Source organism: Phalacrocorax aristotelis, chromosome 2 (assembly GCF_949628215.1).
Source record: "Phalacrocorax aristotelis chromosome 2, bGulAri2.1, whole genome shotgun sequence".
In the NCBI taxonomy this organism is placed as follows: Eukaryota; Metazoa; Chordata; class Aves; order Suliformes; family Phalacrocoracidae; genus Phalacrocorax; species Phalacrocorax aristotelis.
Genome location: NC_134277.1, coordinates 78,479,732 through 78,551,820, shown reverse-complemented (window position 1 = coordinate 78,551,820; position 72,089 = coordinate 78,479,732). Strand labels below are relative to the sequence as shown.

Here is a 72,089-nt window from a genome sequence, read left to right as displayed (position 1 = left end):
TGGAGGCAGTTACAAGGACAAGTTTTGCAACCAAATGTGAGATGCAGAATGCTCTGATACTGACGAAGTTGCGCATCTCTAAGGCTTCTGAACTTTCGCTGTTCAGAAAACTAAGGGTCCCTCTGTAGTCAACAGAGACAGTAACTGCAGTGGGGAATTCTTCCTATCTGCTTTGGACATCAACACTTGTCTAATGGGCTGTCTGACACACTCCACTGACTTGCAGAGCATGACTAAACAGGATGCTTAGATTAGGCATCTAATTTTTAGACAACTGAAGTTAGCAAACCTAACTCCGTGCTGCAGGCTGTCTGCACTGCAGTTAAAGTCGACTGCTTTAAAAAAAAAAGTTATTTTTTTATGAAAGCCTGGGCTGGGAATGGACCTGAGCTGGGGTACCATGGGAGTTCGAACCACTGCAGCAGAGGTTGCACTGTGAGTTGCTTGCCTGGGCACCTTCCCAGGGGTGCCTGGCCAGCCTGCTCGGGGACTGCAGCCACAGACCCTGTGCTGATCTAACAGCTCGGGAGATTCAGGCTCCCTCCTCATGCCCTGCTCCCAGCTGATTCAGCACGATCCTTTCCACCGCTCCCTGTGCTGAGACAGCATGCTATACTAACCCAGGGGAGGGGGGAAAAAAAGTATGGGGGAGGAAGAGGAAGAGGGAGGAATAGGGAACAGAGGCAGGAGAAGACCCAGCACAGGGATAGCATGGGGTCCTGTGGGCAGTAGTGCAGGAGAAAAAAACAGGAAGGGGTGAAGAAGGAGCTCCTTGGCAGTGCAGAGCCGTTAGCTGGTTTGGATGCATGGTCGGAACAAACCTGAGGTCTCTGCTACCCTGCAAGCCCCACTACTGGTATCAAGACAAGCTGCTTCAAAAGTGAACTCAAGTAAGTCTAAACATAACACAGTTAGTCACATGCAGTATAGAGAGGTACCAAGAAGAGAGGTTGGATCTAGAGTGTACTGCTGTGACCCCACCTTTTCTCTCGGCAGTGCTACTAAGTAGGTATTTCACAGTTCTGCCTTAGGAATGGGCTGGGGAAGGTAGGTCAAGCAAGATAAAGCTGTATTGAGCCCCATATATTGTAATGCACACAGTATAGTCTGAGGATGGAAATCAGGATGTTCCATCTCAATGATGGGAAGGAAAATATATGGGCATTGCAGTGTCGAGTCAGCTAATTATCAAATCCCAGTTTATTCAGCCTCCTTGGTCTACCAGTAGCTAGGGACTATGGAAAAGAATGCCCTTCAAGAACTGTGTATACAAGAAAGCATTGTGACAGATAGATAAATCCAGATACTTGAGCAAAGTATGTTTGCTGCCTGCAGGGCACAGTGACAAGGAGAAAATTATAGTCTGTATTGTGTTTTGCTGGAACATAAAATGCACAGATTTTATGCCCTCATGCTCCAGATTGCTCTGCTTGACTGACAAGGTGCACAGATGCATTGGTACCAATTTACACATCTTTTTGCACAGAGGGATCCAATACTGCATGGCACGTGTTTCCTACCGAGGCACTTCCCAACCACACCTGCAGTGCTGTAGCCCAGCTAGCAGTCACTGACTGACTGAGCTAAAAGGCTGGTCTGTGATCATTCCTTCCCCTTCATTGACACACTGACATTTGCAGCAGTAACCATTACCTAGCATTGTACAAAACCACAGTGCAAAAGGTTAGGTATGCTGCACTGTCGCTACAATTTACATCCAGCCTTTGAAACCTCCCTTCCTTCCTCTGGTTTGAGGTAGAAAACAGGGCATTACAGTGCTGGACGAACAAAAGCTGAGAGTCTGTTTATGAGCCTCAGGAAAGTCAGGGCATCAAACTTACCACCTTGGCAAAGTGGTAGTTAGTCAAAATACTGATGATGATTATAATAATACTAAAGAGCAGAAGAACAACTGCTAAGCAATCTCCCTTTCATAATCCTGATCCTGGGAGCTTGCACTTCTCCCAGTACAAGCCAGCTGGGTGACTGGGGAGGCATGGCCCCACTGGAGGCTGTATCGCATGACCTCCCTCAGCATTACTGCTCTGGACCCACTACCTCCTGCCCCACCACCAGAAACCTGAGGGGACAGCATGGGGCCACAGCTCAAAAACAGCCCCTGAAAGCCCCTACCACAGAACCAGTCAGAGGCCATGGTGGAAGAACCTCTCCAAGACTTGGACAGCCTGAGGCAGAGAACATTGTGCCCCATTAGAAGTACTTGGCCCACCTTCCTGCTGTGTGACATGTTTGGCAATACTGTCTAGGGCAATCCATGTGGGAATCAGCATGTGGGTTATTCTCTGGCACTGTTGCCAAGTTCTGTGTAGCTCAAATGACATTTTTCAAGGATGCTAGAGAGTGAGCAGAACAAGCACTTTTTTTGGTTTGACCTGTCTCCTTGTCTAGTAATAATATATTAGTGATTATACACGACACTTACATAACATCCTCCATCTGAACTGCTTCACTACCTTGCAGGGAAAAAAAGAAACAGCCTCTGTCCCTGCATTATTAAGGCAGAAAGTAAGACAATGTAAGGAAAGATGTGCTGACTGTGGTGACAGAGCATAGCTGGTGAGTACTCCAGGCAACAGGACCTTAATTCTGAGCCTTAATTCCTCGCTTCTCCCATCCCACCTTGCATTTGTGATCTTCCTTGCAATCACGTTTTCCCCACCACATCTCTTCTTTTGTTTTCCGTGTAAAATTTTCCCACTTTTACGTTTGTTACTAGTTGTTATTAATTCCTCTAATGTTTTCTTCCTCAACTACACAGTGGTCCACTAGCATCTTCTGGAAAGTATTGCTTTCAGCAGTCCTGTTTCTCTGACTGAGTAAATGCATCAACCCTCCATTACATTTTCTCCAAAGGGTTGGGTCACTCTTTTGCTGATGTTCAAGAGAGAGAAACAAATAACTGACAATGCACAAGGCAGCAGGGGCTGGATGTCTCTTCCCACCTGGCAGGACTTTCCTCACTTCGAGCTGCTCTCAAAAGCACAAGCAGAACAAATGAGTATGGGGAGTAGCAAAAGAAGAGGACAATTAGGAGTCATTGGCAGTGCCCAAAACTCTCTCACTTACACAAAAGATAGACCTACCAGGGAAATCTTGCAGTCCCGCATCTGAGGAATACTTCTGTTTGGTAGAACAAGAGCATGACAGAAGGATCAAGGCACAAGTTCACAGGGTAGCCAAGAAAGCTCTAGTTTTCCCAGTAATACGGGTCAGCAAGGGACACGTTCCCACAGCATATTACCCACTGAAGTCCAACTGTACAAAGTTCCTTCCAAGACTGTAGTCCGCGAGCCGAAGCATAAGAACATCTTAGTACAGGTCCCACTAGAAAGATAGTCCAAACATGCATTTACTTGGATGCCTGAAGTCTGAATATTACTGTAGGCAACCGGATAATAATTGTGCTTATTATCACACATGGTGAAAGTTCTCAGAATTTCAGCCTTCATTTTCTTAGACTGAGAAAAATAAGAAACAGGTCATATGCTCTGCAGGTCTTAGAGTACATACAGATTAAGATGTTAAAAACTTCCATAAATTGAAATCACCTGCTTTTCTTTGTATAATTTCAGACAGAAAAATACAAGGGAGAAATTTAATTGTTTGAACCAAGAACGATACCCAATTTTGCAAAGAATCCTTTAAGTACAGCTTCAGGTGTAGTTTGAATATAGATAAAACTGTGGTTTGGAAAATCAGTCCAGAAAACACTTTCTCAGGCCTTTTCCTCCTCTCAGCATAGTCCATACAATGAGATTTCTGCTTGTCAAAGAGGCATGGTAGAGTTCAATTTCTCTTGCACTCACAGCATCTCGGCCAGTGTGTTCAGCTAACTTGTTATTTGGCTTTTATTCACAGAGGACAGCATCTGTTATTTAATCTCCAGAGTAGAAGGAACCATTTACACAGATCTGAGATCACTTTGTGACAGGTGCCAAAGAGTCATTTCCAGAGCCTTGTGAGCTGACCATATGCTACATCTTTCCCAGCTGGAATAAAGGCATTCATCCACCATATAGTTCATCAGCCGTATAGGAAAAATAGATATATGTGTGATAAAATGACACTATATATGTGTCTGTACATTTGTGTCTCAAACAAACTATGCAAATAATTGCAGGCAATATAATTACTATATAAAAACTATAGTTCAGGGTTTAACTACACTCCACAAACATGTAAAGATCATGTTGAATTTGTAGTTTTGCAGTGCAATACATCAAATAAAAAAGGCATACCCCAATACCTCTTCTTTGCCATAGTCTGTGTTCACTGTGTTACAACATATACAAGCCTGAAACAATATTTATAAAAAAGTTTCTACCAAGATGTGATTAAAAGATGGGAGGACAATGGGAATAATTCACTGAATATTCAGTGGAAATAATCAATAGTAAAACCTGTAAGTTGTTCAATAATCAAAGTGCTTTTTCAGTCTGATGTTAACCAAGTTCATCTCCCACAACTGAAATACCAGAAGGAGAAGAACAGGAGTCTGGATGCTAAAGTTTTACTTGTGGGAAGTGATGAGTAGAACCATAGAAAAAACAATCAGAAGATTTTCCTCATCATGAGTTTTGCCAAAGAATTCTGAACCGAGGTACAGAAATTGTACACAGGCCTCAATTTTTCCTAAGTAGTAGGTCATCCTGGGATGTGATCTCAGCCATCCATATTCCTTAATAGAGGGCAAAAAAGATGTATCTGAATGTTGCCCTCCTGGTCATCAAAATCCCTCAGAAGTATAAGGAGTGATATCTGGGCATCTAGTTCTAGCACCTTTTCAGAGGCACTGTTTGGGATAGGAAACTTTTCTACATTTTTTGGAAGATCTGGAGAGAGAAGGCAGAGAATACAAAGGATTCAGGGATCTTCAGAGCAAGAAAGAAAAATCTTGCCTTTCATGATTGATGCTACACAAATATTCTTTCATACACTTGTAACCTCTAGCTCTAATTGCAAAGACTGACGTAAACTGGAAGAATCCTTTGAACCATGGGTGGTCAGTGATCACGGGAGGGAGAAGATAAGGAGTGGTTCAGGTTCTACAAGCAAATCTGTAGGAGTTTATCCAGAGTCATTCCCTGCAAAAAGGCTTTTCGGGATCTGGACTGTGTAACCAGCATAAGCCTAGCACTGACAGGTTCAGCCATCATTAATTTCTACCCATTTGGGAATGGGTGATTATTTGACAGTAAGATGTGATCTGAGAGGTGCTATTATAATGTGGAGAGAGCTGCTATTCTTGTACTGCAGCAGAGAGCTAATACAATGGCAGAGCAGTGTGACTGTGGTGAAATTCACGGGGGAACAGACTTCTTCCCAGGGCTCAAATTATCAGCACATTTTCATTGCTGCCTCCAGAAAGAGACATGTAATGCTGTCAGACGCTGTTGAGTTGGGAGTTTTTAAAAAGCAATGGAAGTGTATGCATTAAAGAAACCAATATTTACACAAGGACAATCCTCTCATTAAATATAAATGCTGGAATGCTGCTGGTTACAGTCCTTATTTTGAGATCTTACATGAGGGCAGTAAACTGAAGAGGATGCAATGCTCCCTACCCGCTCACCATTTTGATTATCATATATGAATTTTAAAGAGGATGGGTAAAATCCAATCAAAGCTGCATTTATAGATGCTTGTACGTTATATTGCTGTCCTTGGTACACTTATCCTTAGTCCGAGCAAAATAACTCCAGTTCAGGGTGCAGTTCCTGAAAAGGAATGTGACTTTAATGAAATAAAAGGCTCATCATGCCAAGCCCAGGTTGAGTATAACACCCTATCCTGTTGCCATTACAGACAGAGACAGAAATATATCAAAGTCGCCTAGACACTTAAAAGAGAATGGGAAATAAAAGGGACGTGTCCAAGCAGTGCTGGTGGCAGGTGTCGGAAAGTGAACATCATCAGGATCAAACAGGAGAGCTTTCCTCTGTTGCTTCTTGAAAGGAAATAAAAAACCCAAGACCCATAGATTTTTATTAAATACAAAGGAAAATTAGATTAAGGTAACACTAAAGGAAGAGCCTGAGGGTCCTACAGCATGGGCTTGCAGAGCTTGGCTTACTTGCCTCCCAGGACACAGTACAAAGAGTATATGGATCAAGTCTTTTCCAGCATTTCCCTATGGACTGCCTGAAAGAGCTTCTGGGTGGGCTGGGAGATATGTCAAAGCAGTTCAAGGTGCATGAGGTACCTTTTATTCCCCCCACCTTGGTACAACCCTTTTGTGATGCCCCACTGAAGAAGAGCAGATATATATACCAAGGAGGTTAAGAATTTGCATCAGATGGGCCAGATTTGACTCTAAGAAAGCTATTCTGCTATGGTGTTGAGTAGGTCATTCTAGTCCCTGCTCTGGAGGGAACTGATTTAGCTCCCGTAGTTAATGAACTAAACTAGGGCTCAGGAGAACTGAGTTCATTTCTCAGCTCTGCCACGTGTCCCATCTGACTTTAGCTGAATCACATAGGGCACATGTACATCACATGGTAATGGGCTAGTACTGCTCACAGCAGAAACCATTGGTGTGCATACACCACTGAGCCCAGGACCAGAAGTGATACACACACATAGCACTAGGTAAAACTACCCTCTTGGTCTAGAGCCAGCTTGGAAATCCCTGCATTGTGCTCCACTGATCCATAGAGATATGTCTGCACTTCTCTAACAGGTGATCAAGCAGGTACCATTTATTATACTCATTAATATTTCCTAGTTGCATATCCTCCTATGAGCCCCTCTTTTCAGCTGCTTCCTAACTTCACCCGATTTAACTTGTTTGGCAGAAAATTTTCTTGCCCATTATCTGTGCAGTTATTTATAGCTTTTCCTGGAAAATTTCAGCCAATGCTTTTCAGTCATTTCCAAGAAAAAGGCTAATGAGAAAATACATTATCGTCTTCATGACAATCCTTTCTTTGGAATGCTCTCCTGCAATTGAGCATTAGGCAAAGACCAGAAATTTGTCTGAGCAGAGAAAGGAATGAATCAGGGTTGTGCCTTTTGCCCTATCTGAAAATTAGTCCAAATGTAGCAAGTTAAAAGCCTCTGAATAATTGCTGTTTGTGCATATCTACAATAGGCAGCTTTGATTTTAGCAGCTGAATTCCCCAAAGAACCTTCACAGGATACGCTGGCGAGTTTCACAGCTCCTGTGCTTGAGGAAGCGGTGCCTGAACTACTGAGCAGAGAACAAGGGATCACGCTCAAGCCAGGGGCTGTAGGTATAGAGAGAAGCCAAGCAGAGGAGTCAAGAGACCCGCATGGATGAGCAAAGAGCTTCTAGAAAAACTCGAATAGAAGAAGGTTTACAGTATGTGGAAAAAGGGACTGGCCACTCAGGAGGAATACAGGAACATTGTCAGGGTATGCAGAGATACAACAAGGAAGGCCAAGGCCCACTTGGTACTAAATCTGGCAAGGGATGTCAAGGATAACAGGAAGGGCTTCTTCAAATACATCAGTAGTAAAAGAAAGACTGGGGACACTGTGGGCCCACTGCTGAATGAGGTGGGTGCCCTGGTGACACAGGATGCAGAGAAGGCAGAGTTACTGAATACCTTCTTTTCTTCAGTCTTTACTGCTAAGGCTGCCCCTCAGGCATCCCAGCCCCCAGAGGTGAGAGAGAAAATATGGAGAAAGGAAGACTTCCCTTTGGTTGAGGAGGATTGGGTCAGAGATCATTTAGGTAAACTGGATCCTTACAAATTCATGGTCCCCAATGGGATGCACCCACAAGTGCTGAGAAAGCTGGCAGATGCTGTTGCTAAGCCACTCTCCATCATCTTTGAAAGGTCGTGGAGGACAGGAGAGGAGCCCCAGGATGTAGCCAATATCACTCCAGTCTTCAAAAAGGGCAAGAAGGGAAACTATAGGCCGGTCAGCCTCACTCCATCCCCAGAAAGGTGATGGAGCAGTTCATCCTGGAGGTCATCTCCAGGCATACAGAAGACAAGAAGGTTATCAGAAGTAGTCAGCATGGATTCACCAAGGGAAGATCATGCTTAACCAACCTGATAGCCTTCTATGACGGTGAGACTGGCTGGGTCGACAAAGGGAGAGCAGTGGATGTCATTTACCTTGACTTCAGTAAGGCGTTCAACACTATCTCCCATAACATACTCAAAGGTAAGCTGAGGAAGTGTGGGTTAGATGAGAGGTCAGTGAGGTGGATAGAGAACTAGCTGAATGGCAAAGCTCAGAGGGTCAATGGCACAGAGCCTGATCGGACGCCTATAACTGGCGATGTTCCCCAGGGGTCTGTGTTGGGTCCAGTCCTGTTCAACATAACCATCAATGACTGGGATGAAGGAACAGAGTGTAACCTCAGCAAGTTTGCTGATGATACAAAACTGGGAGGAGTTGCTGATACCCCAGAAGGCTGTGCTGACATCCAGCGAGACCTGGACAGGCTGGAGAGCTGAGCTGAGGGGAACCTAATGAGGTTCAACAAAAGCAAGTGGAAGGTCCTGCACCTGGGGAGGAACAACCCCATGCACCCATGCTGGGGATTGACCTGCTGGAAAGCAGCTCTGCTGAGAAGGACCTGGGAGTGCTGGTGGACAGCAGGCTGACCAGGAGCCAGCACTGTGCCCTTGTGGCCAAGGCAGCCAATGGTATCCTGGGCTGCATTAAAAGGAGTGTGGCAGGCAGGTCGAGGGAGGTTATCCTCCCCCTCTACTCTGCCCTAGTGAGGCCACATCTAGAGCAGTGCATCCAGTTCTGGGCTTCCCAGTTCAAGAAAGACAGGGAACTACTGGAGAGAGTCCAGTGGAGAGCTAAGATGATGATCAGGGAACAGAAGCCTCTGTGTTATAAGGAAAGGCTGAGAGACTTGGGTTTGTTTAGCCTGGAGAAGAGAAGACTGAGGGGGGATCTTATCAATGCTTATAAATATATAAAGGGTGGGTGTCAAGAGGATGGGACCAGACTCTTTTCAGTGGTGCCCAATGACAGGACAAGGGGCAATGGGCACAAGTTGGAACACAGGAAGTTCCACCTGAATAGGAGGGGAAAACATCTTTCCTGTGAGGGTGACAGAGCAGTGGAACAGGCTGCCCAGAGAGATTGTGGAGTCTCCTCCCTGGAAATACTCAAAATCTGCCTGGACACGTTCCTGTGCCCCCTGCTCTAGGTGTACCTGCTCAAGCAGGGGGGTCGGACAATAAGATTTCCAGAAGTCCCTTCCAACCCCTACTGTTCTGTGATTCTGTGTTTCTATATGGTTTTCCCCTGCAATGACTGCTTTGATTCAGACATGAGTACTAAAACCACACAGGATTGTCTTTCCCTTGTTGATGGTCCTTCCGCTGGTATCCACGCAGCATGGAAGATACAGTTGTCCCATCTGAAGATGGGCAGAAGGGAGAGAAAGGAGGCAAATCTGACACAGAGTTGATGTGGGATGCAAGGGGATATAGAAGTGAAAGAAGGTACTAGGAAGCGGTTAAATAGGAGCACAACTTTATGGTGAGTGGTGCAAAGGGCACCTAAACTTATATGTTACCATGTTCATTTTATAAACATGGAACTAATGCAGATGTTTACCCCACATATAAAAGGTTTAAATTCTGGCATCTTCTAATGTCTGAGTATTATTCTTCATGGGTTTAACAAAAAAATATTTAGTATCATTTTGTGTATGCATCCTCCCAAGTTTAGCTAAACAAAAATAAGTAAATAAATAACCCAGAACTAACTAAACAAATAAATAAAAAGAAAACACAACACACAGAGACACGGATTTCATTATTTAGCATCTTCCTAAAACACATGCAGGTCATCAGCAGAGTTCAAAGCTTTACTGCCAACACACAGATTTTGCCACTGAGCTAATGGAGCGGCTGTTTGTATTAATAGATTTCTGCCCTCGGCACAGACAGATGCTGAAGTGGGATGGAACACCCCGTTCTGGCAGATGGTTCCAGAGCAGAGCAGTGACTTTCAGGGATCCTGAGCTCAAGATATCTCCTCTGATCTGTTCGTAAGCTATCCAGCTCAGCAAGGGAGTGTGTCACTGCAGCTCAGACACATCTACTACTACTCATAAGCTTGATTTCTTTTCTCATTAAGCCAATCAACAGAAGCCTGATCTTGACTCTTCCTTGCCCTTGGCTCCTCAGCAAGTGAAGTGCTCAACAGGGTTCTCACTCCCTTCTCAGCCTTCTTGCCCACCAACTCCTCATCTCACTGGATGTGCGCAGACCCAGTGCCTTGTTGCTCTTCCTGTGCTGTACCCAGTCTCCTCATTCCCAGCCTATCCCTGGTCTCTGCCACCCAGTGCCATATGTGCTCTCCACGAGGCCTCTCACCTCCATCCTCCTTTCCTTGGTCTTGTCACTCACCTGTTTCCTTCATTCTTTCAGTTAGCTCTGTCCTCCCTTCTGCCTCACCTTCTCTCAGCTCCACTAGATCTGTGTCCTACTCTCCCAATATATGCAGCTTCACCTTCCTTCCCTATGTACAGGCCTTCTTTGCCACCCCTAGCACCAGTCCCAGCTTTCCAGCCCCAGCCCAAACTCACTTTTGCTTCTTGCTCCCCACCCCCAGTACCAGCTCTCAGACTAGTTTACACGAACGATGGTTTTCATGGCTTCATAACAAGGCCAGATATCAACGTTATGCAAAAAGATGGTAGACATCATGCCTGACACAAAGGCTATATCCCCAGTGAATTTCAAAGCTTGAATTCTTTGAGCCTTCTAAAAACACTTTAGCGTGGTCTAAACAAAATCTTTCTAGCAAGCTCCTGTCTCCAAACCAGATGAGCCACCGCAATGCCACAAAAATTTGGCCTCTTGCTAAAAGACAATAAACAAATCATTGCAATGCTCAGTGACTGCTCCTAAATGACAAATTGGGAAAGGGTTGGTCAACCCTAAAATTGAGTAATGCCATCAAACATGCATATGCTAAAAGCTGCTGCAGATAGAGTGGCAGAGTGCAAGATAAACTACACTGAAGTCAATATGAAAAACAAGCAACTAGCATTTGAAATTAAATGCACTTTGAATATAGGTCAAGGAGCATAGACCACATCAAAGTGGTCTGAAGTTCACCTGTGCCTCTGTGCTTTGTCATTCCTACTGACCAGCTTGAAGTCCAGGCATTTATTTACAGCTAATCCATTCAGTGAACTGCAATAGTTATTTAGTTGATGTGATTCATGCAATTCATGTAATTTAGTTGACCAGACATCATTTAGCACCAGCCTAAAACTGCAAATAGCTGTATACTATTAAAAAAAAAACAACAACAACAAAAAAAACCACCCAACAACTTCCAGTCAAGGGCTAGGTATAAAAAAGTAGCTGAAAAATAATAATCTTGCAATAAATTTTTCTTTAACAGAACAAAAAGAGTCACTAAATATGCAATTTGTTTCAAATTAGTCACTCAGATCCATTATTAATTGCACTGACTTTGGCTACTTAATGTTTTGGTTGCTTTTGATATTGTTTATTTTATGATGTTTTAATTATTGTTGTTTATTTATTATGGTAATTGCATTTTAATTGTCTTTGGAGCAGTACCCTGACTGTCTTGGCAGAGAGGCACTAAATAAATAAAGTCATTATTATTATAAACATAACCAATGTTAATAGTTTTTCACTGTGTACTGTTAGCAGTGCGGAACGAAAAAAGTATATACTTATATAGTCTGTAACAGAAAAACAGTAATCAGAACCCCAAGGTTATATATCCAACTCTGCCACTGATTATATCTGTGACTTTGAAAAGTCACTTAGCCTCCCTCTTATCTCCATTTATTCATCTGTGAAAGGATTATCATAACACTGTCCAATCTCCCAGGATTAGTAGGAGAATTAGCTAATGTCTGTAAAGCATTTAGATCTCCTCAAATGAAAAGAAAAAAAAAAGCTTTAATCTTTAGATTATTAATGATAAAACAGAAAAACTGGTATAATCTACTAAGCCAGAAAGACTTATTCTAGTATTAATATTTTTATCTCTAATTGGTGAATTTATATTGTCCAGATACTTAGATAATGAATCCTTCATAGATTCATAAATAGCTACTACTAATAAAAGCAAAAATACATTCCAGGAAAAAAAAATGCCTTCCAAAGTTTCCAGTCTGAAAAAAATGGGGGTAGCAGTGTTTTCACATACATAAATTGTTCCATCGACCCCACTCCTACATCTGAATCCTCTTATTTAAAAAAGAAAAAAAAGAAAAAACCCCACTTTTTTCTTAGGCTGCCCAAAGACAAAAGTTGTTTGTGTGGATTCACAGCAGAAGAATGCAAAAAGGGTGGGGGGTGGGGGAAATGTTGCACACTACAATTCAGATAAGAGACCTAAGTTTTAAAACCAAAGCCACTTTGGAAGTTACAGGAAAAGAAAACCTTGAAACTGACACGTTGGGCAGGAGAGGGACATTTACAGTTGTTACTGAAATTTTTATAAGTTTAAAATATTCTGATTTCATTTAAACAAAATAATATTGTTCTAGGCTGTGATTCATTATGCTAGACTTTGACCTAATCAACAGGCTTTGGGTTTTTCTCAAGCATCTTTTTAGAAACTCCTAAAATTTAGTGAAAGGAGAAGAAAAAAGCACAACTTTACACTACAGTATCCTACCCGCTTGCTGGGAATCTTATTGCGGCTTTTATTAATAAAAGCCCACTAGTTGTCTCTGGTCTGAGGTACTCAGTCTACTATTCTTTCTCTATATTCCCATCCAACTTCTTACATGCTTTTTTACTGTTCTAATTAACAGCCAGCTCAGCTAAAATACAGGAAAATCCCAAACAAAATGAATTCACCTTTGCTATGAAAATGCTCCCTTGCCCTCACTGGGATTCATTTTTCTTGTCATCATAGAGGGCTACACCCAAAGCTGTGATGCGCTCAGAATTTTGTTCAGAAAACGCTGACTTGTCGTTCGCAGCTGTGTGGTTTCAGTTATCCCCCCCTTGATCTTTGCCTTGCAATGCTTCACTCGCACACATCAATACTGATGCCTGTTGACAGTCAAATTGCTGTTCATACTCCTATTAATTAAAAATTTATACAGCTGATAATTTGTTAACACTAAGAATATTGCAGCTATTATTAATGACATTTGGCTTCCCATCCTTTTCTCCCCTCAGTGCCATTTGCAATGTTACTAATAAATTTAACAGGACATCATCAAGAGACTTCACCAAATGAAATTCTGTTTTTAAGTAGACTGTCTTTCTTGTGGAAAAGATTACCCAAAAAGTGTAAACAAGAAATTAATGCTTTATACATATATCATCTCCAATGCAAACATTTAATGTTATTTATGTTTCATGTTGGGACACCTGTGTTTGGTAGATATCACCATCACAACTGATTTTGTATTGCAAGCTTAGACACTTGAGATCATGAAAAAATTTTTAGAGAGGACTCGGAATACCTCAGGTGAGCCATCTAAGGCTTATACGCTAGACGTGCCGAGCCCTGGGTATCAGTCATGGTCAATAAAAACTGCAGTAGCTAAGCACCTCTGAAAGTCAGACCCCAGATTATTTGAGCCAGGCATCCAAAAACCCAGGGACCCAAAATCAATGGTGGTTTTCAGCAACTTGCCTGAGGTAATGGAGCAAAACCTTGGCAGAGCTAGGAGTATATCCCAGTCTCCTGCTGCTCAAATTGCTGCTGTGTCTACTGTGACATCTTCTCTCCTGACAAGAGCCATGCTTAATGTGTCATACTTCTCCCACAAATCCAGTGTCAGAGCACTCTGCACACACAGGCAAAGGAATATCACCTCGACTGATCCCTGCGCTTGACTCCTATTAACTTCAACAGCCTAAGTCTGTTGGTATTCAGGGCCAGCCAAAAGAATGTGCCACGTGATGCTGCGCAGGGTCCCATGCTCACCGTGGTTTCTATCAGTCAGCATCCTTTCCAGACAGCATCTGTGGCCCTCTGGCTCACTTCTCATGGAAAGATGAATAGAAAAGCTCAGTTCTCCAAGACCCTACGTTTGCAGCATCCACATCAGTTGCCTTGACACTCCTGGCACACTTATTTTCCAGTCACTAGTCAGTCTGTAACCAGTGTTTTGATATCTAGGAGCTGCTGAAACTTCACACTCTCCAAAAATGGGCGTCCCCATCATCTAATCATCCCCCTCACCAAGACCCTCCTTCCATCTCGCTGGCTTACCAAAGTCTTCCCAGGCCTCTTCTCAGTCCACAGACACCCAAATTGCTTTTTGCTGTGTAAGCTGGAGTATAAATTTGCAGTACGTGACTCTCCCTTCTCCACATTCTTAAACCTATGATTAATGCATTGTGTCTTATACCTTCTCTTCTTTCATACAAGGATGAAATACTTCAGATTACTTTACAATTACCATGGGGTAAGAGTATGCATGCAAAAATGTTACCATGGAGCTGCTGAAACACTGCGAATTCACAGCTTCATTTCCTCTGTAGAAACTTATTTGGGTGTCCATACCCACAGCTTATTTGCAAGAGTTCTCAGAGAGACCTGAGGTTGGCACCAAGAGAATCAAACTTCCCTGCTTATTATGGTGAATGGGAGTTGCATATGTTGGAGTCCCTGGGCCTCTTCTTTTCTCTGAATAGCTCCCATTAACATTTATGGGGGGTATGCATATTGAGGGAAGGAAAAGAATAGGCCCCCACTGAGAAGAGAGCAGACTCCAGCAATTCTATTATCACATTGTGTGCTTTAGTCTTCACTAATCTCAGCAAAGTATCCTCATGCAAGAGTCCTGAAGTGGTTTTTTTCCCTTTTTATCTCCATGGAAATTGTATTTTTTTGAATAAGAAAGGTGACAAATAGTTAGTTTATGCCTCAGTAGTTTCACAGGGCCAAATTATCTCATTTAAATATCTATTCAGCCCTCAAAACAAATATAGAAGTTGAGACACTGCAGATACATTCTTTGCTGGAGTAAGTAGAAAATTTTCCTTTGTTCACACTACTTCAGGGTCTGCTTATTCCCTCACCTATACCTATGTTCTCTTGTAAGCATTTTTACCTGTCAAATGAAGGTCTCTCCCTTTGTCATAGGGCCAACAGGCTTTCACAACATGAGCAGTTTCCCAAAACCTCTGCAGCCCTACCAACAGCACAGCTTCACCACAGGGAGGATAAGCATAGACTAGGCATTGACAGGATTTTCACTCTTGCTTGCTCTGAGCAAGATTAAAATGCCAGCACCTAGTCCCCGTTAGCCCCTCTGACTGTTGTTATCACCAAGAGAGGTGAATCAGTGCTGTGCAAATGCTGGGAAATCTAAAGAAAAATGTTAGTGCCAGCAGAAGCACAGAGGCTTAACTGAAGTGCTGATAGAGAATACTTTGGACAGCAAGAACTGATAGTTGTGCTACAGAGAGAAAAAGCCTTCAGAGCTTGCCTTTTATTCTTCAGAAGCACGCATGAAAATTTTCATTTAGCTAAGACTTAAATTAAAGTTTTGATTTTTAAAAGTTTTATGGTTCTTTCTAGTCTGCAAGTAAGTAACACTGGTGTGACTACATCAATATCAAATGTAAAAGCTAACAGTTTCTTCTCTCTACTTCACACTCACAATGATGAAAAAAAGCCTGCAGATTTTTCGTCTCCTTTAATTCAGAACTCCCATGTTCCTTTCATATAATACCAACTATCAAATGGAAGAACATTTAGTGTCTCCTCAGATTTAGCTGACATTTGAATTCTTACAAACTTGGGAAATGTGTAAATGTGGAAGATTACTGTTTGCTAGAAATTAGTCAGCTTCCTAAGAAGTTATACCAGAAGGGCTCAGCACCACAAAGCAAGTAGTGATTGCCATAGGACAAAAGACAAGCCTGGACTTTGGACACTATTCTTACATATCCTTCACCCAAAATAAGAAACTGAAAATAAGGTCCAGGAGCATACCAAAAGCAACAGAGGTGCAACCTGGCAGGACAATATCAGCTTCTCATTTGTCCGGCCCCTTGAAACAAGCCTTCAGGAGAAGGTGCAAGAGACTGGTCCCTCCCAAAGAACAGCCCTGTGGAGCTCATCTTGAGCAATGAATTACAACCCAAACACACACAGTTTGGTTAGGTGGCTTATTTAATTAGAGGACACCCAAGCACACAGAAGTGTTTGTGATGATGCAGATGTTACAAGACATTTTGGATGAAGTTAACTACACTTGTGCTATTGGGTCATTAAATCTTATTCATTCTTCAGAGATCCTTTCTGCCTACCAGTCACTGCTACAGAAATGAAAATTAAAAGCTCTATGGCCCAGCACTACCCTGCTCAGCAGAACAGTTGATGATGCCTAAAGCTATGACTGAGCTGAGTAAGTATTGGAAGAAACATTTGGTACATAGTCTCCTCATTAGCAATATTTAGTCTCCTGACAGAGCTGAGTGATAAATATTTTTCATGTTTTAGATTGTTAACTTTATCACAAACTGCAGAACTTCAGTGGTATAGGTGAAAACCCATCACTGCTAGTTCCCTTGTGTGTTGTCCCGTCTAGAGGAGGAAAAGCCCAAATGGTGCTTAGTATCCAGTTAACAGGGACACTGTAACCAGTTAAGAACATAAATATCTTGGTGAAACAACTTGCTCTGATAAACAATGATTTTGTGTTACCATAAATGTTCTCCATTGTCCTTGGTGCTTTGCTTGTTTCTCTTTTTATGAGTGCTGTCAATGACTGCTGTAGTCTTGCAAAACAAACAGATGCCCACACCAAGTGACACTGCCATTCTTTGAAGTGTCTCATTTCCCTTCAAGATATGGACTTTTCTTCTGACATACCACAATTCTGATAACCATTTTTCTTTATGAAGTTCCCACAAGCATTGCAGATTACAGCATCTTCCAGTTTCTGGATTATGCACCTTAGCATGCAGAGCAGAGCAAAACCAGCAGATCAGTGTAACTGAGAAAACATTCAGGACTATTGTTTTCAGCAACCAAGACCTTAACCAGGAAGTGGCAAATAGAAGTTGCCTGTAGAAGGAACTGTAATTAGACCCAAAACAGACTGGTAATACTGACAGTGACAGATGTCCTTGAGATGGATAGGTGATCGATAGACAGATAGTCTAGTTCTTTTGTTTTTAAATCATTATTGATAGTACATCTTAAAATAATCCATCATTCTGTAAATCTTCAGCTGTTTTAGAACAAAAACATTCTGGAAGTTTAATTTTTTTTTTAAACTAACACATACACTAAACAGCAACTGAAAGGCAGGAAAAGTCAAGTTCAGAACAAACTACTTGTACTCAAACATTTGTAATTAAGCATGATAACCAATTACAGAAATACCTGGAATACTCATAATTCACTCTCTCACATCAGAGGTTTCCTAATCAATTTGAAATAACTAGACACTGCTAAAGAAAATAAGCAAGATCACAGCATTTGCTAATGAGTCTCCAAAATGGATTTCACTGCATGAAAATGTTCATTGTCAGGAGAAAGCCTGTGTTCCCAGAATCTTTAGGGTCATTTCCATTTGCATTTGATTGGAGAAAAGTCCTCTTTGTTCTTTTCCTCCTTCTCACATCCTCTACAACTCTTTGCTTTTTTTCCCCCTCTCTCCCTTCAGTGAGTTGGTGTTATTGTATCAATGTGGTACACCAACTGCTAAAAATATATCAAAATAAGAACCTTTGTGCTGAAGCAGCTAGAGTCCATTTCAATTATTACTTAATTTCTCTATGTTACACTGATTTCTTTGAATATAAAGTTGGAAATATATGACTACTGGAAAATTATATGGCAGAAGATGCAGCGGCAGAACTCTGAGGCACGCACCAGGGTAGTGTATTATGCCATGAATAATACCACTTAAACATTTGTAAAACATAAAGCTTTTCTGAGCTCTTCTCCTTCCCCTGGGACTCAAATTCCTGCTAAACAAGCTGTTCAAAGCTCACCACTCTGATAAAAACCTATCCCAACAAAATCATTGACAGTGACTTTTTTTTTCATTATTATTATTATTATTATTATTAAATCACCATTTCAGGTTGCCAGTTGCTTGCTCTTCCTGCACCAAAAAAATCAAGTATCCATTTGACCTACTTGTCCCTAACCCAGCAATGTTCAGAGCAAGATGAGATCCGATGATAATGAACTTATCTTGAAAATGGAATTGCAAACTATGTCCCAGACCCTGCAATCAATTATTCATGTGAGTAACTTTGAACTCAGCAGGAGTACCCACAGGCATAAACTTTCTTACAGGGAGAACAGTTGGCAGGATCAAGACCCACCTCGGGAGAAAGACACACAACACAACATATGAACCCTCTGTGACTCTTTTTATTTTATTATTTTTTCCCCTTTTTGTCCTTGTTATTGTTCAATTTCATTTGCTAGCGCATATCCCACTTCCAGCTGGGAGTAGAAGTGAAGATGCCAAAATATGAAGACAAAAGCTGCTGTTATGCTCAGCTGGAAGAGAAAGTACTAGAAATCTCAAAAATAATTTCAAAAAAAGGCCAAAAAAACCCCAACAAACCAAAAATACAAACAAACAAACTAAAAACACAGGGATTTTCAGACCAACTTTATACTACCCAAGGGCACCATGATAGTTCAATGAAACTTTGTAAAACTCATAATGGAAAGCAGAAGAAGAAAGGTAAGTTACTGATGCACTGAAATTGTCCTGTCTAACTTCCCTTAGCCTAATGTATATAATCTTTATTCTTCAACAAGATGTTAACAGTCCCTACCCAGACAATGATGCAGAGCCCTCTACATGCAGAAAGCCCCAGGTCCACATGCCATGTAGCCCTCAGGCTTACCACAAGAAGAGAAAAGACTTCCTTCATGATTCTCCTCCCAAAGAAAAGGGGCTCAAACACACCTGGGCAGAGCAGATGTCACCCCTAGAAAACCCCACTGCTTTAAAAGAAACGCTACCTTGTCTTGGAGCTCAGATAACTTACAGAGTGGATGAGATGACTGGCTGTTGATAAGACAAAGCTTAAATGCATAAGAGCCATCTTTCTACACCTGCATCTCTTATTCCAAAACACACAAACTTGGACTTCAAAAATAAGTTATTGAGTCAGAGGAATTAATGTCTGACTTTCAGGTTAAAGCTGATAAGACAGAAGCAAAGCAGGGGAAAATTCCAAAGAAATGAGGACCTTGTAGGACAAGGTTATAAAACAAATAAGGAAAAGATAACATTAGTATTGTTGGTGTTCCTGAAGACTAGAAAGGGGAAGACATCTCAAGCTTGAAGCCCTTGAAGTAGACCTTGAGATTAATGGCACTGTGGGGGAAGCAGGAAGAGCACCTGTGAGCTTCTGCAAGGTGATTGACCTAGGATAACTATTACTAACATACTTAAATGTACAACTGTACAAGAATTCTCAGGAGAACTGGAACATGTGGCAAGCTACAAAGGGAAGACATATTCCTGTACAGAATTGTTCCAAGAGTGTTGAAAAGAATACACATGCTATTCATGGCACTGGCTGCAGCAAAATACAAACCACAAAATGCCTCATGAAATGTCTAGCTACTCTGTGCAAGACGCTTGATAGGCATTAACAGTTTCCAGGATCCAACTCTGACAAAAGCCTCTGTTAAATTAATTCAGTTCTTCCTGCTATTGTTGGGTAAACAAGCAGAAGAATCCCAACTGAGATTAAGGTATAGGATATCACTATTTTGCATGGCATGAGACTACAGGCAGAATACTGTCCTGTTCAGATGTCCACACTGCAGGGGGCGATGATAATAAATTGACAAAGGTTATGAGAAGAGCTGCTTGGATGATTAAATGCACTGAAACACATGCCCTATAGTGACATTTCTTAGCCCAGTGACAAGGAGATGACTTGGTATGATTTGATCAAAGGCAAGGCAGCACAACCTGAGGACTCTTTATAAATGTCTCTTCATTATCTCAACTTAGCAAATAAAAGCATAAGAAAAACCAAAGTCTGAAAGTCAGAACTAGACAAAAGTCAAGCCAGCCATAAGGCAGACATTTTTAACAGTGAGGATAATTATCCACCGGAGTGTCAGAAGTATTACGGGGTAGAATCTCAATCACTGGAAATGTTTCAGTAAGGATGGGAAGTCTTCAGGTGGGTTTTCTTTTTGTTAGGTTTCTTTTTTTTTTTGGCAAGCTCAGGTGATAATTAAGTCAATTAGGAAAGTCCTATGGCCTGCGTGATTAATGAGGTCAGAAGAAATGGCTCACAAATGTGTTTCTTCTGGCTGTGCATTTTGCATCCTGAATGCATGAAAAAATCTCTTCCTGCAAAACTCCATAGTGTATAGCTGAATGCCATCCATAATCTTGGGTTTGTCTTACTTTCATCCATTGTTTTCCTTTAATCTGTTGAACATGTCCCTAAAGAATGCCAGTGGTTAGTCTTTATATGGTGTTTACTGAAACAACCCCACCATCTCGTAATCCTTGTCAGAACTGTACAAAATATGAAGGAGACCAGTCCTTCCCACCAGCCTATAGAAGCTTTGCATAGAAAAGTACTCATAAATGCACATTAATCTCATTTTAGTTCTTATGCTGTGTTGAAGTAAAAAGAAACACTCTGAATCACTCTGTGTCTTTGGAGATAGAGCACCAACAGGTGTCTTTGGGATCAGAAACTGTAGCTCGGTCAGGGAGAATTTAACAACTCAGATATTTATTGGACTACATGAGCCAAATAAAGCCATAGTCAGCCGTGGCAAGCAACCAGGTAGACACAAGGACACTTACACATTCTACTATTAGGAAGAAAACCTTTTTTCTTTGGGGGCTTCTTTAAGCCTCTGAGAAAAGATTATCTTCTAACATATCACTAGCTAGCTGAAATTGCAAGTGATGCAGCAATGAAGATAATTCCAAGATCAGACTGCAAGAACAGCAATTTGAACATCTCTTATTTGGGAGGTGAGTTTCCCAAGCAGGCAGAGAAGCTAAGCTCCTTCTTATGGTCATGGCCTTTGTGACTTTCAGCATTGATGAATGGGAGACTATTGGACTAAATAGCATTACATCCCTGACAACTGCAGTATTCTAAGGTATGGCAAATTATTATATGACAGAATTGTAGCATAATCTCCAGTAACAGAAAAAATCTTCAAAAAGGCTAATAAAAAGTTGGCATCTGGACTTGAAACATTTAAATTTGTGCCAAGATCATGCCAAAACACTACAAACTAAAAATCCCGAAACAAATGATGTAATAGCTCAGAAAAGATGGTAGAAAATGAATAGACTATGTTTTATTTTGCCTTAACTAAAAATTATAGGCAGCATAGAGAAACAGATAGATTAACTCATAGTGCATAGACTGAAAATGAAAGCCTAAGGTCAGCTTTGGTTAATTCCTTCATAGTTTTTCATATAAAAAAGCCTGGAAAGAACACCTGGGAACTTGACTGCATTTCACAGAAATAGACCTAACTGTGAGAAAAATGTTAAGTCCCAAAGCAGCAATGGATTTCCAGTTGTGTTTTATTTAAACTGTAACTAAACAACCCACAGGCTCTCCAATAAGCTTAATGAGGCCAAAAGAGCAGTATCTCACCTCTGACCGAGCAAGAGGTAACAATATCTGTTACCCAGGCTAAGGAAAAGATCCTGCTGACTCTGCATGTTAGAAGCCCATTTCATTGATAAATTATGACATGATCATTCTTGCCAGAGCCTTAGTCGTTAGTTGGAAGAAGTTATTACTCAAATTATTCACGTAAATCAGGTCAGATTCATTACATGTCAGCTTTGGACAGACCACCCCAGGCCATTCATTGATAGAAGTACAATTTCACCACACTCACAAGAGCCTTTGGGAGCCTTTTTGCTAGATTCTTTCCTTAGATTTGGCTGGGATGTTCCCATCATTTCTTAATAGTGTACAGTTTGGTGGCCACTGTTGATTAGAGTGGATTAAGCTGCTTTACACCCACTCTTCCTGCCTGCATCCTTACTTGCCTTGTTATGAAGGCAGGGCTGCTTCATCCCCACTGTTGCTGAGTCAGCACTGGTACCACTAAAAGGGGCTGCTGTTGGGCTTGGAGAGTGCAACGTAGAGTTAAAGCTAACCACACAAAATTACAGGAGCAACAGACTACTTATTTGGATCCAGCATAGACTCAATTCTTGAGCTCACAAAGCTCTGTGTCAAACTCTTGAACAGTTTGGTTTTTTTCCTGGATAATGCATTAAAAAGAACAAGCCTTTGGTCGGATTTCCAATAGATATTCTGACTGCCAGGTGAATTTATATATCTAGGAATTACAGTTTCTGGAAATTTAAAACAACTGCCTTGGTTATCAAACCAATCACAGATAAATGAGCTCTATCTCCATAAAATTTCATAAAATCCTACTTCAGTGAAACTGTTGACCAGACAGATCACATGTTCCAGCAACTCCATTACTATGCTCCACAAACCAAGGCAGCCTTTTCTATTGCAGTATGGTATTGTTTTCAAATCTGTTTTCCAATGTGATTTTGGTGTTTCTGTGGATATTCATCTCTCTAAGACCTTGTCCTCAGCATGACTTCTGAACTCATTGGCCAAATTTAGACAAGCTTGACAAAAGGACGGAGGCTGGAAAAGTCTTAAATTCCTGTGAGCTTGATGAAAAGAGATGACAGGGTAAGGAGAAAGCATCACTGAAAGGCTGTGACCTAACAACAAGATACTGTTCTCCAACCTCAAATCACTCACTCCTAGGAAAGAAGGCTTGCTGCCAATGCTCATGGACCACCTTCCTTCCAGAGCAGTTAAGAATACCAGATCGGAGGTAGCATTATGCCCCTGTAACTAGTTCAAAACATAGTCTTCTGAACTACTCTTAAAAAAAAATCCTAGAAGGTGTTTATTAAGCTTTGAGATTTTGTAGATACCAAACATTATGGCTAGTGTTGGGCCCCAACACTGCTCACTGTATAACAAGGTCTTGGTCCATTGAAGTCCCTCCCCTTGGCATTAGGGGAGCTTCAGACATGGTTTGACATTGCAACTTCAGACATGGCGTCAGCACAGTATGGAGATACCTAATCTAGCTTCCACCCACCTAGTATGAATACCAGACGTAATAAACTTGACACAATAACATGGAGGTCAGTGTAGGTTATTCATCCACACTGAATTTACTCCCAACCAAACTAGTCCTTTCATTATAATGTATCAGATGTAGTCAATGTAACAGTACTAGTGGACTAGAAGTCCTGAATAAAGTCTGAATATAAATCCACATACTTTCATCCTCCTTATCTGTCATCCTTTATCTCTAATTCCAGTCCTTCCTGAAGAGCTTGGTGATACTGAGTTGCACAATTGCAGCACACATACCTCCACATGGGCCAGCCTACATATGATGAGCTAGAAAACCACAACCGGATAGACTTCAGCAAAGTATGCATCCCACCTGCTCCAGGTTCTGGATACTCACTTCAGCTCAGGTGGCAGCACCTTATATTAAACATACCTGCAAACACTTAAAATCTGCACACTTGTGGCAGCATTGCAGAAACACCAGTGGTGCCTTCTAACCACCAGTGGCACTTCCAGATTACCCACTGAATCCTCCCACCTCCACCACCAGTGCCTTTTCCCTCTCCCTTTCAACTGCTTGTTGTTTCTGCATTTGAAACCACTGGGAGCAGTGAGAATCCAAATGCTGTATAAACACTTTTCACCTTTTCTCATTTCTGATGCGTAATATTTTGGTACCCAGAATTTGCAAAAAGTCTTGAACACATAATTCACACAGAAGGGAAATTGCTTCCTGGCTGAAAGACCAGCAGTTTCTGAATCACTACAGACTGACAGATGTGTACAGAAGTAACACAGTCTGCACAGAAAAATTTATCTGGAAGCAGCTGTTCTCATTATAGGGGTGTTCACAAACTTGTCTCACACCTATGCAATTTCCTTCAAATTTCTCCTTTTCTCCTGTTTTTATCCATGCTACTGTAGTTTATGGAAAAGTTTTTTTTAAATACCTGCAGTGTGAAAAAAGAGGAGGTAACCCATATCAGCAAGAGGATTGAGGGTGCTCTACCTACACCTTTAACTTGAGGTAAACACCCCCCAAAATAAAAACTCCTGATTTTGATTGGAGTATAAACTAAGACAACTTTCTAAAATGCAGGAAATACTTTCTAGAATACAGGAAACCTGGTATAAAGAACTTGTCAAGTGCAGTTACCAAAAGAATTGGCAAGGCAGAAGAGAAGTAAAAGATTACTATAGTCAAATGTCCATTCCACTGACTATGTCCTGAAAGAGAGCACCATGACTCCAGGCTTGCTTTCAGTCCACCCATTCAGAGATGCAGAAAATGCTGTACCATGTCCTGTGGTCCCCAGGAAAAGTCTTTTTCTTTCAGCCACCTCTGAGGCCTGACACTGTATTTGCTCCTGTTCCTCTTCAGGAATGTCCCAGTTCCGTGTACCTGTCCCATCCTCCAGAGTCTCCTCTGCCTGAATAGCCTCAGTTGCTCACAGGAAAGAAGCAATCTCCTGCTCCCCACACCAAGGGTTTCCCCTGGCCCTTAAGTCTTTTCTTACAGGACCATGACCTAACATAAAGCGAATGCTCCACATCCCAGCTTTTGTAGTCCAGAAACTGATCCTATGGGGCAAAAAGGATCTAAGGCACAGTTGCAGTGACTCTGCTGGGAAGAGGAATGAAAAATATTATAAATGCTGGTGGATTATTTTCATACTCTTTTTGTTCCATCATCCCTACCCATATGTGGCTGTCAGCTAATACTCTCGTTGGGGGCAACGGCCAACTAACACACACATGCCAAAATTCATATGTAGTTCAGTGGCAGAAGCATTGCACACCTTTAGTGACCTTGATACTGCTCCCACTTTGGAACAGAACATGAACTTTTTGTGATGAAGCTACACTGAACTAAGAAAATTCATAATACCTGTAAAGTACTCAGATATTATGATGATATTACACATGCAAATAATTAAAAAGATAGATTAATTATCTTTTTCACAATTCAGATCCCTGTTTAGTTCACAGTTCCTTTTACTTCAGTTGATAACTTTCAAGCCATCTCACTTCTAGAATTCTCCTATCCTTAAACTTTCCACTTACATTTATGGTTGGAAATGATAGAGCTGTATAGAAAAAAGAAGATTGTGTTGCAGCTCACTCTATAGTGTAATCCAACTGGCAGCCTTCAGCCTAATTCCTCAGAAAGCCTGGGACAGGGAAACAGGAGGAGCATTTCTCTATTTCCCATTAATAGGCGACAGCAGAAAGATAATGGCAACGGCTGGAGTACTTTGCATTGCACTCTTTGGGTAGATGCCACTCCTGCCACAGAAGCATTGCTAGTTCATATTTCTACTGTGGAGCAACCCTCCCTGCAGCACCATGGGTGGGAAAGGGACCTGAGTAACCTTGTCTCCACTCCATTGCCTTGCAGGAGTATGTGGAACTGCATCTTCTCGACAATAAGGTTTGCTGTTTTAATGTGCAGCTTCACCCTTTGTTCATAAACCTTGATTACTAGTAAGGGCCTGAACTGAAACTAGCAATGGCCCATGGAGCTGGAAAAGTCTTGACATTCATTAAAACTTTACTGCAGAATTGAAATGCCCTTGATTTTCATGCAGTGGCAGGGCAGAAGTGAAGACACAGAGTTGTCCTGGCAAATGACAGACCTTAGGTCAGGGATTTCAGAAGCAATGTTTTGGAAGGGGCGTAACTACAGATTGTTCATGTCAGATGAAAAAAAGCAAAGCAAAACAGTACACAGGTAGTCTCCCATGAGCATGTTATGGGGCTGGAGTCCTGATCTGCAAAAATGGGATTAGTGATAACCGATGCAAGCGAGAGTCTTTCAAACTGCAATAAAAATTTTAAATAAAGGAAGCATGGTGACTATATTTACAAACAAAGCCTGGGTTTGGATTGGGTTTTTTTGAGATTTGAGGGTATCTATACAATATCAGTAGGAATTAATGGATACAAAGCAGTGAGATAGATTTGCTCCTCATGAGTGAGTCTGTCCAGAGAAAACACGTATTTCTAAAAACAGATTGTGGTAAGGTAATATGGAAAGACAGAAAGAAAAAGGTTTTGCCCTCCACTACAAAGTACTCATGACAATTTTCTTTTCTGTGATTCGAGTGCCTTGCAGCCCAAGAACACCTTCTAGCTGGCCACCACGATACATCATGGGCATGAATGGCTAGCAATGCATCTACCACCTACATACAGAGTGACAGGGGACAAAGCATTGAGGAGGAAAATAAAAAGATGTTTGCCTACTTCTCAAACTTTCTAGTCATCCAAACGTCTCATTAGGAAACATCACATTTGTGTTTTTCAGCTTGTGCCTGCTCCACACCATGTGTTTGATCCAACATCCTGGATAACTCGTTTGAAGGTGAAGTCTAGAATGTCAATGAGCTTTTCCTGATTAAAAGGCAATGAGGATCTGACTTCAAAGTTCCATACAAACAAAATAAATGGACCACTGTGCCACCATGCTGGACTTATGATTCTGGCAGCTACTTTCAATGTTAAGCAGGAGGAAACAGTATGACACAGGCGTTTCTGTACATACCAGACAGACACTTCAAGCCTCTTGTTAACATTCAGCAGAGTTTCTCTATGGTCTCAGAGGACAGAACAAACAAGAATATTATAATTTCTGTTGCAATGGCAGTGACAGAGGAAAAGAAGAGTGACTTTACCTCTTCTGCCTTCTTCTCATCAGCAGTATAAAGGCCTAGAAAGACAGGAAAATTAACATGAGAAATTACATGACTATTGTTAGATAAAAAAAAAAAAAAGTATCATTTTAGCATATATCCCATTAGGCAAACTTTTATTAAATACTATTCATATATGTTATATCTGAATTGTAGCATGCTAAAATATATTGGCAAATACGAGTACATTTATTATTCCAATTAGTTTCTGCGCCTCCCCTGGAAGATACTAATTTGAGATCTAGTAACAAAAATGGGATAAACAATTCTTTTCTTGAAAGGATGATGAACCAAACGGGTGCAAAGTTGATTAAAATAAGCCGCAATCACTGCTTTCTAGTCTGGCATTTTGGCTAATTCTGTGGGACACTGAACACCCAGCTTACAATCCTTTTAGCCCCAAGCAGGACACATGAGAGGGAAAATCCCTAGCAGGAGGTAATGTAACGTGACCTCACTGGGGCTTTCCTACAGAGATAAAAACACAAATTTTTGATCATGACATGGCACCCTGCAAATACACTAGTTAGCTAGGATCTGCTAAAAATTTTATACGTATGAATGCGGCTTTTTTTTGTTACAGAAGTGCCAATATTATATGGAGTTGTTATTGCAACACTAGTGGGAGAATATTATAATATTTACTTGATCCCTATAATATAAAAACTTAAAAAAATATATTTTAAAAACTCACCTTGAAACCTGGGGTTGCTTTTAAAGGAAGAAATAACAGTTTAACACCCAAATGCAACTGAAAAGTAAGAGAAGTTTGGCACCGAAGTCTGACTAGGCTAGATGTTTTTGTGCAGTTACATTCTTTTTTAATTGCAGAGAACAGGAAGTCATAGATGAGCCTGAATCACAAATTACATACCAGAAAACTAATATGTCCCATCTAGAGCTTTTATTTTATTATTGTAAACTAATGTCTTTTAGCTTGCCTTGTCTATTTTCAGATGAAGTGTGTACAGTGAGAAGTGCCAATTTAATAGTACACTGTTCCTAAGATACTCATACCTCTGGGAGCAATGCTGCAAAATATACACCATATTCTTCAACTCTGACATGGAGAGTTTGCCAGAAAGCTCAAAACAGAGTAGTTGGGTCAGCATAGTTACCTGCTCTGCCTCTCACCTCACACTGTAGTCTTACCCTCCCTGGTGTGCCAGGACAACTGTTTATCTGACTGCTCTGTAAACCAGATCACTCAAATGCTTGGGGTTAAAAGTAACTCTGAAAAGTAACAGCAAAATAACTTCAGTGACCTAGCTCACTGGTTCAGCTCTCGTTGAGCTGTGTCAGCACAGCTAGGGGAGTTGGGACAGTGAGCTGCAATGCAGCCTTCAGCACTTCCCAAGCATCTTCCCCAAATGTAACATACAATTATACCCTCCTCAGTCTCTGCAGCCCTAGAACCTGTATGCCTTTTACCAAGAATCCCACAAATAATAAGGTTGTGGCTTGGCAATATAGTACTTTTGGCTTCAGAGTTCATCATAGTTCTTGGATGTAGAGAGTCAATCGGGTATTAACTCACTCTGCCAGCTGTGACAGGTGAATTTTTACCAGCTGGCTGTATCAGCAGTTGTCTGTTGCCCTACAGCAAATATGCAGCCGCTGTACCAACACACCATCATCCATTACTCTGAAACTATGCTCTAGTTCAACAACAACAAAAAAAAGCAACTGTGAGTCTGTTCTTGATCCAGGCCAGATCCCTGTTGTGCAGCGATCCGGCTGCACAGATCCGCTGCTTGAGAGTGCAGGATTACAGGCTGGGCAATGCTGGTGTGAAGGCAGCCTCCTGTCCCTCATGCCCAGCTTGCCCGAGCCCTGTGCCAGCAGTGGCTGCGGCAGCAGGATGGGCGCACATGAGGAAGCCAGCAGCATTCGCTCTGCACCACATCAGCTCGGCTGCCAGAGCTCTTGGTACCGCTACAGTAATAGATAAATCGTTGTGCAAGGTTGGGAAATTATTTTCGTCCAGGTCCAAAGGCATTTTTCTTTAGAAATATGCCCACTGCGTAACAGAGTGAAAGCAGTGACGAATTGCTTTCTATCAGGCAGCTGACACAACTGGCGAAGGCCAACTGGAAAGGCCTTCCTGAGGAGGGAGAGCTGATGTGCTCTGCCACTCCAAAAGCTGTACTGGGAGAAGAACTTTTCCATAAAAGGTAACGCCACAGCTAGGAGATTTTACAGGGGGATGTTGTAACATGACTGGAGCAGCTTCTGAGACTATCAGTTCCCAGTTTCAAACTAATCCTGGTCGCTAGCAGCATGATCCAAATCCAGATGGCTGGTTCAGAAGTAACAGGACAAACCCCCTCTGTAGCTGTTAGGTTATTTCGTGACACAACCTGCACTTTGAGGAGATTACTTTGCACTTTCAGAAGCAACCAGTGAATACAGCCACAGCATTCACCTCCTTAATTGATGTGGAGCCTTTGCACATGTTGTTTTTCATTTCAAGATTTCGGATCCCTGAATAGAGCTCACCTGTCTTTTCACTATAATATTCCCAATCCTTTCCTTTTCTGTTGATTTTGCCTCTACTCCTTGCAGATTTCCAAAGTGAGAAATGTATAACCAGTTTTCCTCTTGCAAAGTACCCAAGAAAATAAATGGAAGTATCTTGCAAATCCCAAACCAAGCCAGCATAAGCTAGTGAGTGCAAAGGGAGAAAAAAAGCTGTAATATTCTGGAGATAAAATGTAAAGGTAAGAAAGGAGCCTCTGTATGTTCTCGCCTTCTTACACACATAAGAAATTCATTGCAGCCTTTAATTGCTGGTGGGGGTGGAGAAAATAGAAGGGTTGAAGAAGAGTGCCAGGGAAAAAATAATGGAAACCTGACCAGTGACAGGAACTGATTACTGTTGGCAGACTGTATAGGTTTCAAATTCATGCTGTGACTTAGGAAATAAGTCCTGGCTGGGATGCATTTTTCTGGAATATCCCTAAGGAATAGCTATCAGTGATTCATCTAAGCAGCCACTGGATATCATTACTGCTCTACCAAAAATGAAGATAAAATAACAATCTGGAAGAAATAAAAGAAACAAGTGCCCCAGATTTTCTCTCAAACTGTAGCAAAGAGATCACAGGGGTGGGTAAGGAAAGGAGGGGGGAAGGAAGAGAGGGCTGAACTTTTCATCTGCATGTCCTCAGTTTGCCTTTAAGCTGTGCACATGTAGTTTACTCTTGTCAGAAGCTACCACCACTGTACTTTGTAGCTCTTAAAGAAAGAGATAATTGCCTTTTTTTCCAGTCACATGCTTACTAATACAGAACTGTATTTTTTTTTTCCACAGCCCTACACAGTAGGACCTCCATCACTCAAAATAGCATAAGCTTTGCTAAAGATGTTCATGCACTATCCAAAGCAAATACAATGCACAGGCTATGACAGGTTCACATTTTGAAGTCCCTTTTGAACTCAGAATTTCTCTCTTTTTTGTCAGACGAAGAGTGGCCAATTATAAATTATAGCTCTTTCCTAAGGCCCCACCCCAACATCTCCTGTGGGTTACATTCCTCTTGGATGAGCTATATTAGGCTCGTTTTATAGCTCCAAATAGTTGTTGGGTATTTTCCTTACTGTGGTGTTTAGCTAATACATAACTAATATGTATGGGAGAAATTCTAATATGGGAGAAAAAAGAAGAGGGAATTAATTCTAACAAAAAAGAGCCTTATAAACTTTTTTCTTTTTTTGAGTCAAAGACATGTCAAGAAACCTATTTTTATCCATAACATCACATACTCAGCTGGACCTCTAACAACAGTTCACCAATTTACATCAGATACCCCATAGGGTCTACTTGATTTGCAAGTTTAAGTAGATGATTGTTATTGAAATCACTATTTCTTATATACAGATATATAGCTGGTCCAAAGAGAATGTAAATATCTACCACAAACCAAATCCAGCTTAGATTCTCTGAACCTTGTAGGAATTAATTGCAAGAATTACACTTTGGAGCTTTTAAAATAAGAGATAATTGCCTCTTTTTCTGTCACGAGCTTACTAATACAGAACTTTAGTTTTCCCCAATCCTCCACAGTGGGACCTCCATAAGTCAAAGTAATGTAAACTGTGTGAGAGATGCTAATGTTAAGCACTACAAAAATATTCAAATAGACCATACAGTATTTCAAGTGTGAAACAAAGCCTGTAGGTTCACAAAATATTTCTTCCCTGGATTCAAGGAGAACATGTAAACAGGATTTTTAACTCTTCATAGTCTGCAGGGGTTTACTGTAGTGCTAATCCCCATAGCACCCCAAGCCCTGATTTAATGAAGATGTAAGACAGTCATTCCAGCTTTGGGGGGGACTACTCAGGTGCCCAAAGTTCAGTCTGTTTCTAATTAACTTGCAGAGCTACAACCAAGGTCAATAAACTAACATTACCAACAGGAATCCCAGAGCAGCTACTGTCTTCCCCTGTTTTATCGTGGATGCTTGCTAGTCTACTTACATTCATTCAACTACAAGATGGTCTTTTCTTACAAAAACCCAGTTGCATCGCTCTAGTTCCTGCTAAAATGTTTCCCACCCTGTTAGAAGGCCCCCTGAACAAGAGATTAGAAAGAAGATCAAGTAGAGGATGTTTAGCTCTCTCCTTTTCAGTACAGTACCTATTAACAGGAACTAGGTATATCCCACAGCGTTGCAGTTCCTAAAATAGCTGCAGGAAGAGGAGACGGTGAAATGCAGAAGCCAATGTGTTAATTCTCTTGTGAATTACTATCACAGTTTGCTACTAATTGAGAAAGTAAATAAAAAAGGTCCTGACAATATGCTTTTTTCTAGTGGGGGCTATTCTTATTAAATGCAAAATAAAAGGTTGTTGCTTCTCCTTCTGACTAGAAATCCTTTACAGCGGAGAGAATGTTTCTCTTCATTTAAGGAAAAAAGACCCAAAAATATATTAATACCAGCTTGAGTAGCCAGGTGCATTATGAACTTTCAGTATTTTCTTTGCACTGCATGGCAACCTGCAGTGAGCTGCCACATCCTTAGGGACTGTACTCCTAATGTCACCTATAGGTGTAGTTGTGCAACTCCATAGGAATGGAGTCATAAAAAATTCTGCCAAGAGTTTGGCTCCTGGTTTCTACAAGTTCTCAGAAAGGGCCAGGGCTTGGGGGATAGAGGATACAGGATGACTGGGCAACAATGTAAGTAACCCTGAAGGATTAGGATGAGGGGTTACAAGCAACCAGCATCGGAAGCACACGAGCTGGAAATTTTTAAAATGCTGTATCCTTCTAGAAAAAGTATATGTATTTACAAACTGCACAGGCATTCCTACCCTTTCAGCTGCAGTCACACCTTCATTTGAAATTTAGGCATCCACTTAAATTCAAAATGCCCCTGCCTTCTTAAGATGAAGACTTAGATTAGTGTCACTCTTTTATAGTAACACGACTCTTACATCCACAAGAAAGTTACTAAAATTTTCTGGACTCCAAAAACTGGGATCACAAGGATGTTTCTATTGACTAGTCCAGCTTTTAAGCTAGGCACAAGGAGCTGCAATTTACACTCTTCAGATGAAGGCTTTTGTGAGGAAGCAGATGAGAGGAATTCTGAAAAGAAGACAGAAGGGAAAAAAATAAGACATATTGTGGAGAAGAATAAAATAGCCCATGCGAAATTTCATCAAGACCTTTGCCAGCCCCCTGCCTTCAGGCAAACATGAGGAACGTCAGGAAATATTGCTTAGATAAAGTGAGTGGCATACAAACCCACAAAGCTGTGGTGTAAAGGGTGTTTGTTTTCTTTGGGATGGCAATATCAGTTGTCAAGTAGAACGGCAGTAGCAGATTTGCTGATTAGCTCAAGTGGATGCTAATACAAAACTCTAGCTCAGTTTGCAAATTCTGTATATAGCTAGAGAAATATCTTTCACAAATGTCCTGGGGACTTTTCGTCATTTTTATTACTACGCTACTATATAATTTCTCCTGAAAAGGGAATGTAACTTTTAATGTGTAATGTGATGCCACATTTTTTCCAATGACATAGTCATTTAAGAAGTTTCCCCCAACCACCACTCTCCTGCACATACACAGAGATGCAGCAGTTCACCATTCTTTCAGATTTACCCTACAATAGGTGACGCAAATGATCTGAGTTAAAAAACTAACTTTGGCAACAGTCATTTTTAACCACGTCAATTTCTGTGACCAGTTTGCAGCACATCCCACAGATGGTTTTGATGACAAAACTCTGGAGAGAGGTGAGCTGAGGCAGAGGCAGGAGTGACTAGCTCACAGGGGTAGGAGGGGAAAATTACTTAAGCTGCTTTGTTAAGAAAAATGCAATGTGGATTTGAAACCTTAGTGTAAGGTGTGTGTTGTAGAATCCAACCCTGATCTAACCCCATAGATCATTGCAGCCATGCAAAGAACATACTTAGAATCATAGAATCATAGAATCATTTAGGTTGGAAAAGACCTCTAAGATCATCAACTCCAACCACCAAACCGACACCACCATGTCTCCTAAACCATGCCCTGAAATGCCATGTCTACATGGTTTTTGAACAGCTCCAGGGCTGGTGACTCCACCACCTCTCTGGGAAGCCTGTGCCAATGCCTGACCACTCTTTCAGTAAAGACATTTTTCCTAATAGCCAATCTAAACCTCCCCAATGCAGCTTGAAGTAATTTCCCCTCATTCTATGGCTAGTAACTTGGGAGAAGAGACCAACATCCACCTCACTACAGCCTCCTTTCAGGTAGTTGTAGAGAGCAATCAGGTCTCCCTCAGCCTCCTCTTCTCCAGGCTAAACAACCCCAGTTGCCTCAGCTGCTCCTCATAAAACTTGCTCTCCAGATCCTTCAACAGCTTCATTACCCTTCTCTGGACACGCTCCAGCAACTCAATGTCCTTTTTATAGTAAGGGGCCCAAAACTGAACACAGTATTCAAGGTGCGGCCTCACCAGTGCCGAGAACAGGGGCACGATCACTTCCCTGCTCCTGCTGGCCAAACTGTTCCTGAGACAAGCCAGGATGCTGCTGGCATTCTTGCCCACCTGGGCACACTGCTAGCTCATGATCATCCAGCTGTCAGCTAGCACCCCCAGACCTTTCTCTGCCAGGCAGCTCTCCAGTCACTCCTTCCCAAGCCTGTAGCATTGCATGGGGTTGTCGTGACCCAAATGCAGGACGTGGCACTTGGCCTTGTTAAACCTCATACAATTGGCCTTGGCCCATCGATCCAGCCTGTCCAGATCCCTCCACACTGCCTTCCTACCCTTGAGCAGGTATGTGCATGCATGCAAATATATGTGTGTGTGTATATACATGTATGTGTATAGATATGCATGCACATAAGCATATATGTGCACACGTGCATAAATGTGCCTGTGGGCACATGTGTCCAAATATTTGCACACAAACGTGTAAATATATATACATACCGTGTGTGTGCATCTGTAAAGACATTTGCTTTATTCTTTATTGGTGGCTTTTGCAACGTTCATTCCTTTGTTTATGGACATTTCCAACAGATTTACTTCATTACACTTTAATGACTGTAACTGCCTAAGTGTGGTTGCAAATGGCATGTGAGTTCATTCAAAGTCAATTCAGAGACCCTTCATTTGCAGGCCCTAAGAAATGGAAAGTAAAACGCAGCACACTTGGGACTATATGAATCAAAAATTGGAGAACATGGGGGAAAGCAAATCACCACTTTTTAGAAAACTACTCAAAATTATCTACTATTCCTTGTGTAGGTGACCTAACCTAAGACAGACAGGTATATGGATCAATAGTCTTATCAGGAAAGATGAAGGTTTGGACTAAATCATAATCCTGAGAAGGAGGAACTGATCAGCGGGGGGAGAAAGAGTGACCTGTGGTTCTCAGCAACACTTATCTGAGAAATGAGAAAAATACGCCTGGGTTGAAACCTTTGGTAGGAACCAGATACGGCAAGCACTGTGAATAACAGGATAAGACACTGGTGTGAGCTAGAGTGGAGTTGAAATCACATCTGGATTTTATCCCCAGATCTTAACCAACCTGCTGTGTGAAGCTTAACTCACTTCATCTCTTCATTTTCCTTTTCAGCATTTGCCTTTCAGCACTATTTAGGTGACAAACCCTCTGGGCCAGGAAGTCTGCAAGTGGATGTGTGCATGTGTGTACTACTGAAAAATACACTGTGATTTTGATGTATTAATTATTTGCATGACTTTTTTGGTGCTTTTCCTCTTTAGTGCTAGGTGCTGTGCAAGCAGAGGCAGAAAAGACAGTCAATTCTCCAGAGGTTATTAAAATGTAAAGTATGTTCATGTCAGACTCACAAGCAAGTTATTACTGCACAGCGAGTAGCCTACATCAGCTGAAGCATAGTAACTGTTCATGTAGGCACTCTTAGCCAGGAACAAATGGAAGATAATTCTTTTTGGCCAAGTCCACAGTGAACAGGGATTGACAAAGTCGGACTGCATGGTGTTCTCTACCTCTGAGAGTACCCACAGACAATTACTGTGGCTCAGGCAGTGAGGAGGAACTGGTTAAACCATGGTAACTTACACAGAAAGTTTGAGCCCTAAGAGAAGAGAGAGCTGATGGATACAAACAGACAGGGGACTGGCAAGAATGCTAGCTTCACACAAATAAACAATAGATTCCATTGCCAAAGTGGGACATCTTGATAGCAAAAGCAACCCTGCAGGAGAGTTCTGTGGGCTCTGCAATAAATTAAAGGGAGGGTTTTTTTTTCCAGAAAATGAAGCATTTTTTGAAAAATACTTATTTTGTAAAATATTCCCAAAGCACCCAAAACATTGACAGAGCTGGCAAAATGGCATTACCTTCTTATTCTACTGCAATAAGATTTCACGTGGAAAAGAGTAACTTCTACAGATTCTGACTAGAGTCCATGACTAACAACTCCTACAAGAGCCACATCAGAGGATCACTGATAACATTTCTTATCAGTTACAGGGAAGTTATCAAGATTCTGATTGTAGCCAAAAGACTTACAGTGAAATTTGGTCGTGAGCTGATTTTATTGTATAATGATTATTCAGCTAGAGGGATAAAATCTGATTTTCCATGTGCTGCTATCCCATGCATGCAGGTATACGTTGGCTCCACAAGTGTGGAGCATCCTAATGCTTGCATCCTAATGGTGCAAGACCATTTAAAGACCATACTGGTAGTGATGTATTTGATCTCATGGTGTTTTGAATAGAAGATGCTTCTGTCCTTTCAGGCCTCTTCTATGGCAAGTAGAAGTACTAACTGCTTTTGGGAGTGCTGATTACCGCAATTATAACTTCATGTACCTGTTGAGGCAATGAAACTCCCGAGGTGTTAGCTGCTGTTTACATGTCTTATTTGTTATGCTCCCGTTTTTATGCTTCTGTCAGGAATGATCAGTCAGATATACTAGTACTGCAGAGGTGAAGGACTCCCTTACTGTCATTCTTAACAGCAGTTTCCTTGTAGTTTGTAATGAGTGAGGGTGAACCCTGAAGTGCAAAGGTTCAGTTCAGCTAAACATACCTAAACTAGATGTATGTGAAACTTACTTGCCACCCTTTAGCTTGTTATCTTCACAACACAATTCTGTAATTACTGACTCCAGAAGCAACATAACAACAGCTGTTCTTGTGATATTTCAATACCACTGGAATTAGGAGAGGTAAGAAATTCAGAGGTGTATGACAGCTTTGAAAATCTCTTTTTCAGTATGAGTTTAACTCAAAATAAGACTGTTTTTGCCATCCTTAGGCAAAAAACATACATGACTAGACACCAGAGGAAAAATTCGGGGAGGGCCATGATCATCAGAATTATTCAATTCATGAGCAAAAGCTATTTCTTAAAGAAAAATGGTACTGTCTGGAACAGTTCAGGTGGACACAGAGCATCAGAGGAATAGCTAGCATGGTCACTAGCGGAGTTCCACAAGGAATCTTAGGGCTGATACTCTTTAAGGTGTTCATGAATGGCTTAGATGCAGGACTGGAAGGAATACTAATTAAATTTGCTGACGACACAAAACTGGGAGGAGCTGTTGACACTCTCGAGGGTACAGAGGCCTTGCAGAGAGCTCTAGACATATTAGAGATCTGGGCAATCACCAACCGTGTGAAGTCCAACACGGGCAAGTGCCAGATTTTGCACCTGGGCCATGGAAACCCTGGGTGTACATAGAGGTTGGGGAACGAGAGGCTGGAGAGCAGCTCCATGGAGAGGGACCCAGGGGTTCTGGTTGACGGCAAGTTGAACATGAGCCAACAGTGTGGCCTGGGATCCAAGAGGGTCAGCCGTGCCCTGGGGTGCATCAAGCACTGCATTGCAGCTTGTCAAGGGAGGGGATTGTCCTGCTCTGCTCTGGTGCAGCCTCACCTCGAGTACTGTGTACAGTTTTGGGTGCCACAGTGTATTAGGGATACAAAGCTACTAGAGAGTGTCCAGAGGAGGGACACGAAGTTGCTGAAGGGTTTAGAGGGGAAACTGTATGAAGAGTGGCTAAAGTCACTTGGCTTGTTCAGCCTGGAGAAGAGGAGACTGAGGGCAGACTTCATTGCTGTCTGCAGCTTCCTCACAAGGGGAGGAGAAGGGGCAGATGCTGATCTCTTCTCTCTGGTGACCAATGAGAGGACCTGAGGGAATGGCAGGAAGATGGGCCAAAGGAGGGTTAGGTTGGATATTAGGAAAAGCTTCTTCACCCAGAGGGTGGTGGAGCACTGGAACAGGCTCCCCAGGGAGTCAGTCACAGCGCCAAGACTGAAGATATTCAAGAAGCACTTGGACAACACCCTCATGGATATGGTGCGAATATTGGGGTTGTCCCATGCAGGGACAGGAGTTGGACTTGATGATCTTTGCTTGTCCCTTCCAACTCAGGACATTCTCTGATTCTCTGATTCTATGATAGTTGACTGGAAAACTGAATTTCCAGAATGATTTTAAAATCAATTCTCATCTTGAACTATGATAAGAAGACAGAAGTTCCAGATTGTTAAGAGGAGCTACACCATTAATGAATAAATACAACTGTTTCAAGGAGAAAACAAAAATATTATGACTTATAATATATATTAGAATAATAATATTATTCTAACTATCTTCATTTCCTGACTTTCACTGCTGAAATGGGGAAAGACACTCAAGAATCCATGAAACTGCAACAATTTTCAGTTCCAGGTTCCCTACTTGGGAGGCAGCTAAGAGGTTCAGACAGCAAGCTAAGAAAAATGTTTCCACAAAATCAGCAAGCTCTAATGCAAACTTTGCTTCTTTGTTCTTTTGTACCTCTATATGGGGATTTCTTTCACCTTAAAATATCTATGCAATAGGCATAAATGGAGTAGTTCCTCATGTGGCTTATGAAGCAACCAATAAAGCTGCCACTTACTTTTCTTCATCGCTGCTAGAAGGGGCTAAAACATAACAAACTCTGGGGGCCTCATTAGAAGAAGGACATCAACAAAGAACAAAACTATTCAGTGAAGGGGAACAAATACATGATGCAGGGTTGCACGCAATCACTGGGATCCATCTGGCAAACCATTACTCCTCCAGTGGTCCAGCACACCAGGTGTATGAACAGGAAAAGATGGGAAAGTTGTTGGAGCTAACCTGTTTCTTTTGTATTTGCAACAGATCAGCACTAGGAAACCACAAGGGGTCATTTTCAGTGCTATGAGAAGCATGTCTCGCTTGCAGAATGGTAAGTTGCAACATTTTACCTCAGCCCCTTACTAATCCTTGATCACTGTACCTAGATCTACAGGATTGGGTTTAGAGGCTTAGAAGACATGGCATTCAAGCTTGGGAAAGCAAAATTTAAATCAATCTGAATTCTATTAGCAAGAATAAATGAAAAATATGGTGAAAACTATCCAGGAGCTCATTAGTTTCTTGATACTTAATATAAAACTGACACTGAAATTAAAAGGCTATCAATATAAAGCAAACAAAGAAACAAATACACATTTATGCTGTATGTGATTCTCCTGTGGAATTCATTATCACAGAAGGTCAGAAGTGTTAAACTGTGGATTTTTAAAGATCTGGATAGTGACGATGCATAGTGTCCATAATGATGTGACTCCAATTTAATAATTTATTCTACCTCAGAAATTTTGGGATCATGTGATTGCTTACCAGGATCATGTTAATTTTTTCCCTTATGCCACAGTGATGCAAAATTGTAGATATACTCTTTTTTTGGAATGTTTTCTGTTTCCCTGTCCCTTCCACCACTTCCCCCCACCCCACTGCCCCCCCAGAAAAAGGTAGAAAAGAGTGAAAAGAGATTCTTTTAGACTGAGGTTTCCTCTTTATAAATTCAGAATCAAGTTCGTCCAGACCTTTGGAAAATAAGCAGGGCTGGGAACACTCTGAAGTGCCTCATTCATGTGAGGAGTTACAAAGTGAGATTTTCAGATTGTTTCATAGACATTGCAGTTTGTAATGAACCATAGGTGGCTTTTCACCAGCTTCAGGATTTTTTTCTTGGTCCTTAAATCCAACATAGACATCTTCCATTGTTTGGAAATGGGACTTCTCCTGCACAGCTTAGACAAAAGAATCACATGTTCCTAGCTCATTCTGTATTTTCATTTTGCGCTGACAGCTGAGATTCATGGATATTTTGGTCATAGTCTGAAGGCTTTGGGCATTCCACAGAGACAGAAGTTGCCATTTTGGATCTTTGTGCTGGCTAATTCAGAGCCGTGTCTGCCCAAGGGCAGGAATACTTGCTTCAGAGAAGAACCACCGACAAGATATGTGTGAGACAGTATGTTCTACATGGACTGCTGATCACAACTTCCAAATTTTAGATTGGTTCAGGAGCTGAAAAAAAAGAGTTTTATCTCCTTTCCAGTCTTAGCTAGGCTCATAAACACTCAGTCCTTCTTTGAATCTTCTTAAATTCTCCACCACATGACAGGGCAGTTGATTTCAACCAATGCTGTTCTTGATTAATTTTCACAAGCCTGGCTGAGCCTTTCACTCAGCTAATGTGTCAGGTACAGGACACTTCATGGTCTAATGACCTGATCTAGTCTGGGATTTCTATTATTATTAAAGCTGTCAACAGAACAGGGTTGAGGAGGAAGAGCATCCTCTTGACAATGTCCCTCAAAAATGGAAAAAAGTCTTCTTCACACAGCTATGGACTTAAAATTGTCAACCACAAATTCATATCATTAAAGAGAAGATAAAAAACCTCATGAACATGCTCTGGAGAACACAACAGTCCCTGCACTAACTCTTCCTTTTTGACAAAAATACAGAAGTCCATTTTGGACATAAATAACCCTGTCCCATCTGAAGAAATAAGGGGGGGGGGGGGGGGGGGAGGGGGAAGAAGTCTAAAGCACCCTTATTAGAGCTAAACAGAATGAGACACATCCGGGAATGAATAATGCCCAAGGAGACCTCAGGGTCAGAGTGGGCAGTGAATCAGACATTGACAATGCAATACGCAGGGCAAAAGAAAACCTGCAAATGTGGTCTGTCATAAAGGAGACAGAGACTGTGTCCAGAAGGCTCTTGTGGGAATACTCTGCAAATACTCACTGAGCTCCTGACCTGTCATTGCCGAAAAAAAATAAAAAATAATGAGGGAACTAGAGGAAGTTCAAAGAAGAGCAATCAGAATGATCTGCAGGCTGGAAAAACTCAGCTCTGCAGAAAGACTAAAATGTCTAGGTAAAGGCAGTGGTACCTAAGCGGCTTTTCCAGGTGATTTGCATAAGTAGAGTCCACAAAAATATGGAAGGCAGAATCCAGCCTCTTTACACTGCTTTGGCTTTTGTAGGTATCACACAGAGTCCTTAAAAGTCCAATGTTGCACTGAAAAGGGACTCTGCCAACACAGTGGCTGTAGGGAATAGCTTGAAGGCTTCCTTAAGTATCCCAGGACCAGTTTCAGGGATAACTGTGCAGTGGAGATGGTGCTGCAGCACTGTAGAAATTACAGCACAAGCAGCAGGATCGTTACCTGAACTTCTGGTGCTCAGAATATTTAAATTATACTAAAAGCCTTGAAATGGTCCAGAATCAGGAGGACACAAAGGTGGCTTAGAGCCAGCGCAGCCTCATCCTTAAGACATACAGCAAGCAGAAATTGTGAAAGGTGGGTAGGAGGAAGGGAAGAAGGGAAAAAAAAAAAAAAAAAGGGAAAAAAAAAAAAGATGGTTTAAGATTGACTAGCAGGGGAAAAAAACATCATAAAGGTCATACCTAAGACTGTGGAGGTATGAGAGGCAAATAGCAGAAAGCTTCACTTCTTGAAACATTTGCCATGAATCTTAAGGGGACACCATGCAGCTGCATTGGAGTGGACTCTTGTCAGGTAAATAATAAACTGGCAGGCAATTTTCATCCTGTCATTTAATATTCCGATTAAAACACCTAAAGCCTTATTTCAGGCTAGACTTGGGGAGGGGTGGGGGGCAGGCTGTACAACATGCATGTTTGTGGGGGGTCTCCACGAGTCCCAAGGCAAAAGCCGAGATTTCAGTTCTTTCTGCATTAAGATTAGTCATAGCCTCGTGAGTGGGCAGCCCTCTGGAAGAGGGGGCCCGAGGAAAGGCAGGCACCTGGAAAATCCTCCTCCACTGCTTCTCATTCACATAGAAACCGCCACATGTGATCACCCCCAGGAAGTGTCATCTCCATTAATAATTCACTGAAATTCTTGATTCATCAAGTCCAGGAAGTTCCCGGGAAGTGTGGGAAAAGACCAGTCGGGCATCTCTGGTGGCAAAAGGACTTAAAAACGGCTCCGAGGATGAGAAACCGCACGGCACAAACACACCGTTCACAGCAGAGGAGGATGCCTCTCCCGCCTCTTTATCCCCCCCTCCCCTGCTTTTATCCTGCGTTTACTATCACTACCAAGCGATTAGGAAGAAGCTGGCTGCTCTCCACCTCAAGCACGGAGCGGCTCTCACAGGGAAGGGGGGCTCCCTAGCGCAGCCCTCCCGCTCTGCCCTCCCACGGCATTCACTTGCAAATCCCTGCCCGCTCGGAGGAGCCCCCTCCGCGCCTCCCCCCCCCCTCCCGCCCCGTCCCCAGTGCGGCAGCTCCGGCATCCGCAGCGCCAGCGCCAGGGGTGCTTCTGTGTCTCTGCGTGTGCGTGTGCGTGTGCGTGTGCTTGTGTGTGTGCGCGCCGGCCGGGGAGGCAGGCAGGGAGGGAGGGAGGAGTTTGGCTTCCCTCCCCCCTTTCCCTCCGCCCCCCCCTTCTTTTTTTTTTTTTTTTTTTTTTTTTTTTTATTAATCAGGAGCACTGAATGGAAACCAATCAGACAGAGAGCCCCCTCGGCTTGGGCTGCCTGCATGCTGGAGTTAAAAAGTGCTGCGGGCCGAGCGGGAGCCCCAGTGAGAGGCGGGGAGGCTGAGCGGCGGGAGAAGGGGCCGGGGAGCCGCGCTGCCGCCGACCCGGGCGAGGCTCGGCCCCGCCGTCCCTGCGTGCCGGTAAGGGGATGCGGCTTTGCACTTCTTTGCGAGCAAGTTTCTGCTGTCACCAGGCAGCTGCCCCCTTCCCTTTTCCTTTTTGCCGTGCTTATTGGGAATGCTAATGAAGGGGGGGGGGGCGGGGGGGGGGGAGCCGAGCACTTATTTTGCAAAGTTGGAGCTGTCTTGCGGAGGGCTGTGCACCCCACGGCCGCGCCGGGCTCCGCGGCGGCCGCGTCCCCCCCGGGGCTCCGCGCCGTGCCCGGCGGCTCGGGTGCGTGGGGGCCACGTTTGCTGTCATTTTAAGTCAGGCGAAAGGATGCGGCGTTTTCCTGGGAATTGTTATCGCCCGCAAGACACTTGGGTCGAGGGGAGGTGGTGAGAGCAGGAGGAGGGGCGCGTGTGTTTGGAAGGGAATAATAATAAACAATAATAATAAAAGAAGCGTGATGAATAATTAGAAAATAATAATAATTAAAAAAAACCAAACTGTCTCGGTTTCTTGCCTGGATGCTGTGAAATGGTTACAGGGCAAAACCTCTCGGATCACGAGCAAAATCCGAGGCGAAGTGCAGAGCCGAATGTAGAGCACAGTTGAAATGAGGCTTTTCCTCAGCAAAAAGAAGGGGGCAGAGGGGGCAAATCCGGGAACGTTGCAGGAATTGACAAATGTGAAATCTTTTATTTGTTAAAGGAACGGGCTGGGGAGCTATGAAGGTGGTGGAAGAAAGGGGGTAGGCGTACAGGCATTTTACAGGAGAGAAGTTGGATAATTGGAGAAAGAAAGCGCTGGATTTAGTTATGTTATAAATGTTTCTAAGGAGCTGGTAACATACTTTGCATGTCAGGTAGATTGAACTATTTATATATTCACATGTATATAACACCTACTTGCACACACAGGGAAACCGATACCCAGCATGTATACTATATATATGTATTCTGATGCAAAAGGTTGAGTCAAGAGATAAGCAATAGCAGCAGAGGTCAGTGGCTGTGGAAAGAAGTCTTGTCACTGCTGCAATAAAATCCATATTTTATGGAGAGTTAAATGCAGTACTTTGTAAGTGCAAGTGGATGGTCACCTAAGAAACTCCTGATGACATTCAAGGATCAAGGAGTTTAATGACCAAAATTACTCCCAGCACAATGGCACAGCTGCTACTTTTATACAAACCTAGAAGATGGGGCATCTTTTTCCTTGTACTTGAGGATGATGTGGGATTTTAAAGTTCTGTTAGCACTGCATGGGAAATTGTGTAGCAAAAATTACTTACAGAGTGTAAGGTCAGTCCTTTCTCCAAAATTACTGTTTTTCTAGTGCAGCTGGAATAGAGAGTACAGTTGTTCCTGTCTATTCAGGAAGCTGCGAGGACAGTACATACATCCTACATGGGTACTTTGTGAGCTATGTGCATGAACATATGCGCAAGGTGAACACTACAATCAAGAGCAAGGAACTTCCATTCCCTTTTGTCATAGGACCATATGTAATAGCACCCTGCAAATAACGTAATTCCAAGGGAATAAAATTGCTTGAACATGCAGACCTCTTTGGTTTTAATCAAAATAGACGTAACTATCCCAGTCAAGACAAAGGCTTATCTCATGTATTTGCTGGGCTGAAATCTCTATTATGCGGTCAGTTCTGTGCGAAAGTGCTTGCATATTATTTAAAGCATTCCATAAAATTGATTAACATCTGTTCCTGAGCAATATAATGCTATGGGTAATGGTGCATCTCTATTCATTTCTTTTTTTTCTAATTCCTGTTTAAAGGCAATAAGTTCACATGTCACAGGAGAGTCGGTAGGGCTTGGAGGCTTTTGATCAAGATCAAGTAGATTCCTTTATCGTGGATATATATGGTTTTAAAGGCCTGGCAGCAATGACACAATTGGATAGCTCCTTTAAACAGCCCAAACATGCTAATAAAGACTGCAGGGCTGAATCCGTTTTTCCTCTTCTCTCAGATGTTATCTGACACAGCACCGGTAAATATATACTCTCATATGCTTCTGGCTTTCAGCTGCACCATAATCTTTCTGGACATATTTCTAGTGGCTTGCAGTTGACTTTTGAGCTGGGGGAGGGAGGGGGAAACCAGTCAGTCTTTTCAGAATAACGTAATCAGAGGCAGCAATACTTTATTTTTTTTTCCCAGGGAAAATGGCATTGATTCAGTCCTGTTGTAGTTCTCTGCAATTATCCTTTGCAGCCATTTAAGGAACCGGGGTCCCCATAGGGACTTATTAGTCCCTCTAGGTATTTTAGCTTTCACACCAGTTCACATGTCTTGCATATCTCTATGCCATCACTCCACAGATTACATTTATAGACATGGTCATTGTTTTCTAACCAAGTTGTTCAGCTAGAAATATGCATCTTAACTTCTGACTCTTCCCTCCCTCCTTCCCTGCCTTACACAACTCTCTCATGCAGACTGTAACCTGCCACTTAAGGCAGCCTTCCTTTTCATGAAGTTTGCATTTTGCCATCTGCTGTTTCAATAATATTTAGTTGAGAGACTTCCTTGAAAGCAAAACACACGCGTTAAAAAATGTTGTGGGTTTTTTTTCCTTCCTTTCTGCTGAAGATCTCGAAACTAATTCAAACTTGATAGGAGTTATGAATGTGCCTGTGCTCCTCACCAGCTGAGACCCTGCCAGAGCACCTTCTTTCTGCAAGCAACCCTCTACTCAAGGGCACACTGGCTTCCTTGGACCAGGATCCTCCCCCCAGTCCTCTATCCCCTCAGGTCTCCTACGTAATTTTTGCTTTGACTGAAGATTTCAGCACACTGATCTGCTGCTTGTTAATAGACTCCTGCAGTATTTTGAGGTTTGGAAGGAATCACTCTTGGGTTTTCCAGTGGATGCCTGTGCATTGTGTAGTGGTCAAGCACATCTGAGGGGCATCGACATTTATCTGTTGATAAAGGAAATGGTGGTCTCCATCTCTTGCTTAACTGAACTTTTTATCATGTTGTCTGCCCGTTGCTGATTACTTTTAAACTATGTTCCCTTCCTAGTGCAATCTTCTAGCATTATGGCTCAAGATGGGCAGGAAATTGCTTATGGATCTCCTTAGAAATGATGGCTAATTACTAAAATGAAAGGTAGCTGAAATCTATAAAAACAACTGGGTAGAATCCATTGGAAACAGCAGGCCCCACTGTGATGGTCCCTCATCTTGCATAATGGTTGCAATTCCTCTAGTGGCTCTACTGCAATTATACCAGAATAAAGTAGAATTGGTTTTCAGTATCTTTTGATTATCATAACCGTGCAAGAAATGCCATGGAGGGGCTGTGCCTTGGAAGCTGAGTGTTAGGAAGACTTCTTTAACCCCTTAAAGACCTAGTTAGCTGCAGTAACTGCTCTGATTTTTTCAAAGGCTTTGCATCATTTGGGGTTTGCTTGTTTTTCCTTTTCTTTTTTCTAAATAAATCCTTGGGTTCGAAACTCTCAGAAACACGGCTGATAAATTTAGTTGTGATTATCCTGACTGCTATGTGGGGCCAAATTCAGGATCTTTTTAGGATAAACCTTTAAAGTGTGTCCCTCATCCTGCACGTGAAGTGAATGTGTCTGTGTGCCGCCAAACCAAATCTCTTCTGGTGACTCTATGCAGGATTCAACTTGCAGTATAAACACGATTCTCAAGTTTAAATACGCTTTTGTTGAGATAAAAATCTAGTAGCAGCTGGTTTGCTCATCCTGCTTGCTTAATCATGGCAGCCCTTTCTGAGGGGTCTGGAGAAACTGAGCTCTGTGAGGAGAGAGGTGTTATGACATTTGCCTTGTTTCATTTAGGATGGGGAGAGATGAGATATAGAGGGAATGTTCAGTGTGATTAAATCTGGCTGTTATGTGTCTTTATTGTTTAACAAAAGGTACAGGGCAGATTATTAGTCCCTGTCTGAGTTTTTAAAACACCCTTGAAGAATGCATAATTAATGCAAAACATCAGCAGAAAAAGTCATCCTGTCTGGGTTGTGTTGTGAGTGACACTGCAGTGGAACTAGGTGGAGAAAGTGCTGGATAAAAGCGTTATTATAGTTTGAATTTGGACCCTTCTCTTCCCATCCAGTTGGGTTTTCTTGCTGTGTATCTCAGTCCAGGAGCTTCTCTCTCTTCCTTCCCCCATGACTGGCTGATATCTGTTGGGAGTCCATCGAGCCTCAGGTTCCTAAGCTTTTTCCAGGGCGCTGCTGTGTCCCCTAATCCTGATCATCCATCAGTGGCTTTCCCTCCTTATTTCAGGCAGCGTTATCCCTCCTTGCACCTGTGACCATCTCCTGACTTACTCCAGGTGTAGCTGGTTGCCAACATTGTCTTCCACTTTATTTATTTTCCCCGTTGTGCACTTGGCACCGAAAGGCCCAAACAAATACTGTGAATATTTGTATTTATGATTTTGTTTGTTTGTTAACAGGAGCATTCCCAGAAGAAACTGGGATAATTGTAGTTCAGGATGGTTTAGAGCAATGTGAACTAATGTTGCTGGATGTACCAACCAGTCTCGTGGAGCTGCCCACTCCTCGAGTATTTTTCTCTTTCAAAACAAACCAGAAAAGACATTTTTTCCTACAGCTGCAAAACCCTCAGCAGCAGCGAGGAGCAATGCTGATGGGGAAGGGAAACTGCGTCTTTCTGGTGAGGGAAGCCTGAGCCCTGCCAGGGTGGAAAAGGTATGTCTGGCATGGTGTCCTTCATGAGTTACGGTGCTGGACCTCCAAAAAGCTTTAAGTGAAGAAGTGATTGCTTAACTGTGACGGTGCCAGAGCACTTGATACCACTGTGCTGAAACATCCAAGATTACACTGATACTGCAGTATCTTTCTTCACACCCAGCCACAAGATACTCTCTCGATACCCTGCTCCTCACCAAGCACACAGACAAAAAAGCATATACATTTCCATCTGGTCGCATTTAGGAACAGTGCCAGCCTTGCTATGTTTTAAGTAACCTGTTCAATAATGGCTATACTCTGACATTGTGGACAAATATTTTATGGATTAATTAGCCTGTCTTGTCAGGATATACATATGTATTTATATATAGTCAGAAAGTGCTTAGCTCTAGCCAGAATGTGACTATGAGATTTGATTTGCAACATAAATCCCCATCATAACCCCATAGCTCTTCCCTAGCGACACACCGCAACACAGAGAAGAGAGCACTTTATGAATGAGATCAGTCCTGTACTATCTGGGTACCTTAATTCCTCTCAGCTAAACTAATTCCATTATCTTGCTGTAATGTTTACAGCTGCCTGTGAGATAATAGGTAGTGTATCTTTCCAGCATTCCCACTTCTGCATTTAATTGTAGAGCCAGAGCAGGAGGACCTAGAAGAAGGGTCAGCAGGAATTGAAAATTAGCACAGAAATTAAACACTAGTCGAGTTTCCCCAGGTACTGCAGGTGTGTGCTTGTCTGGGTATAAGGCAGAGCCACCTAATCCCTAACTGCTGTGTTTCAGTTGTCAGATAGTAGCTTCTATAAGCACAACAGCTGCTTAATCAACACAATCATTAGCATGTAGCTCTGCTTTGGTGTGAAGGGTAAGACCAAATGTAAAGAAAATACTTGCCTCTGATGGCAACTCGCTTTGCGTTCTCGAAGGTCATGGGGAGCCAGACCTGTCCTGCGTGTGAGACGGTGGGGTGGTGGGAGAACGACATGTGCCTGTGGGTCCCAGGCAGGGTGCTGACACCGTGCAGCACAGGGGCCAGTCTCTGTACTGACATTCTCACCTGAGGGAATGCCCTCTCCCTTAAAAAGATATCTGTGTGTCCTCCTCCCTCATGCCCCCCCAGTTCCAGTACATTAACAAAAATAATTAAAAGCACAGTTGCTTTTAGTTTTGCCCTAAGCATTTAGGTGAAATCTGTTTCCTCACTCAATTGATTCTCTTTGAGTGCCTGGTGGTTTGTAACTTTAGGGTGTCATTAGTCTGGCAATCATTATTTGACAAAAGCATCTTCATGGACAAAAAGAAAATGAAATAGCTTATAGTATCCTGCCAAATAAAATAACACTATCATTGTGAGATGCTCTGTGGACATTTGGGAGTCTTGCTTCAAATAAGGGACAAGGCATAGTTGATTGGCATGGGGCCTTCACTCAAAAGCTGTTCAAGTATTACACTATGTCTAAAAAGTACATCCTCAACACACGCCCCCCCTGCAAGACTGGTCTGTATAATTGGCCTTGGTTTACAGCAAAGGGAAGCGAATCATGACAGAGGTGAGTGACTTGCCCAAGGTCACACGAGGAGGCCATAGCACAGCAGGGATGCTGAACCAGGATCTACAGCGAGTACAGCTTGCAGTCAATCTTCCTGCCTCTCTGCTGCTCACTCGAGTTGTTGGAGCTGATCAAAGAATGGATGGGGAAAGAAGTCAGATTTGGGTTTCTTTTTTCATCCAAAAGAAAGCCAATTATTTTTCTCAAGGACTCCTTGCAGCTGCTTTGACACTCTCTCCCCAAAGGATTTTCTGGATGTTTTTTGCTTGTTTGTTCAGCCGTGTTCTGTGTGGAGGTGAAGGGGGAGGCTGGGTAGTTTCAGAGCTCTCTGGGACAAGACTGAATATCTTATTCCCAGGAGCAAGTAATCTGAGCTGTCCCCAAGCAAGGTGGTGGTGACCTTCCTCTCCGCCTTGGCCCAGTTGGACTGGCCACAGAGTTTCTTTGTCATTCCTTGCCTTATCCATTCCCACCTACTTATGCCTGCGGGACAGAAGGGGATAAAAAAGTCTCATAAAAGGCTGCCTTTTCTGCATGCTGCTGCCCACGCTTTGGGGTACCCAGGGGTCACAATGCACTCTCTTGTTCACCTCCATGCCTGTGTGAATTCGTTTCAAAGCACCCCTGCTTTGTAAACATCTAAGGAGTTGTATTCGTAGTGCATAGATATGAAGGTGAGTCAAAGGAAAGTTACTTGAATAAGGACATGGTGTACACCAATACCTCCAGCATGGGTGTTGATCCTAGTATAAATAAATAGAGGGAGAAGTAGGAAAAGACACATAAAAAAGACATGTTAAATTTACAAGTTACATGGCAGGGTTAGATCCCAAATAGTACCAGGTTCTGAGCTGCGTCCCACCTACTATGACCTAATGCTTTTGAAGCTGGCCTTGCAAACTGATCGACCACTACAAGAATTCAAGAGAGCCTATTTCCTCATTTTCACAGCGCGAGCAGTGCTCTGGGAGATCACAGAGCAGGAATATATAGTGCTAGAATCCCTTTCAGGGAGAAAATTCTTTTTGTGAAATTGGTGCTCAATTTAGCTGTCACTGCTGAAAGGGAAAAAGACGCAGAAGCAACTTTTAAGTCCACCAGCCGCATCCCTTTAAGCAATCCATGCTGTGCCAACCAGTTTTATAAAACTCTGTATTTCATCTAAACTCCCTTTAAGTCTAAATAATATTAATGCCCTGCTATGGTATTTCCCTTCTCAGTGCTGATAATTACCAAGTTATTTCTGCTATAAACAAAGCAGTGTTCTTCTCTCTCTCTGCCTTATCATACCTGGTCCCAGAGCAGTTTACTTTTAAACATACCAATAAACTGTACTGAAGTACACAAAACTGTTTAAATACTTAAGCGCCTTCCTGGATCAAGATGTCAGGATCTGGTAATGAAGTGTTTACAACTTTGCAATTATTTCCATGATGACCGAACTGTGACCTCCAGTACTTTGTATACTTGGTGTCCCTAACTAGAAGACTAGGAAAAGTGAGGATGGAAAAAAAACCTGTGTAAGGAATGATCATCATCTCCCATTCAAGCCCCTTCAGCAATATAGCCCTGCCTCATTTGTACAGAATGGAGATGGATTCTCTGCTGTCCTTCTGCTCCTTCAGCAGCTGGGGGCAGTTGCAGCGGGGACATGGAGGACTGGACTGAGATTGTCGCTTGCTGTCTGGGTCTGCTGGAACCTAGCAGAACCATCTTTCCTTTGTGCAAGTGTTGCTGTGCGTTACATCTCTAAAGCCAACTCTTAGCTCAGATTCTTCCTTTTGGTGCCTATGTCTTCAGGTCATCTGCACTTAAGAGGAAGCAGTGCGTAACATCTGAGGAAAAAAGCTGGCCCAGTGTTTCTTATTTATTAATATTTACAGCCATCAGCACAATTCTGCAGACAATCTAATCTCAAGCAGCTTTGAAATTCAGTGCTTTTCAGAGCAGCATTTCCCATCAGAAACAAGAGTGTGCACACTGATTTGTAGAAAGGATTTCTCTTCCTCTTGGGGAAAACAAACAAACAAACAAACAAAAACCCCACAAAACAGGCTCCCACTTTTTTCAGTACAGAATTAAAAGAAATGTGTTATCATATTGTAACTTGTTAGGGTGTCTTTTGCAGGTTTTCTGAAGTGGCTTCTCTTTAATCTACTGTAATACATTCGTCAGGTATCTCAAAGCTACTTGATATCGCAGTTACTTTAAGGTATGACGAAATTCTCCTTAGCAACAGGTTGTAATTTCAACCAGGCTGGTAAATGTGAGGTCAGAAGCTGGGTGCTGCAAATCTAGGAGGTTAAAATACACTGCACATCCTTGTTTCCTGTTGCAATACTGTCCTGAATCCTGGATGAGCAAAAGTGAACGCTGAGCTTACTCAGGAACAGTTTTTGTCCTCTTGGAATGGCTTATTTATATTGGGTGTATTTTTGTTTATTACAGAGGTATTTATGTTTGGTCAAACTGGCATTAAAACCAGCCTTCATGTGATGCAGGCACCGCAGGTGCAGATTTGGTTTCGAGCCCTGACCCAAGCAAGTATCTATTATATCTCAGAGGCTGTGGGTCACCACAGGATGGAGCTGCTGGAGCAGTGGTGTTGCCTGAAGAGGGACGATGGGCAGCAGGCATCCTGACACAGGCAGGCATTCCAGCCCTAGGAGGCAGCCGGAAAACTTACTTTTGGAGATTGAACTTAGCAACAGCAAGCACAAAGACTAGATGGCTACCAGCGACCACAGCTTCAGTCAGTGTTTGACCGGGGCCAAGTTGGTGCAATCCAAAACACAGGAGTTCTTTTGTTAAGTCCCAAACCTAGTGTGCTTGGCTGCCGTGGTGATAGAAGGTACTGGATTCTGGCAGCTTGTGGCAGTTTCCAGCTCTGGGAATGGTGGGGTGAGCACAAAGAGGAGATACTCAGCCAGATGGTGCTTAAAGTCCCATTCTCCACTTCCTTCGAAGATGTAATGGTGAAAGGTCAATGGTGGTGCAGGATTCATGGTTATCCCAGCTTTATTTATGGGACGTGCCATATAAAGGGTAATGAAGACATGTTTTCAGGCAGCACCCAAACTCATATGTTCCCCTTTTCTTCCATATTTCTCTTCTTCCATTGGACTGTTTCATGCTCCTCTGTTGTTTCATAAGGTAATGATGCTTTGCCCAGCTCTGTGCATGTTGCCTCTAGGAAGACAAGGCACGCCAGGAAGCCAAAAGTTCAGTAGACATCAGTGTGTTGGAAGTAGGTCTTTGTCCTCAGTCGGTGTGTCACGGGGCTGGATGAGCTCGCTCTGTGCTTGCTCTTTTACCATTGACTCCAACTGTCTGAAAAGAGCAAAAAGACCAAGCAGGATTTGGCTGCAAGCTGGGATAGGAAGAATTATTGTAAATAACTGAGCTGAGCCATTAGAAATAAGTTGCTAATGTAAGCAAGATTAACTTGATGTGCTGCCTAAAATGAGATATTAGAGATGATAGGGGAGAGAGAGAAAACTTTTCATTTAGATGGAAACAGGACTGATTAATTAAGCAGTAACGAACAAGGAACCTTGCCTTGAATTGATATGAGGCTTGCAGTGCTAATTTAACACAAAGTACAGCTTCCAATTTGTTATTAAATTAAAATGGCTTTTAAAATTATTTACTTATTTTTTTCCTTATCTGCTTCTGTGTGGCAAAATGATTATTCTGGCTAGTTAGAGAAACCAATCAGAGCAACAGAAAGTGTAGGTTGAAGGGGGAAAAGATTGTCCTGTTGTGTAATTAAGAAATATACACTAATATCCATGACATCATGAATAAGCACTTCAAAGTAGTAAGTGTGCTCTGTATTGCATATTAAACCAAACAATTAGCATGCTAACAAGCTGCTCTGGACATACAGTGAAAAGGCATTGCACTGAAGGAAATTACTGCTTTTTTTTTTATAGTCTAAAGATCTGCTCACCTGACTGACAACTATTATTAAGGAATAATGAGGAAGAAACATTTCTCCTTCTTCTTCCTTTCCCTTTTCCTGTGATTTGCAAAGCAGTTTTATCTTGGCAATCTTTATGGTTGCCCCATACAAGGGAACTTTTGCTACCCCCATCAAAGTATATGATGGAAATGTGAGGCATTGTGTGTGATAGACAAATCATATGGAACAACAGGGAAAATAACCTTGTAGCGACATTGGTTTTTTAGTCTCAAACAAGTTTTACTCTTGACAGGAATGATTCTATGTAATCTATTGTAGGATAGCTCCACGGTAGCAATTTGTCATGCATTGTGATGTAATTTGATGGGCTCATTTCTTAAATGAGCTATGGATTATGGATTACCTCTGTATAGCAACAACAGAGCTGTATCTTTTATGTAAATATTCCCTCAACTTTTCCTTCCTCTTCCAATCCATTTTCCGTCATACAGAGATGACTTTTCTTCCATCTAATCTTTCTACTAATAAGGTGTTTAATAATTTAGCAGCCTAAAAAATGAGCATATTTCAAAGGAGTTGGTATCAATGGTAGTGTAAGAGCCTCAGGCTACAAAAATGTGGATGAGGCTACCAGAGTTTTAGAGTCAGGATCCCAACTGTCTCTCTGCTTCAGGCAGCTATTTTATTAAAGTTGGTATTAAACAACACTGCCTAAGGTCTGATTAACAATTTATGACTTCCTAAGAAGGATTAGCAGAAACCTATCATTTTTATATTTAAATCTTAATTTGCATCTAAGAGAAACTATACCCAGGTTTATATTTTCATTTATTATTTTTATTATTACTATTGCTGCATCTGAAACATTGCCTATGTGAACATTGCAGGTACTAGTTTGTTGTACTGATCTTTTAGTACCTTGTCCCCTCACACATGCCAGGGGAAAAACTGTCCCCTTGCGTTACGCGATGGGCTTGATCCCACAAAATGATGGCTTTCGTCTCTTCCCAGGCTCAGTTGCTTTTCACTGACCCTGCAGTCCATTGGGATGGAGGGTGATCAGCACTTGGCAGAGTCGGGCTGAGGTCTGCAAGCCCAGGAGCTGAATGTTGTCCAGCTAACATTCCTTTAGAGAATGAAATCCAGATGTACATGACCAAGGCTTGCTTGACATACCTTCCCAGAGAGGAATTTTCCTTTTGACATTTACTTTGTGCAACTAGTCGTATCTCTCGGTGATGTTTTCCTATAAGTCTCCCAGCCCTGCTTATTAGGTTACTGCTGGGCAGCCTCTGCTAGGAGGGGAGGCAGGGGGTGATCCTGCTGCTATATTCTGGGAAACAATGGAGCAGGAGCCGTTGCATTTCGCTGCTACAGAGGCAGCCCAGGAAGGAGCGTGCTACCAGGTGGAAGGGGGTGGGGGGTAGATACCAGTAAATCTGCTGGCCAAACTTTTCTCGCTCTCCTGAGTATAAAATCAGGCCAAAGACATGCAGCTTAGTGGAAGAGAGTGGAATCTATTCCACTTCTGGCAAAGCTATTTTTGATATTTAAAAACTTTTATGTTCAAATAGAAAATAATAACAATGTTTTGTCTTGTTATCTATTTTCAAGTTGGCCTAGTGCCCCCCCTTGACTTTGTCTTCTCCAAGTTCAGCTACTTCAGAAAATTGTATAGCTTTTTTTTCCCTCTGAATATTTGCATTTTTTGTTCTCTTCAGTGGATTTAACACTCGTTTCACCAAGGGTTGGGTATGATGGTCATAGCCTGTAGAGCTAAGGGAAAAGATTGTCAGCTAGGGGCTATGAGGTCCACTGGCTCACAGGGGAGGTGAGTGCGGCGTTATTTTTGTCCTCTTGAGCTTCCCTAGTCAGTAAGACACTAAAAAGCTCAAAAAAATGCTGATATTTAAGCATCTTCATTCCTTTATTTGAACTCTCAACATCTCCATAGCTTTTCTTTTAATCAATAGCTTAGTTTTTGTCTTGGACTCGAGGGCTTTAAGTTTTAAAATACTAGAGCCATAATGTGAAAACTGCTGGTTCTTCAAAGGAAAAACTAAGCATTAATACATTCAGAGGAAGATTTCTCATGCTCCTGGCTTTTCAGGATGTGATAAACTGAATTTTAGTTTTAGGGCTGCATTCACATTTCAAGGATCTGCTGTTAGGAGGACTCTGAGAACCACAATCAGAATATTTTCTTGTGGCTCTTGCGCTCAGCATGTGCTTGTGGGTCTTTACTGTCAGTGGGATTTAAGTAAATGCTCAAAAGATTGTGCTGAATCAGGGACTGAGCAGTACCTGCGAGGAATAAGGCCCTTAGATTTGGGATTAGCAACACTCAGGGTTTCTATCTTATTCTTAGTTCTGACTGGAATTTTATCTACTTATATTCTCAGTCAAAAGAGGACAAATGAATATTATTCCATTGACTTCCAGGGAGCTGTAATGATAAACATGAGCTGAAAAACTGGACCAGGCAAGCAGAAGGAAATGCATGAATAAATTATCAACAGTGGACATGTCCAGGAACTGAGAGCAATCGTCTCTCCCCTCTCTCCTCACTCTCCCATTAAAAAAATCCTCAGCCATGTAGCCAGAGAGCAGGAGCTGTATCATGGAACTTCTGTGGCCAGTGACACAGCAAACAACAGCGCGAGCAAATAGTTCATAATTAATCTGTGTGATGAATTATTTATCCAAACTATTCTACAGCAACATATTATTAATTATTTGTGTTACGTTAGTGCCCACAGGTCCTAATTGTGTGAAGCGGTGCTCTAACCTAATAGAGTCCCAGCTGGCAAATATGTTCAGAGAAATTAGTCTTGGTTGCAGGATTATTTGACCAAAATGTGGCTAACTTCACAGCAAATCCTATTAGAACAGAGTACTTAAGTGAGTTCTACCCTGTAATAAATGTGTAAGTTAAACATGTCAGTTATACTTTTGTCCAATTAAAGCACACTTATTAAAAAAAAAGCTAAATGTCTACTATATTATGATTCATTCTGTAACCACTGGAATGATTTTAAAGTCTTTTGTATACAGAATTTTCAGGTGAGGTCAATGTGATTTTCACTCACAATTATGAATTCTTGGTTCCCTTAAATGAATCAGGAATTTAAAAAAAAAAAAAAGTAGACCTGACCATAATGCACAAGAATATCTTATGTGAAGGAACAACATGGTATCAGACCTAACATAAGGATATCACAATTCTCGGATGAAAGGAAGAGAAAGAACTAGGAAATAAAAAGTGAGGTACAAAACGTTTGCTGGAAGCTCCTCGACGTCAGTGCAGACCATAATACATACATGCTGTAGTGGTCTTCAGGATAAATTCTTCCCTCAGTGTCACACATCTTTCCACTGCAATTGTGGATAGGCCTGTTGTGAGGAAAATGGCCTTTTCCTTGCTTTTACATTTTATTCCTATTCTGTGACTGCATAGTCTGAACTAGGCACTAGCTAATGCCCAGTTATATATAAGCTGTTCAGCCTTGGTCAGTAGGTGTTTTATGGTTATCCTGAGTTGCCTTCTGCAGCTAGGATAATGGAGTTTTGTGTTTTGTTCCACATGAGTCTGCAACAGCATGCTACAGTTTGCAGACACAGGCACGGGATATGTGTCAGAAGAACTGCTAGATGAAGAAAATCTGTCAGCACCTGGTTTGTACACATCTCTCAACCTCTACTTTTGGATGCTGATTACTAATTGAGTTCCACCACACACCAATGCACTAAAATTTTCTCATGTGGACATCGTTCCCAGGAGAATGTGTGGATATCAGCTTGCAGTAGAGTGTCAGCTGGCCTGAATCCAAACCATAAAGCCAAATACCTTCACATGATGAAGGTGTTTGGAGACTGAACTGAGGTCTATGTTGTGCAAGTGACCTCATCTTGACATGACTGAATGAGGGAAATGCATGAAGTTGTGCTCTCTTCACATCTCCTGTCTTTTTTTCTGAATCTCTTCAGAAGGAGCAGTCACCCAGCCCTGCATCCACACACCCCAGCTTTAAATGGATTACCTATACCCATATCTGCACTTTGTGGCTTGAGTCCTTCTGCTGCTTCAACCCAGCTCGAAATGTATCCCTCCAGGTTAGCTTGCATAAACATAAAACCCCGAATTAGCATTGCAAGCAGCCATTGCCCTCAAAACCCAGTAGTTTGTCTGTGCTCAATGCATATTTGCCATCTGCTAATGCATTAAAAAAAGAAAAAAAATCCGAAAGAATCTGGGCCAAGTCTTTAATTGGAGTAAATCCATGTGTAACTCTAGTAACTTTAAGAAACTGTCATCGCCTTTACCAGCTGATGAATGGGCCTCTGCGACTGCAAAGCAGATGAAGCTTTGGAGCATTTGGGCTATGCATTGTTTCTGCCTGACTGAAGGGATGCCAAAGGGAGGGAGTACATTTTCACGAGGCAGCCCTTCTGGTTGTTGTCTGCTGGGGTGTATACCTACAAACTGCAAGCCTTCTGCGCTTCTGACTGCTTGGCTCTAGGCACAACCCGCATACCTTATAATATAAATACTCAGCTTTGCTTTCTCAGCTCTAACCCTTCCCATGCAAAGTCAGAAACATGGGCACTGTGCCAAAAATAGGAAGCTGAACCCTTGGTCCTGCAGAAATGATCTCTTTAAAAGCCATAAGCAAAGAGGGAAAAGGATGAGGGACTATCTCATACCAGGAAGGACATTTTGGTTGTCTGTGGGATTTTTCCTCTATCAGGGAAAAAAAAAAAACAACCTTAAAAGATTAAAATAACCCCAGTTCTTTTGGACACAAGAGTAAGCATTTTGCCCTGGCTCCTGCTCAGGACGAGTAGCATGTGACAGCCAGGCTCATGCTGCACCACTACTATTCAGGCCACTGGCAATGGGAAAAAATACACACTGTGAAGGAAAGAAATGTAGAATGGTGTTTGTGGATGAAACTGCTTTTAAATGGATTTATAAAGAATATTATTATATTTTTCCTCTAAAATTCTCTCTATTTTCCAAAAGAAAGAGAAAGAGAGACTCAGCATTGATCTTTTCCCTACAACACGGTAGACTGGTAAATGCCCTTGGGAGAAGGATAACTGGGAACAGAGCACTCTCCAAAGCTTTTAACTAATGCTAGTTGGACAAGGTAATTCAGTAAGAGTGTTTAAAAGGTCTCATGAGAAATTTTGCGTCTTTACTTCACAGCCCACCCTCACATGCCTGTCCCTTTCAATAAACTATTACTCTGCCATTGAGAGCACCTGGCTTTTGGTGGCTGGTATCATACATCTTTCAGTATGTTGATACCAACATAGCTGGTATTCCTCAGGGGACTGGCAAACAAACAGGTTTTGAAAGCCCTCTGCCTTCAAGGCCTGTAGTCAAGCCCCAACGAGAACAGATGCCAGCAGTCGAAAGCACCGTTAGTACCACCTAATGGCTTTTCAGAGGACCATCTAAGCAAAATAACTATTTCCATTCCCTTTCATACAGAAAGAAAAAATAAATAGTGGGGGGTTGTAGTAATAGCATCATCTGTTGAGAACTTCAGTGGCACTGGCCCATGAACCAGTAGCAGAAGTGGTGTGGAATACATCCCTGCAAAACAAGCTCTAGGCTCCTTGGCGAGTTGGGCTGAAGAAACTGTCATTGCTGCTGTTTATCCATTATCTGTTCTGTGGACAAATAAAGGTCTTCAGCTCCACAGCTGCCAGTATCTGCACTGCAGAAGCTTTGCATCAGTAGAGAGATTTAAAAGGAAAAAAGATAAAAAAAGCTCATTCCAAGGTACCTGATTTGCAGTGGAGGCAGGCACAGGAAGGATTCCTGAACTTTTGGGCCCCTGAGATACTCAGAAAGCCCATAGCCTGTGTTTTCTCATATCTGCAGACAACTACAGACAGGGGAGTCTCTTATCTCAGGGTGGAATTCACTTTTCTCACACTCTAGTCATGCAGTGAAAGACCTGCAGTGAAGATAACTGATGCATTTAGGCCACATTTTTAAGTCTTAAAAGCTTGACTTGCAATATCTCATGTGATGGAGGGGGAACAGGAAGGAGGGGACAAAAGACACTCCAAGTTTTGCAACCACCCATTAGAGACCAGTTTTTAAAAAGGAATTGGGTAACTCAAGGTTTAAGCATCAGTGCCCTTCCTTTCATGAGTAATCCTTACTCATGCTGAGTTCAAATTTTTTTATAAAGTGCATTTTATCACTACCTTCTAAGGTCTTTATACCCTAGAGCAGACCATTTGCAAATTTACAATGGAAAAATAATTTCATTAAGACAGTGGTAACTCACTTGAATAGGAGTTTACAGACCTGGACACTGGGATTTGAAGATTCTCTGAGTATTCATACTTTGTAGACATGCACCTTAACAGAAGCCCCTTAACGGCATGCGAAAAGAAACCATATGGCATGCATTCATAAATAGGACAGATTTTGCCTTCACACAAATAGATGTATATGCATCTAAAATGCATATAGCTGTTCATCCCATGCAGACATATTTTTCTTCCACTTAAATCTAAGTCAGACCTAATGCTCAGCCTTAAGTTTCAGTTCATCAGACCACCAAATCAGCATTTTTTTGAGGGAAAAGCAAAGCAAAAATGTGAAATCTGTAACAGCTGAGGATATGATCCTGTTTTCTGTCATTTAAGCTGTCTGGTCAAATGACAGGACCTACATTTGCTCTTATTTACATTGGGTTATTGGTCTTCCCTCTCCACTGGAGATGCTGGCAATATTTTCATTGAACTTCTACGAGTTTGGGAGATTGAAGATTTTACCCGTAGATTTTGGTGAAATTATTCTCAGCTGATGTGACTAGTAACAATGAATCAGGCCCTTATATCTTAGGTTTTTGGTGGTGTTTGTTTCATCTTGAAATCCACTGCGTGTGTCATTCCTTGTTGTCCACTCTTAGCATTCATTTTCCTTAAAGCTCTGACCTGTTAAGGTAAAGATGTTGTTATACAGGGATTTTAATTTTCACCAAAAAAGTAAAATTCCTAGCTCTTGCATATAAAGAAAGCCTTGAAAACATGAAGTCTACCAAGGGGAAAAAAGACAAAAGAACAATCTTAAGTTATTTTTAAGTCAGCCCAACTTATGATTTATTTGGAGACTCGGAGTTGGCAATACAGTTCATTTAATTGCAATAACTTCTTACTTCCTTACTAATAGCTTATTACATTGCCAGCAAACTTTTCTCTCAGCTCTCTGGAGCAAGGCAGGCTTCAGGACTCCACCCCTCAGTTCCTGTGGTCTCACTGTCTCACCCATGCACAGCCTGGTCAAAGGCATACAGATGCCTTGGTCACAAGCGGCTAAATAAAATGGAAACCTGTTAAAGTAAAGGTGGATGATAATGACTGTAACACTTAGCACTTACATGTTCCTCCATGTCCAAGTGCTTCGCAAGCAGGAACTAATTACGATACGTTCAGTAATAATGGTATGTTCAGAGACATGCTAAATTGTGTCCTTACTGTAATAAACTGCTGTGCTGGGATAAGAAATCACTAGATTACAAGATAGAAGGAGGCAGCTTTAGGATAATCCTTCTGTAACCTCACGCACCCAGGTCCCTCACTGGAGATGGCACACATCTAGATTTCCGCAGAGAGACCTACTCTTTTTTTGAGGGGAGAGGTTTACACCTTGCCTGCATTGCCTTTGCTTCAGCTGTATTGGTGCGAAGGGGCTGCAGGGCTACAGGAACTTCTGCCTTTGTCTGTTCGTGATAAGACACAGGAGAAGGGTTGGGAAAACACTTTTTAACTGCCACAGGTTTAAAGAAAGCTGACTAACCCTGAAAGCATTTTCAGTTACATATTGCAGAGCAAGAGGGAAAAAAAAAAATCCCCTCTTTGCTGCTCTGCTCGCACTGCTGTAGCAAAGTCATCCTGTGTTTTCTCCTTGAAGTATGTGATGTCACAGAAAAATTAATTGCTTGAGCAAAAAGAAATAGGATTGCAGGGGAAAACCAGATTTGTAATATTATCCTGATTATAGCTACAGGTAATAGATAATCTCCTGCTTTCTCTTGTGGGAGAAAAGATAGCTTGTTTTAAAAATTTACTAAATATTGTTCCCATTTTTTATGAGGTGTCTAGCAACAAAGAGAAGGAAAAAACGTCATCCATGGATTTTTGCATTTATTTATTTACTTGTAGAAAATCTTTCAGTGGATAACTCACATTTCATTGTTGGCTCGTTTTTTAACTTCAGCCGATACCCTTTTCAGGAATTAAGTCCACTGCCTGGAAGAGGTGGTGGCAGATGCTTTCTAAGAGGCAACTAATCTAGTGGGGGTTGTGCTTTCTCTCTGCTGAACTGACCTCTCTCCAGGTTCCCTGGGGCTGCCCTGGAGCTGCTCCTCAGGGGTGCCAGGACATGGTGTCGCAATTCTTTTTAAAACAGAAGTGCAGTTGCCCCCCAGGGAAAGATGAAATCATTCTGGGTGGGAGGGAACTATTAACCAACAAAGTTTTAGGCATTAAATGAACTCTGGAAATGAGCAGGACGTCTGTTGACTTGGCCAAGCTCCCAAACAACTGAAGTTTATGGCATTTCTGAGCTTGCCCAGCACACATCATTGAAGGCAATTTTGCTTTTCCTTGGAAGGGATGGTGTATAGGTGAGCTTCCCTCTCAACTTGTGCTCGGTGTATAGAAGTTCTTAAAAAAATATACAGCCATTAAATGGCAGTGGTGGATATCCTAGTTACTGGCAATGTTCAGGGTTATGGAAGAACATCCCCACCAACTTTAGTTTCTTGATATTAAAAATTTATATCAAAATACCAGCCCTGTAAAATCCATTGATTACTTGTTCTAATGCAAGAGAAAAGGCATTTCAGAGCCTCTTCAGTGTTTATAATACAGTTTTAATGAAGGTGGATGTTGCCAGCTTCATGGATGGTAACGACTCAGGTTGTATTCTTTCTGCTGGCCAATGCTTAAGTGGCATTCGATGGCAGTTTCCCTAGGCTAAGCTGCTGAACATCTTTTTCTCCTCTCAGCTTTCTAAAAATTAAGTGTAATTCAACTCCTGTGAATGTTAGCCTGCAGATTACAAGGTAGCCAAAATTCCAATTGGTGCCCATTTAAAGAGGTCATTACTCTTTTTAAATAAATTAAAAAGTTAGTCCTTTCTTATTGGCAAGAAATATGATTACTTTTCTCCTCCACTTACTCCATGTTCAGTAAATCTTATAACTTGGACAAATTATAAAATCATTTCTAAAGGTATTACAGTGCAATCTTACTACCGATAACAGGCATGTTGAAAATTTATCCTTTTTTTTTTCCCCAAAAGCTTCCTAAAATGGTACCTCTTTGACCTAAGCTTTCATGGTTAGCAAAGCACTAAACGAGAACGACGTTAGATTATTGGCATAGTTAGCGTAGCTTATGATTTATTTAACTAGAAGAAATAGTTAATTTTCTGAAATGCTGTTTTAAGAAAACAATAGCAAACAGGAGATGTTTATACTCAGAAGACTAGGGTAATGCATTTATCAGGAAAAAAAAAGAAAACCCAAACCCAAAATGAACAAGGCAGGGTCGAAAAGAAACAAACAAACAAAAATGCCCAGCTACCCAAATAGACTGTGGAAAATGGGAACGATTTAAAAAAAAATCTCTGATCAAAAAACATCTGCATCCTAATCCTGGTGTTTTCAAGTGGAACAACAGAATAAGAGGAAAAACCCACACATTTAAGAAGAAATGTGAGAAGCAAACAAAAAAATAATGATGAATGGAAAAACATGACCAAGTCAGAAAAATTCAGAGAAAGAAACAGATTGAATCTGTGCGTTCTTTCACAATGGAGCTTCTGTTAGTGTGACTGCATATTCAGCAGTGTGAATATTATAATTAAAGAATGTCAGCTCAAGCAAAATGTTTTAAACCTTCCTATTAATAAGCAGATAAACTGCTTAAAAATACTGATTATACTAGGAAAAAGGGAAGTGTTTGTTTTTTGTGTTTCAATTCCTTTCATCTGCTATAACACATTTAAATAGCAGATGTCTCTCCCAGGCAGTGTTTGATAGCAGTACTGTTGATTTCGATACCGAGGTGACTAGAACATCTTTATGGAGGGATTCAGTGCTGTGCTACTGGTCCCAGAGCTCACTGGTACCCATGCAAGGGTCGAGCCCAGCACCAGGCAGAGATCCCACAACCACAGCGAAGCTGTGCCAGCCCCGTGCCGCGTCCACGCTGGTTAGCTCTGCCCATTAGCAGGATGCAAGAGGCAAGGTGCAACGCGGTGCTGGCACGGTGGGGCTGCTGGCAGCGCCTGGGAGGGCTGGGGGCTCTCCACATCGCACTCGGCTGCACAGCCCTGTAGGCATGCCCTTACGTGCACTGCAGACAAAGAGCATGACTCCGAACAACACAGGCAGCAAGCACTGTGCAGGGCTTAATCCCAGGTTCAGACCAGAATGGGAGTGCGTGAGAAAGAGCTCCTGAGCACTGTGAAACCTGGATGCTAGGACAATGCAAATATCTTTCATCTCTCGAATTTGGAAATTTTTCACACTGAACTGCAATTAAAGTAGCTGCTTCTTTTTGTAATAGCAAGGGAAAGCTATCAGGGCGTGGGACAAAGGACAGTTAGAAGCGCAAATAATTTAATTTAAGCTAAAATGAAAATTAGGTTGCAGGTTAGACCGGATGAGCCCAGTCTTGCAAATACTTATGCATGGATTTATTTGTAGAGAAACAAATAGTCTCAAGCACTTATATGTGTAGCCGCTCGCCTGGTCTTGTTTATTGTTCAGAAAGGGGTAAGGAAGTTCTAATCATTACATGTAGTGATCTTAAGGAAGATCATCATTACAATGTAGCTTGAAAACCCACATCTTTTTAGATCTCCTTAAGATACCATGCCAACGTAAATAACGTAAAGTTGGCTGAACTGTGAAAAATGGCAGTTGAAAAATCACCACTGATGTATGTATTCATCCTGGGCTCCCAGGAAAACATTTGTCATTTGGAAAGCCACTCTGAGCTTGCCTTTTTAGCACCCAAAAGTATCAGAACATCTTAAGATTTTTGTCAGGCTCTACCTGTGAGGCTGCAGTGCACTTTTCATCCCCATTGTGGCCAAGCTCTGTGTTGTGAGCAAGATGGTTTACCTGAGGTGTGATTACAAAGCGTGAGAAAATTGTTATCATAGATCATCAATGTGAAAATAAAAGCAACCTCTGGGATTGTAGGATTTCTTCCAAAATTTTCCCCTTGCTATGAAGTATCCCATAATCTAACACTAGGTTTCTGTCTTTCTCAGTTGCTAAAGTGCTGTTCTGCATTTCTACGTTTCCAGAGAGTCACTATGGCAGTTAGACTGTTAACCCAAGCTTGAAGAGCAAACACCAGCACGGACAACAGCCTGGTTATGAGTCTGTAAACATTACCTCAGCCATTGCAGAGAAATTTTAACTCTCTTCCCCATTCATACAGTGAGATAGAAACTGCCAACTCCAATGTCTACTGTTTAGATGCCAAAAATATTAAACATGATTCAAAAAAAATATATATAAGGAGTAATAAAACACGCATAACTGCAGCCTGGTGACGTGCTGATTAGATAATTTCTGAGTCATTCAAAGACAAAACTAAACATATTTCTCTCATGGTATATGTTTAACTTTGTTCTGTATAAAAATCTCACAAAAAATGACCAGAGATTGGAATTTGGCAGATGAATAGAGAGGAATGAGTTCCTCTACACATTTGAGTAGCAGAATTATGTGATGCAATATGATGCACACCTAGACAAACAAAAGGTTTCACATTCAGTGGATAGGGTTTGAAAAGAACAGTACGTAATAACGTCAATGCTGAACATGATTTTCCCTTCTCATTCTTTCACCCAACTGTTGCCTTTTTGTGCTGTAGTTTTACGTTTTGGTATCAGAAAATTATTTACCTCTCATTCAGGGTCAATCTCTCTTCCTTCCACAGGCCAGTCATAACTATTTGGCCACTGTTTCTTGCCGCATGCTATTTTGTTTTACACTACTTAATCGGAAATGGTTAATTGGCCCTGGTGTCTTAGGGAAAAGAAAATAACGAACTTACTCTGTATTAAGCTTCCCTAAACATTTCACTTCATGCTAATTTTTGCACTTTCAGCTGAGCTGTTTAAAGTGCTCAAAAAAACCCACCCTTTTTTGTCACCGTTAAACACTTTACTAGGAAACAGCGAAAGGCTTAGCCGTTTGTGTTTTAAAATATGTACCAGTGAAGGAGATGATACTTTTTTGTTTGTTTGTTTTTAAAGACTGTCAGTGCTTTCCCTTCTACCCTTAAATTATTTGCCAAGCTACATACCCCATTAAAGCACCGATTATTTTATTTTTTTTTTAAAGAACCAGCAGACCGATGCCGATGGCAAGTTCAGTCCCGGGCCGGCGCCCGGCTGCAAAGCCTGGAGCTCCCCCGCGTGGCGGCCGGGGCCGGGAGCGGGAGCGGGGCCGGGAGCTGGAGCGGCGCCGGGGCCGGGAGCGGGGCTGGGAGCGGGGTCGGGGGCCGGAGCGGGCCCGGGAGCGGGGCCGGGGGCGGGGGCGGGGGCGGGAGCTGGAGCGGGGCTGGGGGCGGGGCCGGGGGCGGGGGCGGGGGCGGGGCTGGGAGCGGGGCCGGGGGCGGGGCCGGAGGGCGGGAGCGGGGCCGGGAGCGGGAGCGGGAGCTGCGGCCGCTGCCGAGGCGGGTTTCCCTGCACCTCCCGCCTGAGAATTTTGCGCGAGATTCCTGCCCCGCCATCAGATACAAACACGCGTCATTAAAATTGACACCGCAGCACCCCTTTTAATTATTTAAAAGAAAGCCCAACCTTTTTTTCACTGGTTTTACTAAGCCCAGTTTTGCTGCAGGGTTTTCTCCCTGAGCAATGAGGAAGGGGGAACAAATTCCTCCAGAGAGTGGTTTAGTAAGACTTTGGTGGCCTGAGCCACCTTGGGTTGTGGCTCATTTCCAGCCTGGAGTCACGCCAGGGAGGCCCCTGGTGCTGCGGACCTTTGGTGTGACCCAGTGGGGCCGTGGATGCTGTGGCAATTGTAAGGCCAGGTCATGGCCCTTGACAGAAGAAGAGGAGCTCCATGAAAGAGGGCTGTGGTGTTCAGCCAGGCAGAGGGGGTAAACACAGCAAAGGCTGTAGGCACAGGCAGGGTGTTGGGGGTTAAAAAACCATCTTTCCACTGAGCATTCACAGTGGAGGCATTTGGCCGCGGGACAGAATGGTGATGTGGGTGGATGAGCACGGTACAAATGGTTTAAAAGTTTTCTTGCCACCAGCCGTATGCTGCCATGCCACCACCAACGGTTAGTATTGGTAGAGTGCAATATGAAGTCCAATGCAAAATTGCCTAGACATACTCAAACCAGTCTCCACTGATGCCTAAATTAAGTGTGCAGACTTTGAACCAGAGTGGCTGAGGGCTGCGCTAACGTAGACCTCTCTGTGTGTAGGTGTGGAGACAAAGAGTTCCAACTGAGGTGCTGTGACTGACCTTTTGGTCTGAACCCTGTAGAGGTATCTGCATCATCTGACTATGACCCTTATCTCAGCAGTGGCCTCAGTGAGCTCTGGTGGCTGCATCGGGTCAGGCTGCACCCTCTGTGAGGAGGGAGAGGATGGTTTTGGCCCTCTCCATCACTTACTTACATTAGCAACATGCAGGCCATGGAGGATGAATATTTTCTTCTGGCAAGCACAAAAACTTACCAAGATAGTGAGTACAGGAAGTCACAAGGGCTGATAGCATCAACTCTTTCCTCAAGTTTTTCAGTATCCTTCTTTCGCTACATAAAACAAGGCAGCGTGCTTTTATCTGGACACACTGCTGCTTCTTGCAGCTTCAGTTTATACCCAGCTAGTGTCATTTCAAAATCTGGGCTTTTGAATCACATATGAAAGCGCAGAGTTTTGAGATTTTTTCCTTCGAACAGCCAATCCTTTCTTTACTTTTTACTAGCCCTAGTGAGAATACTGAAGGAGCACTATATCATGCTCAGTACATTATGTCTCTGATCAGAGTCACAGTGCAGTAACACGGACACAATTTTGCCCATCTATTTCTATACGATGGTTCCTTTAATGGCTCGGTAAAGCACTCATGCAATTGAGTTGCATTAACGGGGATTGAAAATGGGTTAAGTTATCGGTTTAATGAATGAAAAATCAAATACCAAACAGCCCAGCTTCCAGCTAGCTAGGTCTCAAATATCAATCTTCAGCCTTAAATAATTCTGCTATTGTTATTCCCTTCCCATAGTTTGTGTTAATGCAGACTGGCACCATCCCTCTAGTATAAATCCGCCCTCCCTCAGCCCTGGAAGGCTTATCCCAAAACAGGTGAATGCTCAGACCGAGCAGAGCTTTCCTAGCAGTTTTCGCATTACACTCCCTGCAGTGTGTAAGTCAGGACTTGATCTAAAATGTCCTTTATCACCCTATGGAATCCCTGCTGTGTTTAGCAGCCGGTGCAACTTAAAATAGCCTTCAGGCTACTCTAAATATTGGTGAATTTCCTGGGAACATAGCACTAGGAGGAATAATCTGGGGCACTGAGTCCAGCTCTCCCGTAATCGCAAGTCTCTACATAATAGACATCTAGTTTGCAGGAGTGCACAGCACACTTCACCCTTCTCTACATCCTGTAACCCACCTGACACTTGAAGTAGAAGATGCAGAAGAAGCTTAAAAATGGCAAAACATTGCCGTAAAGGAAAGGATGAGATCAAGGGTATGATCTGGCAGAAACTGACTAAGGACTAGTAGTACATAGGGAAGGCTTAAAGCCACCTTTAACCTTACCTTTGCTCCCCAAGCTGCTCTTAAGCCACAGCTTGGAATGACTCAGACTCCCTGTGCTGCTCTTGTGCAATGCTAACTTTGTAATCCTTTCTAGAAGTACAAAGCATCGGCAAAAAGATTTGTGGCACTCATTTTAAAGCCCGAGTGCTTTGCAACTGTGTAGGAGTTTGTACCATATGGTTTCTGCTGGATCATGTAACATCATACCAATGAGCAGAAAAATGCATGATAAAAGAGTTTTATTTGATACTGTCCAGAAGCAAGCTCTTGCTCACTGTGGTAATGTACTGCCCCAAGCCTTAGGTCCCTGTCAATATATCCCCATATAAAATACAGGCGTGGCTTGTACGGCACGTGAACGCTGTTCTGCTCTCTTTATCACACATGAAAACAATGACTAAGGAATGCATTGTCCAAACTGTACCTCACTTTTCCTACTTTATTGCTACATTTCCACTAAAAAACCCCACCATGGGCAGACTTAATATCCTGATTATTTTAAGGGCCCACTGAAAAGGATTGTGATCCTGTCATTTGTTATAGTTTCTTTTAATAAATAATTAAAAATATGAATGTGAAATATATTCAAAAATTATTTTCAGGAGCTTGAATTTTATTTGCCAGTTTTTCCATTACTTACTAGTTAGCTTGACAATGAGACATCACTGCTCACCCAATAAAATTCTATGCAATGCTGGACACAGTAGCAGGGCATCTTGTTTCACAAGAAAGGGGTAGTCCAAAAGCAATAATAATTTCTCTTCTTCAGAAGTCTAGCTGTTTGCAAAAGTCTGGAAAAGTTTATGTCCTAACTTTCCAGTATGTCTACAGGCTACTGTGCTGCAGTTGAGCCAAAAGAAGCATATCAAAATACATGTTTATGAGCACTAACAAGAATATGGCCAAGAAAATTGTCTCATCAAGGCACACGTAGCTGTTAGAATAAGTGATAACAAGGGAAGGATCTTGAAATTTTCCCATGTATGAAATACAGCAACCAGAAAGTCTTAGGGAAAGACTGGGAAAAAAGCTGTTAGCAGTATCTGTAACGTGCAGGAATCCTGCCCCCGCTCCCATTTCCTCCCCTCCCTCATATGCTTGCAATATGTTGTAAGGGTGCAAGTGTGAAAAAGTACACATACGGAGTTACTTGTAGGCAGTACAGAGATACTTGTCATTTTTCTGTGTGTGTGTGTTATTTATTTTTGATGGCCAAACCTCATAATTTGGCCATTATCATGGAATGAATTGGGTGGTAGGTTTTGTACCTGGCATGTCATTGTTTGCCCTGAAATCTTGCAAAGGTATTAGAATTTAGGGTATCACTTCAGGTGGATCATAGGGACATCATTTTCCCTGTAATTTAAATTTAGTTTACATCCTTGATACGACATCACACTGAAAGCTCCCCTTGCACGCATCCTAATATAGTCATATACAGACAGTCACCATTCATTCAAAGAAAACCTTTTACAAATCTATTTTATATAAGAAGATTAATCATTTCTGACTTGTTGACTTCTAAAATAAAGCAAAAGATCTTATACTGCATTGTTTGTTGAGAGGCAAGGCTGGTAGGTTTTTGTTTGGAGTATTCTGACAAGTATATAATATTTCATATGTTGTATGGGCTTGACTCGTCTTGCATGTTTATACAGTACTGTGGGATCAGCAGAGACAAATATAATTTGTCAGATTTCTGTGATTTATCAGTTGTCATTCACGTCACTGTTGTAATTCCTGGTACCTTCCACTCTTACGGCTGCTTTGCAGTACATCCTACAACTCTAAGCTTTGTGGCCCCATCCCTAACTGTATAAATTCAGGAGAGAGGAAATGTTATTTTTACTTAACAGGAGTAGGTGCTGCAGGAACCACTGCAACACATAATCCTGCTAAACACAGCTTCACTAACGTCCAAAGGGGAATAGGACATGTGCGTGGACGCAAACAGCATACTGTGAATGAGAATGCCCCAGGGTCCCCATGACTGCTTTTGGAAAGTCCATAATACCTCAGACTTTCAGAGTTCAAAGCAGTCTTTAACTCTACTCAATTAGGATTCTCTCATGGAAAGCAGATTATCCCCACATCAGCCTATTGCTGGAGTCTTTGACCATTCCCCTAGATGCTGACCATCCACCAGATGCTGGCCACTTTCAGAGAAGAGATACCAGAAGTGATCAGCCACATGTTCCTTCTCACACAGCACAATGACTCTAATCCTGTGTTCCATATATTTTTTCAGTGCTTCAGGAGTTCAAATTCTGACTCAGGTTGAACTCTGCTGTAATAAAATAGCTGTGGCCTGGAAGTGTTATGATGCCCGATCTTTTAATGCACCAGCTAGAAGAGACAGAAGAGCACAGATGTAGCAAATGCCACTGCACAGTATGCTTTCCAATTACCTGGAGGTGTTATACTGTACAAAAACATAATGTCACCAAGGACTCGGGTGATTCAGCTCCTCCCCATCCTCGGTACTACCTTGTAAGAGGTATAATTGAGCTCTTTTTTCTGTTCTCTTCAGACTTTTTTTCCACGGGTTTTCATAAAGTCAAACAAATAGGAAAATTAATGACAGCACGTGAGTGCACCACAGAATAATGCTACTTAAGGACTGCTGTGCCTTTGGCTCCAATTAACCTTAGTGTTTGTTATAGGTTGCAGCCAGATGCATCAATCACAGTTACTTTGGTTGGGGAAAAAAAATCCATCATTATTGCAAACACACACAGATATATACATTATTTTCCTAAAGTATCATAATCTTCTACTTACCAAAGAGGGCCTGTGATAGCTGGGAGGAGATGAAACTCAATTTTCCTTCACATCTGCTCGATCCTTTGGTATAATCAGCACCGCATGCACCAGGCAAGGTCACAAACTATGCCAGTGTTCATCACAACATGCAATCTCCCCATTCTAGTGCCATTAACTGCTCAGCAACCTCTCCTTCTCCATCCCACTGTTTTTAATCTGCTAGAGCACTTCAGAGCAGGAACAGGAGAGCTCACCTCGCAGACCCGTTTCCAAGATCGCTGTCACAGACCACACTTTGAGAAGGAGTCAGCAGTGAACCGCTACCCCATTTGTTTCAGTAGAATAGGAAAAAGAACATCACAGTGGGATTTAATTTCAGGTTGGCTGGCCAGCACCTGCATCTACAAAGAAATTCTGATGGCACCAGCGTTATAGGCATTGAAGTGTCTCCTCCAGGTAACTTCCTGATAGTTTGTAGAGACCTGTAGCTGACCTAGAGGCAATAGGACCAGAAGCGTAGTTTATTTTCTTCCTTTTATTTTTTAAAAGGGTAGAGAGTCAGTGGTGTCATTGCCCTCTGTTACAAAGGCAGTTATTTGCAGAATGATATGGTCAACCACGGACTGTGCTTTTTCTGAAAGCCTATTTGCTTAACCTGTACCGTTTTGGCTGACTTTGTTCAAAGCCTGTAGTCTGCTTGAACCAAAAATTAAAGCAGAGCATATATCACCTGAGACAAGGGTGGGAGGTTCTGGCGTATCTCACCTAACATTATTTCACATGGCTCTTGTTGCACTGCAGTTGCTTTCTTCATTAAAGCAGCCCTCTCCCAAGCTACCTCCCTGCTGATATGGTGGGTCAGATGCACTCCCCTTGGCTTTGCTGACTACCTTTGCTATCAGGGAGAGACCCTGACACTCATCGGGCTCTCATTCCACATAGGTGTCTCCCTCCCCAACTCACAAGACAGCACCTCAGCACCGCGCTGCCTCACTGTCCCTGGGTAAAGGTTTGCCATGCGCAAGCGTTAGAGCAACCAGAAGTTAGCCGCTTACTTTGGAGTTACCCTTAGCACAGACAAGGTGAGGTAAAAGCAGGTAGGAACATTACGAAATAAGCAAGATAAGGCCACAGGTGCACAGAAGTAAAAAAAAAACCAAGTCCCTGTCTTCCAAGTAGAAACATCAGCTCTAAATAGCTCGCTCTGTATGTATCCAGCTGATGAGCTGACAGATACTTCACAGCCCTCTGGCTGAGGATTTGGTTCTTATGCAAACCTCTGACTTCAGATTGCATTCACGCAAGAGGATCCGGGATTTTTATAGAACCAGATGCATCTTTTGGCAGGAGGTGTATATGTATGTGTGCGTGTGTGTGTAGGGGGCTACATTGAAATTCAAATTCTTCTTTCTCCTCTCTTTCCCTGCAAGGGAAATTGTTAACTCAGGGAAGACATTTATGTTACCATTGTTTGCTTTTCTCATTCTCAGAAACAGTATCGTACTTGGGGAATGGCAAGGTGCGGTGGTCTTCAGCATGGATGATAAACAGAGTCGCCTTGCTCTGGTCTGCCAACCTGTTGTAAGACCAAAAATCTCTTTGCCATTTGGCAAAGGGAAAGCCTCAGTACAAAGCTTCTTCCTACATGGAGCCTTCCTCCACACTTATAGAGGTGTCATTGGAGAAAAAATAAGGCTGACCTGAACTTGCAGAACAATCAAAATAGTTCGTTCACCTTCTTCCCTCCCTGGCTCCAACACAAAATGCCTGTTTGGAAGCAATAAGTTAAATAAACTTGCTGGAAACATAAAAACATTTATTTCAACGAGTGAGAGAGAAGATGCAGAAATCCATTCCTCACCTGTAATCCCTACTGTTTTTATGTGCACTGAAAAAGTACTTCTATCAGCATGATGCCAGCCCATCATTTCTTATATAATGATCAACATTTTCTCTGTTATGCTCTGCTTCTTAGGCCTTCATTCAGCAAAGAATTCAGGTACATCTTTATCTTTAGGTCGGCTAGCAGCCTTCAGTAAAAGCATACAGTTTGAAAGTAAAGTGCTCTGCTAAATTGGGTCCTTCACAGAACTAAAGACAAAGCTCACACAAGAGC

At 42.2% G+C, this 72,089-nt stretch overlaps 1 long non-coding RNA gene across 1 annotated transcript; it reads right to left on the bottom strand.

The window, feature by feature from the left end:
• Positions 1–50,292: 50,292 nt before the first annotated feature.
• Positions 50,293–70,569, bottom strand: LOC142053103 (uncharacterized). Its single transcript, XR_012659089.1, has 2 exons — positions 69,992–70,569; positions 50,293–51,770 (listed from the first exon to the last, which is right to left on the bottom strand). It is a non-coding gene; the product is annotated as an uncharacterized LOC142053103 (long non-coding RNA).
• Positions 70,570–72,089: the final 1,520 nt, after the last annotated feature.